At 34.9% G+C, this 72,089-nt stretch overlaps 1 long non-coding RNA gene across 2 annotated transcripts; it reads right to left on the bottom strand.

The window, feature by feature from the left end:
- Positions 1–37,472: 37,472 nt before the first annotated feature.
- LOC143682886 (uncharacterized) lies at positions 37,473–63,095 on the bottom strand. 2 transcript variants are annotated; one of them, XR_013175345.1, is made up of 4 exons: positions 62,965–63,095; positions 40,080–40,143; positions 39,773–39,976; positions 37,473–37,992 (listed from the first exon to the last, which is right to left on the bottom strand). It is a non-coding gene; the product is annotated as an uncharacterized LOC143682886 (long non-coding RNA). The 2 variants fall into 2 exon arrangements; XR_013175346.1 differs by lacking the exon at positions 40,080–40,143.
- Between the last annotated feature and the right edge of the window lie 8,994 nt (positions 63,096–72,089).

Here is a 72,089-nt window from a genome sequence, read left to right as displayed (position 1 = left end):
AACAAAACTTTCCCCCAGAATGATGCATTTGTGAAAACTTTTAGTGTCTTCCATGAGGAACTCCATGCCACAGATCACCAGCAGATTTCAGTAGCTCAAAATTTGTGGTACAACAGTTATCAATTTGACTATCCATTCTTCCCAGAATGTTCCTGGTTCATTTAACACATTTGGATATATTCTTCAAGCAAAAAACATTTAAAAAACAGTAAGGATTAATGGAGTAAATTTTCTTTACTGAATAAGAAAAACTCAAAATGTATTCCATAAGTACTATAGTTTCAGTCAAAATAATGTAGCATATTTTTAAACAAATACAATAAAATAATTTTATTATATCGAATGATTTAGGAAACACCAGGTAAATGTGGGATAAAAGATACACATTTGAAAAATGTATGCATGTTTCAGTATCAAAAATTGATTAGATATGCCTTTTTACTTCTGCAATATCTCATATTCAGAAATGTGCATAGTTTCTTGAAATAACTGATGATTTCGCAATAATAATACCAAGCTGAATCCTTTGCAAATTAAACTTTCTAGTAAAATAAAAATGTTCCTACACATCTTTTAACATCCCTGAATTCTGAATCTAAAACTTCCTTTGAAAAACAGCCAGGTACTTTAAACTTTGGAACTTTTCATACAGTCACAAGGATCAATATAGAGTTAAAATTCAGAACAAAACTATGAAGAAATAAGTATTTGCAGAATTCCTTCTCTGGATTAAATATTTAATTTTACTTTTTATTTGATATATTTATTAGGACATTAACATATTCTTCTTGTTTAAAAAAATATAGCAAATTGTTTTAAAAATCGTTGTTTCTACTTCCAGCTCATTCTACTGTTTAGTAACCCAAATTAACAGTGTGCTATCCATTATTGCACCTATAGGTATGCATGTAGACATAATGCGTACTTTATTTTACAAAATATAGTATTATAGATTACTATTCTGAAAATATTTCAAAAAATAGATACTGGATTATGGATTAAATTATTTTACAGGGGGTGCATTTAACAAATTATTTTCAGGCCAGAAAAATAGACATTTGATTTATTAACTTGAAAAAAAATTCAATGTGAGTTTGCAATAATTCGTTGAAGTCTAATTTTAATAGAACAATGTTGAATGTACTACTTAAACAAGCATTTATTAGAAACACTTGATAGATAGTAGAACAGGCCCTCCTTTATTTATTAAACATAGAGCTACTAATTGTTGAAAATTCAGAACAAAATGAAACTTTTAGTAATGCATTAAGGTATACCCAGAATATCTCCTTGTATATTTCTGAAGATTGTATATTTTATATAGTTACTCATAAAATAGTAGCTGGCATTTCCATTTTTCTTTACTTTTTAGAATAAAAATAGGCAAATAGAAGAACTGTTCGAAATTATACATCACAATTTCAGTGAGTTTTGATTGTTGTTTCACATTAATTTATATTTGGTGAATATTCATTCTGCCTTTGAAGCTTATTTGTGCATTGATTTTTCATGAAAATAACATTTCCAACTTCTGAATATATTGGATCTACTTTTTCTCTTTTGTAGTGCTTGAGTAGAAATTATTCAATTGATGTTAAGGCCTGAGTTCTCTTTGATTTTTTATGGTCTACAGTTTTAAACTACTGACTTCTATCTATAAATTAATAGATCTCTTCATGTGATGAACTAATTAAATAATATTGTATTCAAATACATTTTCACTGGAATAGGTCATGTGATTAAAGTTGTACTATATTACTACAACATTTAAAATCAGTTTTGAGCTTATTTTCTCATTGTTTACAAATATTCACTCCCCCTTCTCACTAAGAAGATTATGCATCCCTGCCCATGTGATTTGTTCTCCTCCTATGGAAAGACTATGCATCCCTGCCTCATTGCATTGACGTAGCCATGTGACTGGCCAATGGGAAGTGGCCCTATGTCACATAAGATGTGATCTGAGAAGAGGCTTTAAATGGCATTGCACAGTTTTGCTCTTCTCCTCTATTGTGACACCATGCATGTTCCTCAAAAGGATTGCTCCTTCAGAATGGGTGTCATAAGCCATTGATATGTGAGAAAAGGGATGGGGGAAGATATATATAACACAACAAAATTGACTGATACACATCTTGAGAAATTAATTTATACAAATCTTGAAAAATAAAATCAAGTGCTTACCTCCAAAGTAATTATTATTAAGTGATGGTTTTTAGTCTAGAAATGAGAGATTGTTTATGAGGTTTTCTCTAAACCACCCCATTCTCTTTCCTGCACATTGGACCAATCTACAACATGACACAAATATATGATTTACACTTTAAGTTACAAGTTAGCATCCAAAACTATATTAAAAACAATCACAGAGAGCATAATCAGCAACAGAACCATAGCTTGTATTATTTTGCCTTAGAAATAGTTACAAAGTTTTTGCTTTTGAAATAGTTAGAAACTTAGAAAGTTTTGTGAGCCAATGAACCTTTAAAATACAGAGCAAAATTTTAAAAATCAGAGTTTGCAAATATTAGCTAATAGTAGTTAACAATCTAATGCAAACAATTTAAAAGTCTAAATAAAATGATATTGATGCTAGTCATTTTTCTGTAGTATATGATATTTGTGAGGGATTCCTGCAACTTTTTTATACTGAGAAGTTGGAAGAAGTTTGCTGACTTGCATTCAGAAACCATAAAGTCTTATGGTGCATAGGAAAGTGGCAATTGGAAAAGCCCAAATGGGTGCTTTAAAATTACTGCCTCTTGGTATTCTTTATCGGCAATAAAAAACCCATGACCATCACTGGCTTCTCAAAACAGCCTGAGATCTAATTTCAGGATGTAAAGATTAGAATGCTGCCATCATGTTGCTACTTCTCAAATAGGCCCAGATGTTACCATTTTAGTGCTAAAAAGCATTGCCAACTTTTTCATTGGCATTCTTTTATGTGATGAAGTAGCTAATATGGCATTGTGAGAGTATACTCTTTCCCCCATGTGATCCTATAAAGATATTTTCCTTTGGAAAGAAATAAGTGGCCTATAAACAGTTTACGTTGTTCCTGAATTATCTTGAGTTCCAAAATAAGTTTCTCACATATGACAGATATTTGATAACTATTTCTAAATATAGAGAATGGAGAGATCATTTTTCTATAAACAAATATCATGAATTAATTATTAGAAATTTGTGTGGCCTTAGCAGATGTATTAGTTTTCTAATGCTGCATGACAAATTACCACAAACATAGCAGCTTGAAACAATAGTCATTTAACATGTCACAGTTTCTGTAGGTCATAATTCCTGGCATGGTGTAACCGGGTTCTTTGCTCAGAGTCTAACAAGGCTGATAAGATGTCAGGTAGGCTTCATTCTCATGTGGAACTTAGGTATATCTTAGAGCTCAGTTAGGTTGTTCTCTTAATTCAGTTGCCTGGGGTTGTAGGACTGAGGTCCTCATTTTTTCCTGGGAGTGACTCTCAGTACAGAGAGGCCACCTTTCATCTCTAGCCACATGGCCCTCGTACCACATGGAAGGTTTCTATGTCACCGTAAGTTGGAGAATATCTCTGATTTGAGTCTCTTATAAAGGCTCACCTGATTCAACCAGGCCCACATAAGATAATCTCCCTTTCATGAACTCAAACTCAAATGATTAGGGATCTAAATTACATATTCACAATCTGTATGTCATATAATGTAATGTAGTCTTGTAATAATGTGCATCGGTCCCATCTACATTCAAGAAGAGGTAATTACAAAGACGTGAGTCATTGGTGTCATCACAAATTTCTGCCTACCACAGTAGAAAACTGATGCTATGGTTTAAATAATGTAAAAACATGAGAAGCTAGGGAAGGCCTACATTGTATTCTAAAACTGGATAATTATTTTTTATTTACAGGCCTAATATTTAACTTTTTTGTAATTAATAATCTCATTCATTTACTTAAGTCTGTTAATATACCTTGGGAAGTGCATAGTTAACATATTTAATGATACTTCCTTTTGTCTTAATGAATTGTGCTCGCTGTAATTGTTTGCCCAAGACAATACAATGGCTGCCATACTGTGTGGAATGAAGTATATGGTCCAACGACTACAGAAAGGAGGAACACAAAATAATAAATACGTTATTTGGACCGGGAAATGGTGGCCATGTTTGAACTGTTCCCCAAGCATTTAAAAAATCTTAAGAAAGAAAAATATTCTGGCTTTGTATAACAAAATTGGGTTGACATTTTGTAACCTTTGCTCTATGGAAAAAGACATTGGATCTTTGAACACGATTTTACCAAGTGGTTACACTGTCAATCACACTCTCTTTTAATAAACTCTGTAACCCCAGTAATTCCCACTGTCTCTTTTTTTTCGCAAGCCCTGTTGTCTTCCCTAAAGTTCAGAGTTATAAATGCATTACTACAAAATTTGATGCTTCAAGGTATCCTAACTCTTTATGTCCAAAACTGCCATTTAAGCAGCCAAGTAAGATTTCCAAAATAAAAATATAATCATACTGTAATTTAATTAAAACACTGAAATTGCTCCTCATTGCTTTTATGTCAACACCTGGACCATTTTTCTAGAATCTCTGACATAGTCCAGATCTGCCTACCAATGCAGCCTCATTTAATGCCAATTTTCCCTTTTCTCTCTGGGCTTTAGCATTCCTGGACTTATTTCTGGTCCTCAGATACACCATATTTCAGTTCTTTCTTTTTGCATATGCTTTCTTTAGTCTTTTTGCTTGGAACTCTTTTCTTCCCACTATTTTATTCACTATTGGATTGCTCTTCCTACGTTAGAGCTGAACTCAAATATCTCTTCCCCAGAAAGGTCTTCTGTTATCCTCCAGACTAGACAGGTATCCCATTATTCCTAGTTTGGCATCACATTTAAAAAACAAAAATCAGCACCACATCTATTTTGCAACCTATAGTAGGTGTATTTCACTCCTTTTTTAGTGAAAAAATCATGGTGAATTCAGACCTACTAAATACTTTTGAAACCCCCGTTGAAAGGAATTATATCAATGGATATCTGTCTTAAGATGATACATTTCAGCAATTCTCTAGATCATAGATTCCCAACCAATGGTTCCTACATCTCTTCATGGATGCCCTAGTGGATAGGAGTGGTGTGGGTGGAAGTAGAGAGATAGGAAGGCATTATTGTAAAGGATATTCTAATCTCCTAAAATCATAGCAAGAATATCAATTATACTGTACAATAACTTTCATATATAGATATTTTTAATATCTAAAGATGCTATCAATAATTAAATACTTTCTTGAAAGTATTGTTTGATTTATAGTAAGTTTTATTATAATACTTTTCTTTATTTAAAAATAATAAGAGAAAATTATTATCATGTAGGGATATGGAAATTTTTTAAATATCATAAAGTGTATTTAATCAGCTTTGGCCATTAGTACAGCTTAATAAACTTCTTGTATTAGTCAGGGTTCTCTAGAGAAACAGAATCAACAAGACATATTCATAAATATAAAATTTATCAAAGTGTCTCACGTAACCATGGGAACATAGACTCCAAAATCTGTTGGGCAGGCTGTGAAGCTGATGATTCCAATGGAGGGTCTGTATGAACTCCACAGGAGAGGCTCGCCAGCAGAAGCAGGAAGAGAGCCTGTCTCTTCTGAATCCTGCTTAAAAAGCCTCCAGTGATTAGATTAAACATCACTCTTTAGAGAAGACACTCCCCTTGGTTGATTACAAATGGAATCAGCTGTGGATGTAGCTGATGTGATCATGACTTAATTATATGAAATGTCCTCATAGCAAAAGACAGGGAGCACTTGCCCAACCACACAAACAGGTACCACCACTGGCCCAGTTGACACATGAACCTGACCATGACACTACTTGAAGACACAATGGCTTAAAACACAATAACTTATTTATACTTGTGTTGAAATGTCATGTACTGGTTTATTGAACTATGCTATATTTGTTTGGGCTTGTCCTCAAAGTACAAGTGATGATAGATCTGCTGCACATGTCTCTCAGTGGACTAGTTAGGATTCTTCTATTAAAAACAGCAGAAAAATAAGGCAGAGAAAACCCTCAATGGTCTTTTAATGACAAAGCTTAATATGACCATAACCTCAGTTCTGTCTACTCTTAATTAGCCAAAGAAAGTTACGTGACCATCCCTGAGAACTATAACATGGAAAATTAGAGCCTGGTTTTTTGTGTAGGATACTCCAAAGTCACAATTAGAGTGGATACAAAGAAGAATGAAGAATCAAGAAAAGAAAATACAATCCATCACCAAAGCTGTTTTTCTTGATTGAGAAATCTATGATCCATTATTTCAGATGTTCTAAAGTTCTTCTAAAATTAAGCCAGTACAACACAGGGCTATATATTTTAGCTGTATCATCATTTAAAATAAGTTAAGTAATTGCTCATCTGTTTAGTTATTTATTTAAATTAACTTAAAGTAAAGTGACTTTTTGTTTTGGCTGTGTAATCCTGTGACTTTTGACAAATGCATAAATTCATGTAATTTCCACCATGATCAAAATGCAGAGCAAATGTAATTATCAACGTAAATATTTCCACACAGTGCCTTGCTTCTAACCCCTGACAGGCAATTTTCTGTTAGTTTTATGTTTTCCAGAATGTCATATAAATGAAGTCATACAATGTATAACTTTTCGAGTCTGACTTCTTTCTTTTCATATAAAGCTTTTGAATGTCATTCAGATTGCTGTACATTTCTGAGTGGTAGTCAGTTGCTTGATCTTACCAAATTTCATTTATCCATTTGTCTCATTCAGGTTCTTCAAAGAAACAGAACAATTAGGATATATTTGTGTGTGTGTATGGGCGCATGTATGCATGCATGCATGTATGTACGAATAGGTAGATAAAGAAGATATTTACTTTAAAAATTAGCTCACGCAATTTGGGGGACTGGCAAGTTCGAAATTTGCAGGAAGGCCAGGAGGCTGGGAATTCATACAGGAGCATTACATTCATAATGTATCTTGAGGCAGAATTTCTTCTCCAGGAAACCTCAATTTCTGATCTTAAGGTTCAGTAGACTACATGAGGCCTGCCTACATTATCAAAGATACTATCCTTTTCTTAAATTCAACTGACTATGGATGTTAATGAAGCTACAATATGCCTTCACAGCAACATCTAGAAATAGCATTTGACTGAACAACTGGACACCATAACTTAGCCCACTTGACATTTAAAATTAACCATCATACCATTCATCTGTTGACAGACAATTAGTTGGGTGTTTTCAGTTTGAGATTATTATGAAAAAATGCTACCATAATATAATATTTAATATAAGAAGAAACTTTATAAGAAGCTGATTATTTTTCAGAGTGATTTTATGATTTTGTCTTTCCACCAGCAATATATGTGAGTTCCAATTTCTCTGTCTACTTGCCAGCATTTACTATTATCAGTTTTGTTTTGTATTTTAGCCATTCAAATAGGTGTGTAGTGGTATCCTATTATGGTTTTAATTTGCACTTTCTTAATGAATAATAATTTGAACAATTTTTAATGTATATCTTCTTTTGTTGAAATATCCATTCATATCTTTTTTCCATTGTTGTTTCTTTCTTTCTTGATAAGGTTTGATATTTCTTTATATTTTATGGATAGAGGTAATTTGTTGAATATTTGATTTATGCACATTTTCCCCTAATCTATAACTTTTCAATTCCCTTGCCAATATTTTCATACAGAGCAAGGTTTTGTAATTTTAACAAAGTCCAATTTATCATTTATTTTTCCTTAATAATCATACTTTTCTAATGCAACCCAAAACATGAAAATGTTTTTTCAGTGTTTTATTATAAAATCTATATAGCTTTGCATTTTACACTTAGTTCTATTGTTCATATTGAGTTAATTTTGTATAATCAAGACCTTTTTAATTTATGATATCCAGTTTTCACAATAGTTTGTTAAAAAGATTATTTTTTTGCCACCAAATTGTTCTTGTACCTTTTTTCAAAAACTACATAATCATATGTGTTACTTAACTTCGTTCACTTCCATTTAGCTATGGGTCTCCTTTCACCAATATTTCATGGTCTTGCAGATTGCAATCTTATTTCCTTCGGGTTGTTCTGGGCATTCCTTAAAATTTTAGAAGTAGTGTATCAACATCTACAAAAACTACTGCTTGAATTTTGATTGGGGTTACATAATATCCATAGATTATTTGAAGAGAATTAAAATTTTAACAATTTAAAGTCTTTCAGACCATTCATATATCTCATCATTTATTTAGGTAGTTTGCAGTATAAATATCATAACCATATTGTGTTAGTGCTATAGATTATGTTATTTTTAAGCTGTTCTATGTGGTTGTGCCTTTTTACTTCAAATTGAATTTGCCATTGTTAGTGTATAGATTTATACTTTATATTTTATACATTATATATACAGTATATAGAATTATGCATGGATTTGTATACCAACCTTATATCATGCAACCTTTCTAAACTCATTTCTTTCTTTCCAATGTAGATGTATCTTATTTCATTTTCTTGCCTTATTACACTGGTTAAGATGCCAAATATAATATCGACTAGGAGGTTTAGAAATAGACAAACTTGCTTTGTTCCCAATCACAAGGTGAAAGTCTTTACCAGTAAATATGATGTTACCTGTAGTCTTTTGGATCTATTAGATAGATTAAGGAAACTATATTCTATTCTTGGTTTGCTGAAAATCAGTATTTCTAGTTAGCTTGAAATTTCTATCTCTGGATCTATTTATTCGATTTTTTTTTCTCTTAAAGGTGCAAACATAAGAAATTATGTAGATTGACTTTGTGTGTGCATGGTGTATTGACTTTTGAATGTTAAATCAGTCTTGCATTCCCAAAATAAGCCCTATTTGTATCTTATATAGCCTTGTTTTATATACTGGTGAATTCCATTTGTTATTATTTTGTTGGTTATTTTTGTGCCTATGTTCATGAGGATTATTGACCTGCAGTTTTCTTTTCTTATTTTGGTATTAGGATGATTTTGGCCTTAGAAAATGAGTTAGGAAATGTTTTCTTCTCCTTCATTTTCTGGAAGACATGGTATATAACTGATATTAATTCTTTTTTTTTTTTTTTTAAAATACATGGGCAGGCACCGGGAATCGAACCCGGGTCCTCTGGCATTCCAGGCAAGCGATCTTGCCTGCTGAGCCACGGTGGCCCACCCCTGATATTAATTCTTCTTCAAATGTTTCATAGAATGTACCATGAAGCCATCTGGGTCTGGAGAATTCTTTCTGGAAGATTTCTATCTACAAAGTCAATTTCTTTAGTAAATGAGGACAAAAAAATTTCTATTGATTTGGTGATTGTACTTTTGGTGAATTATGCTTTTGAGCAACTCTATTTGCTTTTGGTAATTGTGCTTTTGAGGAGTTAGGTTCATTTAAGTTGTCACAATTATGGGGATAAAGCTGTTTCTAATATTCCCTTATTATTCTGTTAATATGTGGAATCAGCAATGATTTCCCTTCTTTAAGTCCTGATATTGAAGATTTGTGTAGGTTTCTCTTTTTTTCTTGGTCAGTCAGTTTAAGCAATTTTATTGATCATTAAAAAGCAGCTATTGGCTTTCTGGACTTGATCAATTGTTTTTTTCTGTTTCTAGTTTCATTGATTTCTGGTCTTGCCTTTTGGTCCCTTTCTGCTGCTCACTTTGTGTCTAGTTTGCCCCAATTTTTTTCCCTTCCAATTTAAGTATCTGATGCTATATACTTATCATTCCTTTCACTTTGCTTGATTCCTGAAATTCCAAGTTTCCTCATGGCATCATTGAACTTTCAACGTAAAAACTTAATTTAGCATTTCTTTTAGACCATCTTTACTGGTGACACATTCTATTAGTTTCCTTTGATCAGAGAATGTCTTTTTTCTGCTTTATTTTTCCTGGGAGATATATTTTCTAAATAGATAATCGTGGCTTGTAAGTTCTCTCCACTCTTTAAAAATATTGGTTCATAGTCTTGTGGCTTCCATGTTTCTACGTGAGAAATCTTCATTCATTTGCTTCATCATTCCTCTATAGCAACGTTTCATTTTACTCTAGCTTATTTCAAAGTTACTCTTAGCTTTTTATCAATTTGATTATGATGAATCTGGGCACGAATTTCTGAGCTTTTAGAATCTATTAATTTATGCCTTTCACCAAAATTAGGGTAGTTTTCAGCAATTATTAAACTTTTTTCCTGCACTGCACTCTTTCTCTTTTCCTTCTGGGTATCAAAAGACATAAATGTTAAAACGTTTGGTATTGTCATATGAATTTCTTAGGCTTTATTCACTTTAATAGCTATTTTTTCTGTCTTGAAGATTGGATAATATCTATTGATCTATCTGAAAACCCAATGACTCTTTTGTCATCTTCATTCTTCTGTTGAACTCTTCTGCTGATGTTTTATTTCTGTTAACTTATTTTTAGTACTATGATTTCTATTTGGTACATTCATATAGTTTCTATTTCTTTGCTGATACATGTAGACATTCATTTCAAGAGGTTTCACAAAGCATGGATAAAATACCTACTTTAAAATTTTATCTAATAAGTCCAAGATCTGAAATATTTTGGAGTTTTTGTCAATTAATCATATCTTACCTTAAAAACATTTGATAATTTACTATCTTTTTATATTGAATAATTTGAGGTTATAGCCTGGAAATTTAGAATATTCTGTTATAAGGCACTTTGTTGTTACTTTTTAATCCTAGAAATTTTTCCCTTTTTATCTGTTGGCAGGCAACCTTACAGGTAGCTTCAGAGGAAGTCCAGATTCATCTTCTGTGGCTTGTGGTTCCAATGTCAGTTTTGTTGTTCAAGTCTGGCACTGTATTCTGGTCCATTCCAGGAGTTTGCCTCCAAGGAGCCAAAGTGACACCTGGGTGTCCTTCCACACTGCCTCTCCATTCGCAATGCTTTTGTGCTGTTGTTTGGTTCAGTTCCTCACCACACAGGTCAGCACTGGGCCCAGGACTTTTACAGGGCTTTAAAGAACCCAGCTTCCTCCCCTCTGCCAGCCTCCCACATGCTATAGTCCTGAGGAAACCCTTTGTGGTGCTCAGGCTAGGAAGCTAGAATTTCTGTTTCCCTGTCCTATCAGAAGCTTTCTTCATATGGGTATTTCTTGGAGAAAAGTGATAAGAAAGATAAAAGAGAAAAGAAAACAACAATCCCCTTCATATACTTTGACCTCAAGAAGTCTTTTCCTTACTTTCTCTGGTTAGAAATAAGGGACATTTTATCAATATTTTCTGTGCCTGAAAGACTGTCCCTGCTAATGCCTCCACCACACAAGTGCAGCTTCCTCCAAGGGGCATGTTTTGAGGCAGTGTTGAAAGAATAGTAAAGGGAGAAAAAAACAAAAGGATTCCCCCACACCCAGCATTCCGCGGGGTTGGCCCTTCCAAATTCTCTGCCCTAAAAGAGAGCGTTTCTGTGGAGATTTATCCATCTGCATTCACAGCACATTTCTGTCCAGGGTGGTTTTTGATTGTATCTTGTCAGAGAAGTAGAATGTACTTCCTTCATCTTAGCTTGATCCAGAAGTTGGACTGTATCATTTTGACTGCCAAAAGGATTGCTGTTATTTTGCTTTCAACCCACCTGGAATGGCGTTACCCAAAAGTACCTTTAAAATTCGCGTTGCCGGGCTCACTGTAAGAATGGGGTTAAGGAAGTTATTGATTGTACCATGAAGTACTGTTCCTTCTTTGAAGACACGTAGGACATTTTCCCTGGCCTCAGCATGAGGAATAGTTAAACCACCTCTAAACACCTAGCTTGGATTTTTATTATAGATGATATGATTTTTTATTTGACCTGCTTTCCTTCTTGGTTTTGTTACTGAAAAGCACAGAAAGTTACTTTTCTCCTTTACTTAGAAAATGATTTTTAATCTTACTTTTAACTTAATCATATCTTGCCAGCTTTTCCATTCCCTTTAATACACCTCATTCATCTGGTTTATTTTAACATACTATATTGTAGGTATTTATGTAGGCAACCTTGACTCTTTTCTGGAAAAAGAAATATATGTATATTCTATGTATATATATATATATATATAGAAATATATATATATATATATATAGCTCTCTCTCTATCCACTTTTCTTTATTGCTCCCTTGGTATAATACTTTGTTTTATGCTGCCATTAAACTTGTTTCAAAAAAACAGTTTGCACATTTTAGAAAGAAAATAAGGTTTTAAGTTTTCTAGGAAGGGCACTTCTACAGTTTCTCACCATCATTGTGTCAAACATTTTAATTATAAGATATTCCTCTATCTTTCTCTTTTACAACCTATTATTTTTATCTCTGATCTCTTTTCTTAGAACTGAATTTGTCTTTTCATGCCTCCAAGGGACACCTACATGGTCCCTGTCTATACACACCTCTTCCTCATTTACGTTCTCAGTTTAAGAGACATCATTCTCAGTTTAAGGGACCTAAAATTCAGCTCTAATATCACTTTATTTTTGATTCTATCATGAGATAAAAGGATTTGCATCCCAGGATGGGCCACAATGCATCTATTATTTAAGAAGTCTAATGGAATCTTTTAAATGATAACTAAAAAATGGTGTCTTAGAAACACAGACCGGGTAATAGAGTCAAATGTAAACCCATCATTTTAAATTCTTATCTGAAAATGTCCTATCAGAAGAAAAAAAAAGTTTCCCAAAGCCCTAGCTGGGAAAATAAGGCATCTATTGTAAGGTTAATGTGTTACATAAGAGTTGGCAAATAAAGTGTTATAGAAAACAAGTAAGAGGGAATTGTAGATGCAGAGGGCCTTGGATTTGTGAACTGAATAATCAGGTACTCCCTTATCTTCTCTGACCAAAACGCAAACAAACAAGCACACAAATGAACAAAACAAGGGCAAAACAAAACCAAAAACCTTGTTAGTGTGAAAATAGGAGAACATGATTATCATTTCCACCAAAATCTAAACCTAATTTTTAATATTCTTCTGAACTATGAGACCATGGGAGAATTGTTCCAAGAAGAATCTGTTGTTTCTTTATTAATAAGGGAACAGGTATGTTTTAGTTATTTGGGCTGCTCAAGCAAATACCAATGATTTGCCTTAAAAATTAGAGTTTCTCCTCATAGTTTAGAGGCTAAGGTAAATCCAAAGCAGGGCATTATCAGGATGAAGCTTTCCTCCCAAAGCCTGGCAACCTGGCTACTGATGGTCCTTGGTCCTGGGCTACTCTGTCACATGGAAATGCATATGGTGACTTCTGCTTTCATTCTGGGTTCTGTTGTTGGGCCACACCTAAACTGAAGTAACCTCATCCAAAGGTCCTACTATACAATGGGTTCATACCCATAGAAATGGATTACATTTAAAACATGTTTTTTTTTTGGTGGGGGTATACATAGCTGCAAACTGCCATTGTATATGTGCCTGCATGTGTGTTTGGGGAATGTGTGTGCTGCAAGCATGTGAAATATCCCTTATCTAGAATGAGAGAAGGAAAGAGAATATGTGTAAATTACTAAATACTCTGCTCCAAGAGCACTGGTGTCAAGAGTGCTGAGTTTCATTAGCCTTTCATTTTATGAAAGATATTAAAAAACTTTATTACGTTTTCAATATCAGATTATTGTGCTAAGACCCCTAAGCAGATTGATTAATTTTTTTCTCCGTAATACGTACCTCCTATACAGTAGTTAAAATGATAGCCAAGAGATAATTCCACATTTAACTTATAATGTTGGTAACCACAGACTACATTTGGGTTGTATTTTCCATGGGAAAGTAGCCAATGGATTGTGAACTCATGCATGCAAATCTGTTTCTCATCCTAGTAGCATATTGCATCTGACATTTGATGAAACATCTTCAGAAGAGAATTTTTTTTCCCTTTAGCTGTGAGGACAATACACCCTTCTGAAAATATTCTTTCTTCAATTTTAAAAATAGAAATAAACATTGTTATAAAGTGCAAACTTATGTTTATGTCTTTAATTAAAAGTTACCCATAAAATGACTTACAAAGCATTTTTTTTTTTTTTTTTTTGTATTCGTCCTTGGGAAAACAAAAGCAGAATTTGAAAAATAAATTAATTACTTTCTTTCAAGGTCAAGTTCAAGCTTCATTTGTTTTGGTACTCCTGAACTAGGAGATTCTTAACTTTCATTGATTTTTTTAACTATTATTTTCTTAAATACACATGTAGATAATTAATTTGGTAATTCATTCTATTAGGCTTTGCCCTTGTACTTTCACTATTGTTTTCCAGCTTGATTTCCCTTAAAAAATCCTGGGACTACATAGTATGCCTGTATTTCCTTTCCATACTCTTCAGTTCCTACTACTGTCATACTTATTCATGTATTCAGTAAATGCTTACCAAAAAATAGATAAATAATATAATCAAGTTTCAGGATCCTATTCTATCAAACTAACTGGTTAGCCTCATTATTTTAAAAGTCCAAATAAACCATTTTTAGAAGTACAGATTCCCCCAAAAATGTATAATATAGATATTAACTAGAGAAAAATGTTAATATGCCAGAGTATCCAGTTAGCTCAGAATTTAAAAGCATGCTATCACATAAAATCTGAAAGAAACACAGAAATATAATGATGAAACTTTTAAAATCTACTTGAAGCTATATTTGCTAATAGTAGAGATGCAAAGCTGAATTTGCTGCTTTTTGTGATGTTTCTGGGGCATTACTTTGCTTCATTTACTCAGCTACCTGTACTGCCTTTCTGAAGTCTATATTTTATACCCAATTTATAGTCACTAGTTGATAGGAAATACACTATTTTAAATTCATCCCTTGTTCTCTTACTCTCTTCTCTGGTTATCACTTGAAAAGCTATCCTCCTCTTAAATATAAAAAAAAATGCTCTAGTCAAAGTTGTTGCATAACAATTGTTGTATTTCCAAGCTAAAGTAACTTATCTGAAGAAATAACCAGTTTTCTTCATAAAATATTTTTCTTCAAATATAAATTTAAATTGAATTGTATTTTGACCACCCATGACTGTTGGAAATGATTATTTGATTTACCAAGAATGCAAGTTAATGCTCTTGGTCCACATAATTTTTCATAAATCAACTTTATTTTAATATGGTTCACATATTGAAATGAATCCTTTTAAGTGCCTGGTTCAATGAGTGTTGCCATATGTATATGTTCATATAACCACCAACCATCAATATAGAAAATATCACCATTAATCCCAAAAGATCAATCATAACACTTTGCTGTCAGCCCCCCTTGCTCTGCAACCAGACAACCACTGCTCTGCTCTTGTTGACAAACATTTTTAAAAATTTGTTTGAGATATGCATCTGAATTTAGTGGCTGCTTTAATAAACTATTGCAGTATACTGTCTTTTCACTAATGATTTTATTAGTGATTTAAAAAAATATTTTTAAAAATATTTTTATTGAGAAATATCCATACACATACAGTTCAACCGTATTATAAATCAATGGCTCACAATATCATCACATAGTTGTATATTCTTCACCATGATCATTTTTAGAACCTTTGCATCACTGCAGAAAAAAAGAAGATGTATTGCTTCCTTTGGGAGTATAATCCCAGGGAATAGAAATAAAAGAAAATGAGAGCGAGGTAGGAAATGAGAGGTATCAAAATATAGAGGCATTAATGATCTGGCGGCCATCTGATATCAGCTGTGATTGCTTTATCTTAAAGGACCATCTTCTGATGGCTTATAACAAAGGCTGATAAATGACTTCTGAGACCATCCACCTGATGAGGGTATATCTGTCAGGGTGTTTCAGAGAAAGAATCAACAGAATGTGTGTGTGTGTGTGTGTGTGTGTGTGTGTGTGTGTGTGTGCATTTATAAAGAGATTTCTTATAAGGACTTGGATCAGGAGATCATGGGGCTGGCAAGTACAAGTGTGAATCCCACTGGATAGGCTGGAGGCTGGAATTCTGGAGAGAGTGATGAATTTCTTTGGCTGGAAACTCAGGAAAGAGTGGAGGGTGCAGTCTGGAGGCAGAATATCTCTGTTCCCAGAAACCCTAAATCCTTCCTTGTTCTTAAAACCTGCAATTGATTGACTGAGACCCACTCATATGATTGAGGATAATCTCCTTTACTTAAAGTTAATTGATTGTAGATGTTAGTCCCAACTACAAAATACCTGCATAAAAACAACTACACCAGTGCTTGACTGAACAACTGGATACCATAATAGGTTATGACACAAAGTGACACATAAAATGAATAATCACAGAGGGGAAAGAAAGAAAACTCTATCCACTGACTCCTGCATCCTATTGTTTAAACTTTTGCCTTGCAAGATCTTAACTCTACTGAGCTGGTTTGCATGAATGGGCACCCAATGGGGTTATGTGATGTCTCAGACCTCAACATAAGCAGCAAAGTCCCAAGGCATGAGGTAAGGGCATTGAACAAGACACTGTCAACTTGTGCCTGCATGAAGTTCATGAGACCTCAGAAGTACCTGGAACTAAAGTAATAAGGCTGAATGGATCATAAGTGATTTATAAAAAGTGCCAAATTTACACTGAGGTATAAATAAGCCTTCACTTATTGCTAGCATAGGTGCATTTTTTTTGTATGATCACAATGATCTCACCACTCCCTAAACTGTGAGAGACCAAAACACAAAGATGGCTTTTAGCATAGCAGCAAAAGTGCAGCCTCTCAGCTCGTCACTTGTAAAATCAAAACAATGAGATAAGCTAGAACAAGCTTGTTCTAGCTTATCTCACTTATGAACCTGATCCTGAAGCTTATACCATGATGGGGGTTGGTGCTGAGCTACTGCAGGAGCCCACCCTGTGATGACAGATGCCAAGAAAGTTATGCTGTGGTCAGTCATGCAAGCAGGTATCTCAGTGGGATCTTGACATATTCCTACATTTCTAACCAAGCAATTATTTTACCTAATCTCTTTTCCACACAATGTACCTTGAAAAGCTTTTTATCTCTCCTGACTATACTTCTCTTGCTTCTTCCCTAGACAACTTCTGTCCTCTGGGTAACGTTTCCCTCAGCTTTTGCTGATAACTCCATCATCTTGCATAGTAACTGCCTGTACAGTAGTACCTACTGATTCTTCTTTTTAATTTTGGATATGACTCTGCTATCATGTTTTGCACATATTTTTTACTTAAAAAGTTATTGTCCATAAAGCCAGGCTTATATTATGGTTCTTCCAGATCCAACCAAATAAGGACATCCTCAGATCCACAAAATGCATTGACAAAAAGACAAAGTCTTTTCTATCCACATTTAATGTTGTGTATAGCAATGAAGCTCATGCTGGTTTAACCTATTATATACCCCATAAAAGGCCATGTTCTTTTTTCTGTTGTTGTTGTTTTTGGGGGAGCGGGGCATTTTCTTTTAATCCATTCTTTTGAGTACAGAGAAATGAAACTAAATGAAGAAAGCAGACAGAGAGAAAGCCTGGGGATGCTAAGAGAAGACTGAAGACTGGCAAGACACAGAGAGCTCAGAGAGGTGTCCCGGAGAAGCAAGCATGGGCACATGAAACCTGGAAGTGAAGGATCAACAGACTTTGCCTTGTGATTTCCCATGCGACAGAGGAACCCTGGATGCCATCAGCTTTTCTTCGGTGAAGGTATCCTCTTGTTGATGCCTTAATTTGGGCATTTCCAGAGCCCTATAAGTATAGCTTATTAAACCCTCATTGTTAAAAACCAACTCATCCCTGAACCATGCACCCCCACTCCCCCAAATAAAAAAACCAACCCATTTCTGGTATATTGGATTTCAGCAATTTTAGTAAATCAGAACAAAGCTATTACAAATTGCTTTTCTTTCATTCACTATATAGTCCCTTTAACATGGTTAAAAACCACAAATCTTTGGTTTTCTGAGTCAAATCATCTTCATTTCTTCTTACTTTATTGAAGAAGAAGAAATTTAATTAATTTTCCAACTCTCAAATGGAATTTTTTCTCAAATTTTCCTAACCTGTTGCAGATATGAACTTCATGTTAATCAACACATTCTGTTTTTTTAATAAACTTTATTCCTGTAGTTTCAGTTGTGACTGCTTTCTTAGTAATGTCATTTTTACATTGTTAGATCATATTCAACTTTCTCTCTACCACATTTTTATAGTTTTCTAGTACCCGTATTGTGACCTCTACCTTGCCTTTCTGTAGCTTGGACCCTTCTTTCCACTGCTGACTTAATTTCCTTCAAACTATCTTGGGAATATTTAAATATTTGCTCTTATTATCATAACTTCTATTCAATATATGTCTGGTATTGTTATAAGCACTTTAACTGTATTAAATCATTTAATCCTCACAAGAACTCTAAAAGCTGGAAGACTATTTTATCTACTTTACCAATGAAGAGAAGGATTAATACACAGTTAATAAGTTACAGAGTTAGGAAACAAATTGAAGCAGTCTACCTTCACAGTCCATGTCCATAACCTCTACAGAAATGCAATCACTGTGGCCAGAGTAGAAAGTGGAAGAATTAAGCACAAGAACCCTGGCAAAGGATTTAGATAAGGACACTGGTCATGTGGACTGGAAATGAGGTTTTTAAAATGCAGGAAGCTTGGTTCTGTTGGCCCAGAGTCTGATCAAAGTAAAGCCAGCCCTTAATCGATGAATAAATATTTTTTGTAGCAGAAATCTATGTTTATAAATTTAACACAATTATTAAAAATAAAACATTTCATAATTTTTTGAAGGTTAAGTCGTTTGGACATGGGGAATATATGGAAGAAAGCAATAGTAGCTAAATTAATGACTATTGTTTGGACTGAAGAAACCAGAAGTCAGAGAAATACAAGAGGAAGCAGAAGCCAGAAGTCAGCAGAAACCTGAAGACCAGAGACAAGGAGAGAGAGAGATCATCGTGTGATGGGAGGCAGAGGTGCAAACCAAGGGACACCAAGGATTTCAGTAAACTGACACTGGAACACAATAGACTTTGGGGGAGAAAGCATGGCCTTGTTAATACCTTGATTTGGATATTTAGCCTCAGAAATTACAAGCCAATAAATGCTCATTGTTTAGGCCAATTCATTGTGTGTTATTTGTAACAGCAGCCTGGCAAACTAAGACAAACCTCTACCTAAATACCCAGTGTGCCAGTTTGAAGCTGCTGTATATCCCAGAAAAGGCATGTCCTTTTTTCCTGATCCAATCTTGTGGGGACAGCCATATTTCTATTGATCTTGATTCAGTATTGAGGGGTGGAAACTTTGATTGCATTGTTTCCATTAGATGGAGATGTGACTCTGCCCATTCAACGTGGGTCTTGATTAGTTTACTGGGGTCCTTTTAAAGAGAAAGCATTTTGGAGGGAGCTCAGAGTCAACAGAGATGAAAACATTTGGAGATGCTTGGAGTATAAACAGAGAGATGCAGATGCAGACCCAGATATTTGGAAATGCAGAATTCCCAGGAGAATTCAGGAGCTGAGAGAGCTGATGGAAGCTAGACTGGAACCAGAGCTGACTCAGATGCAGACGTCTGGTAATGCTTGGAGTGGCGACAGAGAAAGAAGATGCCTAGACATGAACATTTGGAGATGCACAGCCCAGCAGATATTGTCATGTGCCTTCCCATGTGACAGACATAGGTATTTCTTGACTCAAGATATCTTTTTCTGGATGCCTTAGATTGAACGTTTTTATGGCGTTTTTATAGAATTGTAATCTTGTAACTTAATTCCCTTTAAAAAAGCCATTCCATTCTGGTACATTGCATTCTGGCAGCATTTAGTGAACTAAAACACCTATATATACCACATTGATCTCTGCCTCTCCCTCTTTCTTATTCTCTCCTACTTCCTCTCTTTCTCCCTCTTCTTCTATCTCTATTTTCTAAACACTTCATATTAGTCTGCTGTAATGGTTAGTTTCTGGTGTCATCTTGGCTAGGTGATGATATACCTAGTTGTCTGGTCAGATAAGCACAAGCCTGACCATTGCTGCAATGATATTTCATGGCTGACTGATAAACATAGAAGGTTGGTTTTTTAAATCATCGGTCAGTTGATTGCAGCTATGGCTGATTATATCAAGTAAGGACATGTCTCCTGCAAATGAAATAATCTAATAAGTTGAATACTTTTAAGGAAGAAGACTTTTTTACTGCTTCCTATGTGGAGACCCTTCATTGGAGTTGCCAGCTTCACAGCCTGTCCTATGGATTTTGGACTCCTCCATTACCACTGTTGTGTGAGACACCTTTATAAATCTCATATTTACAGATATCTCCTGTTAGTTCTGTTTCTCTAGAGAACCCTGGATAATATAACTGCATGCAACATTCTATTTTACTACTTAAAACTTCTATGTATATTTCCTAAGAATTAAAGACATTCACTTAAAGGACCACATTGAATACAATTATCAAGTACAAAAAGTTTAGCATTGCCGTAAGCATATGGTCTATAATCCAACTTTTTTTTCAATTATCCCAATAATGTACTTTGAGACATTTCTTCCTCCATTATTAAATCTAGTCCAAGATCATGTATAGCATTTAATTGTCATTGTCTTTCTAGTCTCTGTTTTTTCTGTGATAACATATGTGCAACATAACATTCCTTATCTGACCTACTCCCAAGCATACAATTCTGTGAGTTTAAGCGCATTCAAATGTTGTGCTTCTATGTTGGGGTCTTCAATTTCTTCTCAAGTCAGTGTAGTGTGTTTCTAGGAATTTGTATTCCAGGTAAACTCTTCATTACCTCCATTTTGTAGTGGCAATCCTAGTTCCTCTTGATAATCAGAATTAATTTCCCCAGCCAGTACAGTAATTCCCTTCTTTGTCTTTTGATTTAGGGTTTGAGGGGCTCAAAGTGGCCAGGTGGTTGTCTTAATGTCCAGTTAAATGGAATCATTTTTTTTGTCTCATGGTGGAAGCACTTCTCCTTTTGAAACTAAGACCTGTAGACCAGCAGAGCTTAAGGTCATAAATTTAGAAAGTTAAATTTTTCCCAGCAGATGAATAGGGTAAGTGGCATCACTCCCATTTCTACCCTTTGATTCCTGGACCCGTGAATCCTGGATATGGGATACATAGCACAATAGAGTGGATTCTGATTTAGAGCATATACAGTTTCCTAAAGAACATTAAACCAGCAATGTATTGCCACTCAGTTGGCATCGTAATTGAGTCTTCAAAAGGCCACTCCAGTGTTCTATAAAACCAACTACTTCAGGATAATGGGCAGCATTGTGAGGCCAGTGAATTCCATAAGTAGGTGCCCATACTCACATTTTCATTTGTTGTAAATTGGGTCCCTCGTTCAGAAATAGTGTCATGGTATAGAATACCATGACAATGGAAAAGGCATTCTGTAAATCCTTGGATAGTAGTTTTGGAAGAAGCATTGTGTGCAGGGAAAGCAAATACATATCCAGAGTGTGTGTCTATCCAGTAAGATCAAAATGCTGCCACATCCATTATATTAGATGGAAGTGGTCTAATATAATCAACCTATGTCCAGGAAGCAGACAGACCACTTTGAAGGATAGTGCCATATTGGGAACAGATTGTTGTTGGTGTCTGTTGCTGGCAGTTTGGGTACTCAGCAGTGGTTGTAACCAGTCAGCCTTGGTAAGTGGAAGCCCATACTGATGAACTCAGGCATAGCCTCCATCCCTACCACATGGACACTTTGTTCGTAAGTCCATGAATCATAACAATGACAAGAGTGGCTGGGGAAAAAGAATGACTAGTATCCACTTGATTATTTAAATACTCCTCTACTAAAGTTTACTTCTGATAAGCATTCATTTGGGGCATAAATATCTTCATGTTTTTCACCCATTTAGAAAGAACTATCCATATACTTCTCCTCTAGATTATCATGTCACCAACTTTCCAATCATATTCCTTCCAATTATCTGACCATCCAGCCAAACAATTATCCATTGCTTATGAACCAGTATACAAATGCACCTCTGGCCATTTCTCATGCGAAGCAAAAGGAACAACCACATACACTGTTGGAAGTTTCGCCAACTGGGATGATTTCCTTTCACCACTGTTAGGGATGGCCCAGAATGGAGCTGTGTTGCAGCAACTGTCCACCTTTGTACCTGTACGTCGTGCAGAATGGTCTATATACCAGGCCTAATTTTCTCTTCCTCAGTCAACTAATCCTAGGAAACTCCACAAGAGAACATGGCTGTGGAAAAGAGAAGGTAAAGTGGCAAGAGTGAAGGCCTTGGGCATTTGGGTCAGGTTCTCATTTAACTTACTTATGCTTTAAGGGTCTGATTGAGCCCAATCTCATATATTCAACTTCCATTTGATGATGGAGTGCTGCTGTGCCCACTTTATATTTTTTGCTTAGTGTATCAGACAACACCCAACAGCTATGTCTCAAAAGGGAAATATTTATCTATAGAACATGGCAAGGCTTTGCTCAAAAATCCTAAGGGTCTGCTCTGCCATTCTCCTGTAGAGCCCTGCTATATGTGCCAAACAGAATTTCTAGGTGCCACTGATACTTCCAGCAACCCTGGATCTGTTGGATCACAGGCCCAAGAAGCAGGGCTACATGCAAAGCAGTTCAGACCTATTTCAGAGCTTCCTCTTGTTCTGGTCCATTTTCAAAACTAGAAATTTTTAAGGTCTCTGATAAATGGACTAGAGGAACACACCCACATGAAGAATATGTTGCCTTGCAAATCCAAAGATGACAACTAGGCATTGTACCTCTTTTTAAGTTTTAGATGCAAAATGTATCCTACATCTGAAAAAGGGACATATCAACATACTTCACACCACCGGATGTCTAAAGATTTCATTGAGGTAGACGACCCCTGAATGTTCATTGGATTTATCTCCCACCCTCTGACACACAAATGCCTTCTAGTAAGTCAAGAGCGGCTGCTACTTTTTGCTCATTAGATAAAGTCTTCTTAATGCCATCAATATATTGGACCAGTGTAATGTCTTATGGAAGAAAAAAACAACCAAGGACACTGCGGACTGGATTATAACATAGAGAGGGAGAGTTGACATACCCTGAATTTGGACTGTGAAAGTTTATTACTGGCCTTGCCAACTGAATACAAAAACTGTTTCTGTGTTCATTTCTAATGGTTATCAAGATAAAAACATTTGCTATCTCAGTAGCTGCATACCAGATACCAGTCGATGTGTTGATTTGCTCAAGTAATAATAACACCTTAAAAATAATGACTGCATTTGGAGTCATCACACGGTTATGTTCATGATAATCCATGGTCATCCTCCAAGTTCCATCTGGTTTCAGCACAGGCCAAATAGGAGAGGTGAATAGGATTGTGGTGGTAATCACCACATTGCATCCTTCAAGTACTCCATGGTGGCACTAATCTCTGCAATCCCTTCTAGTAACGTGATATTGCTTTTATTTACTGTTTTGCTAGGGTTAGACAATTCAGGTGACTTCCCACTTGGCCTTTCCTATTATGTAGCCTCCACTCTACAACTCAGGGAACCGATGTGGGGAGTCTGCCAATTGCTGAGTGTGTCAATTCCAGTTATGCATTCTGAAACTGGAAATCCCACAGAATGGGTTTTGGTACCCAATGGACTGACTGGACCCATTGTAAGATTGGCCTGAGCTAAAATGTCATTGATCCCCTGTCCTTCATAAACCCCTATTCTGACTGGTGGACCATACTGATGTTTTGGGTCTCACAGAATTAAATGTCAGTAATGACCAGTACTGAAAAAGAAAATTGAAAGGTATTTCTGCCTTTTTTGCTTGGGCTATAATGTCTCTAGTTTCTCTTTAAATTCACAATTATAAATATTCATTTCAGATTTTATATTTGAGTTTAAACATGAAATTAGATGCAAATCACATTTTATAAAATGAACATGTACAAATCATGGGCTATGATCTGAAAATAACAATGAATGATAACTATTTACAAAGGAAGCTTAAACTAAAATCCCTTTCATGTTTCAAATATTTTAAACGGTAATGTTAGATTATATTAGAGTTCACATATGTGTGTATATATGTATGTATTTTTTTGTACATATGTACTTTTAAGTACATTGTTGTTTTATATTGTATGTTGTTTGCTGATAGACTACAGAAAGAACAACTAAATTAAACCTACCTCACCCTGAAAAACTATATATCTTCTTTTTTATTGGGGGCTTGTGTTAAAAATTGCATTGCTATATGTATTTATCATTTTTAAATGGTCTTCATATAAAATTTTTATCACTAATGGCCTACTTTCCATCTATCTAAAGACTTTGGGCATATAATATACTATTGTATGTTTTCTATAGGTGAGAACTTCACCGAATTAATTAGTAAAACACAGTGAGAGTAATAACCAGTTCTAAAGACATTTATGTACATAAAACTACTTGGGTAAACAAAATGCCCTAATTAGTCTGAATTATTTATTGATGAAAACTAAGACCTCCGAATGATAACCTTTCCAAGATATTGGTTCGTTTCTATTGTTGATATAATCTTGGGGGTCTCTCACTTGCAACTACTTTGGGAGATTAACATCTTTAATGCTTTCTCTGAGCTGGTAATATCGAATTTTTAACATCTTTCAATGGTTACCATTAAATTCTGTACTGCAAGTGACTTTTAGTCAGTATGTTTTATAGACAACTCATTTATTTAATAAATGTTTGAATTCACATCAGGTACATCTACACACTGAGGATACAGCTTTTTTAAAAATAGACTGAAGCCCTTACCTTCATAAATGTTACACAACTACATTGGATCACTGACAGAATACTTTTCTCAAGTTGTTGGTTAGAAATAATATTTTTCATCTAATGTTTTCAGTTTTAATAGTTATCTCCTTCATTAGGGCAGTAAACCAGCCAGGGCAAAGAAAAACTCCTCTCAGCAAAAAGTGTAATTTAGTGTGGGTATGTAAGTCCTTAAAAAATTATTCACAAAGAGGAGGTGAGAAAGAGTACTGATTGCTAAATAATTTCCAGCACTGATTAGGCATGAAACAAATCAGATAAGCTTCTACTCCATACATACATATGTACGCACACTCACATACACACATAATTACTTAAGTATTAGTGCATTAAAGAGACTGACAATTACCTTCCTTCTCAGACTTCTTCCCAAGAAAGTGTACTTCTGACAGGCTTCCTGGAAATATTAGTAATGTCATATGACTGAGGTAGTTCTGGCCCCAGCAGTTGGACCAGAACTAGACATTTGACCAACGATGAATAAGCTCATAGGTTGGAATGAACAGATCAGATTAAATATAGTCTTTCGATAGTTTGAGCCATTGAGACATCAGATACTGTATTATTTCATTAAAGGAAATTCTTTATGAACTACAGATGTTGACAGCTTAGCTTATAAATTTCTTGGACTCTGTTTCATTTTTTTCATGTTTTGGTATATTCTTGGATGTTTTGTTTGCTTGTTACGTTACCTTTTGCTCTAAGATGCCCATAACCTTACAGGACTCTATCCCTTTTACTCACTTAGCAAATTTGAATAGGTTTCTCTTTCTTGAAATAAAATTTGCTCTAATGAAGAAAATAAATCCTAAATTTTCACTCTATGGGTTATATATTTGACCTTCATGAATGCTTAACCAATAGTGAGCTCCTTAATTTCATATATACTTCTACATATATATGTATATATACACATATATACGTACATATATATACATAAATATATATATATTCTTTCAAATTTATTATTTTACTAGTTTGATAGTTAGGATTACTTCTAGCAAAAGTGATGGCAATGCCAAAATAATAGTATCTTCAACAAAACCAAAGTTTATCTCCCTCACATAAAAGAATCGAGGTGATGGCAATCCGGGTTGCATGTTGGACATGTGATCAGAAATGTCAGCTCAGGTGTCACATCCACATTCTGGTCGAAGCGAAGAAGAAAAAAAGAAGAGCCAAAGATCACGTGTTAGGGAGACTTTCTATAGGCAACCATACAGCACTTTCCTGTGTGTCTCATTGGCTAGGTTTCTAGTCGCATAACCACACTCTGCAACAGAGGAACCAGGAAAGGCAGACTTAATTTTAAGCAACTGTCAATGCCCAATTTTAGGAGAAGGGAAGAACTGATATATGTGGAAGATTTTTATTTCTGCCACAACTGTCCTAAACAACCACTGAAAATGAAAGGATTTAAAGTTATTATATCGTCAATAAGTTTTGTTTCCGTGGCTACATTTAGGAAATACAGAGATAGAAGGATAGCAAAGTACAGAGAACAGGTTTATTTAAGAAGAGAGGTGAATAATGAAGACATCAGGACAAGAGCTTTGTAACAGAAAATAGAATGATCCTAATTTTGTTATTTATATATTTAAATAGAGTTGTTCAAATGAGATATTTAGATCAGAGAACCTATTGGATAAAACTAATTTCGTTCTTGTCAGGAAATTGAAAATATGAGATTTGTGGAAGAACACAAATAATAATAGCATTTATAGCTACTTTCTGTTTCTGAGGAAGCCCTTTAAAATGCTCTTACATTTAATCCTCACAAGAACTGTCAGAAGCTGATGCTTAGGTTATCTCTTTTTGGAGATCAGGAACCTGATGAACAGAGAGATTAAGAATATGGCTCATGGTGTGCAGTCAATGGTGGCTCAGTACCATAATTCTCTTCTGCTGTGCTGAAGACCCGAGTTTAATTCCCGGACCATGCCCATGCAAAAAAAAAAAAAAAAGAATATGGCTCACAGTTACAGTGCCATGAAGATGTTGGGATAGGACTTGAATGCCAGAAGACAGGCTTCAAAACTTTCAACTTTCATTCCTAAGCACTAAGAGTGTTTTCTCTCACTCATTGTTACCTAACCATGGTCCCTGGTGTACAGCTTAGAGATGGCCATTTTATACCTGGTCTCGCCTTCCCCTGCTTAGTGTTCTATCATTACCCTCACCGTTGTGACATTTAGATTTCCATCTGAATGCTTCTTTCACCCTTCCCTCCCTTTGTTTCCAGTGTCTATGTTCTCAGAATTCCTCAAGCTATTCTTTTAATTTTTGAGGCCTCCTTCTCACTCTCAACCTTTAAGACCACCTCAGTAAACGTTTCTGAAACCATGACCCTCAACTGTATTCCTCTTCTCTATTTATGACTTCAAAACTCCATTTTTCAAACTTTTCCCAATTCTTGACTTTTACACTCTCTGCACTATGCCTTCTTGTCCCTTCCATATCCCCTTAGTAATTTGGCCTCTGCCAACAGCATCAGCCTCAACCCTCAGTCCTCTGACTTTGTGTTGGAACCTCAGGCATGCTTCTATCCTCCCAGAGCACTCACAGTTGCTAAATGCTCTAGAGAAAATAGTTTCCCTCCCTCCCTATTCATTAATAATCTCTGTTCCTCCTCAATGTTGCCATCACAATCTAAGAGAAGCCGACTGAACTGGATAAAGTTGGTCCTTTTCCTTTTGAAAACTCTGTAGCACCCTAGCTTCTTGCTGCTCAAAGTATGGTCTATAGGACTAGCATGGAACATTGGTGTCACTTGGAAGTTTGCTGGAAATGCAAAACCTTAGCTAGGCCCCAGATTTACTGATCTAAAATCTGTATTCCAAGAAGTTTTTCTGAGGATTCAGATATATCAAACATTAAAGTTTAAGAAGCACTGCCCTTTTAGAGGATCTCTTACAGTTACAATCCAAGGTTAAATATTGATCTTGCTCATATGACAGTGAGCTCCATGAGGGCGTGGGCCTTATTTGTCACTTATACAGTTTTCTTCTCTGCTCTTGGTACAGTGCCATACACAGGGTAGAACACCAAAAATAATTACAGAACAGTCAACAGATTTCATCTGTTTGAAATCAACAGATTTCGTCTGTTTCATCTGTTTTACACAGAGCAGAAAAGTCTTATAAATGCAAAGTAGTTGAACACCCAAGTGAAAATGATCAATAACTATACATTGTTTAAATCTTCATTTTCTCCAAAAAATAAAATGGTGTAATTATTACAGCACCTTACCTAAAGCATCATATTTTATGCTACATTCACCTACAGGCAAATTGTAAATCTATACTCTGACAAGCATTAAAATCTTAAGAGTTCACAAAAATAAGCAACAGATGTTCTATTAAATGACTGATTCTATTTTTAAAAAAAGAAAAAATGCATTAGCAGTAGGGAAAAATAGAAGTGTTCAAAGTATGATATCTTGTGAAATGAATACTAGCTAGTGCACAAAAGACAATATGATATATCTTTCGGTATGGTTTATTTGCTAGCTATGATGTAGAAATCAAGTAATCACATTTTTTAGCAATAAGATAAGAGAGAATGTTATTTTTTTTTCCTACTCTCAAGATACATTTATAACAATGAGACTTAAATCTGTATTTGGGATACTTGAGTACTGTTATGTTCGTTATAGGAGACTGAAAGTTTATTTTTTCCATCAACTCTAATGGAAACCGCTTGTTCCTAATTGCTACCACCACTATGAAGCATAAAATTAAGCAAGAACTATTTGAGATACTATTAAAAGCATATCTAGTAGACTAAAAATAAGATGAATTTTCTCTTTTAAGGTAATTGTTACTATTAAATCAAAGCTTCTTATACAGTATGAATATTGAATAGGTATTTCTCGCCCAATGTCTCTAGCTGGGTGTGATGTGGATTTTCAAAATTTCTGAGTCAGTGACACTTAGCTTTCCAATTATCTTTCATCTTATAAGACACTGTCCATGCATCTATAGATTGTATATCATTTTGTTTTATAGGAAAAATCTTGGTGATTTTCTCTCTCATCATACTTTTACATTTTAGATACCTGGGCTATTCAGTCCCTGAAACCCTGTCCTGGGGGGGACCTTGATTAGAATCCTGCAGTTATTTGCTTATTCTCAGCTTATAGGAGAAGCATAGAAATGAGAAGTCTTCAGTAAAATAGGTAATTGGAGTTTCTGACAAATTGCAGTCAAGAGAATCTCTTCATCTCAAGCTTTCAAAGGCCTCCTTCAGCTTACAGAGCTTCTGGTTGAGCAAATGATGGAATGACTTCTTTCTGGAGAGAAAAGTGGAGGCCAGGTGAAAGGTCAGCTAGTCAGGGTTAGAGGAAACCAATCTCTAGATACGGAAAATTTTCATTCTGTTCTAACAGAATCTAATGTGTCAGCATGCTTGTGTCATCTTCAGGCAAAATTTTAAATGGACTGTGATGGCTAGACTTATATATCAACTTGGCCAGGCAATGGTTCCCAGTTGTCTGGTCAAGCAAGCACTGGCTTAACCATTAGTACAAGGACATTTTGTGGACTTAAAATCATTAGTAAGTTGATTGCATCTATGACTGAACACATCTACAATCAAGTAGAGAGTTTTCAGCAATGATAGATATGTAATCCAATCAGTTGGAAGCTTTAAAGGAGAAGTCAGAAGAGAGAATCTCTCTCTCCACTTCAGCCAGCCAGGCTTTAGTAGGGAATTCATCGAAGACCTTCAGCAGAGTTGCCAACCTGTGGCCTGGAGTATGGAATTTAGACCCATGCATCCCCGCATTTGCATGAGATGTTTTTAAAAACCTCGTATGTATAGATATCTCCTCTTGGTTCTTTTTCCCTACAGAAGTCTGACTAATATAGCTTTGTACTTGGAGTGGCTCTTGAGAAACAGTTTCAACTGGTTTTCTACTCTGATTAGATTCAAAGGCACTAGTGACTCTATTTCCAATAATGAAGCTGGCACTGATAGTCTATGGCATGATTTGGCACTAGAGGTATGCAAAATATCAACATTTGATTCTGCTGAACATATGCTGACAGGAGGCAAGGCTCAGGGTGACAGTGTTTTTGGCACCTATATGGAGTTTTGTAGAGTTGAAAGGTATAATGATATTGGCTTGCTGTTCATAGATATGCTGGATACATTTATCAAAGAGGGGGAGGAACTGAAATCTTCAGATTTGTAACTTAAACACCATTTGAAAATTGTAAAGGTTTCCATGTATGTCCTGAAAGAATATCTTATTTTCTATGGTTGCAGACTTGAGAGCTCTGAAGACCAGATCCAAGGTCTCATTGTGCTAGAAACAGATTTACAACATAAACTAAGTTCTTAATCTTACAGGTATCTGCTATTAAAGTGAGGGCATTGATTGGACAGGTATTGAATCCTGAATATTGGAATGGGAACATGCGGGTTGATAATGATGTCTGTGGGAACATTGAAACCCTGGATTCTGCTATATCTTTGCAGGATTAATCTATAATGCAGTGAGGAAATAATCACACAGTCTCCAACCTGCCCTCAGGAGACAGCTACCCAACCTCCAGCCTTCCAGCTGCCTGGAGGAAACAGCTTCCCAACCTCCAGTAGACCTTGAGGAGTCTGCAATTCAACCTCTACCTGCAGAGAGGTAACACTTCAGTGCCTGCTAAACCTGTAACCACCTCATTTGAGGAGATAGACTTCACTCTTCTGTCTGCAGAAATTAATCTTCTTTTTCACCAAATGAATTGCCACGGAATGCCCTGAGGTATTGGCTTGAAAGACACTGCTAATTCTTTTCATGACCCACTCCCACTACCCCTCTTTTCTTCCAGAGCCATGACTAGACTAAAGTCTCAACAGGCCCCACAAGGTGAGGTACAAAATGGGACCAATGAGGAAAAATTTTATATTCCAAAAGACCTTCATGAATTTTACAATTCAATTTTTATAGAGAGATTTCAGGGGAATATGCATGGGAATGGATATTACAGGTGTGGGATAATGTTAGAAGGAATATAAAGTTGGATCAGGCTGAATTTAATGATATGGGCCCATTAAACAGGGATTTTGTATTCAGTGTTATAGCTCAAGGGGTTAGAAAGGGCATTAAAAGTTTGTTTGGTTGGTTGGCTGAAACATGAATCAAAAGGTAGCCAATGTTACCTGAAGTTGAAATGCCAGAATTTCCCTGGTATAATATAGATGAAGGGATCCAGAGGCTTAGAGATATTGGAAAGTTAGAGTGGATTTATCATGGAACAACTTCTCATACACCCCTGGAATGTCCAGAGGGCACACCATTTTCCAGGACTATGAGGAATAAATTTGTGAGAGTAGCTCCATCATACCTGAAGAGTTCTGTAGTTGGTTTTCTCTGCAAGTCATATATTACTGTGTAAACTACTATCACTGAGCTAGAATCCCTAAACACAATGGGACTGATAAGATCCCAAGTTGGCAGAAGACAAGTAGCATCACTTAATGACCAAAGACAAGGTGGACGTGACTACCAGAATGGACAGCAGACTCAAAGCAGCAGTTAAAATGATCTGACTCACAGAGGCCCATGATATTGGCTAGTAGATTGTGGAGTACCTAGAAATAAAATAGATGAACAGTCTACTAAATTCTTGTGTGCTCTGTAGAAGCAGAAGTTCTAGCTCCAGTGAACCAAAGTCTAGCTTGAATTACCAAATGGAGAGTGATGCCTCTTAATCAATTCCCAGACTTGAGACAGTTTATAGATTCAAAGCCCCTTGAATGAGGTAAGGCTAGGTCCTCTTGGGGAAGAATTCTGTTACAGTGCCAAAAATTTACACTGTTAAACTTCTTCCCAGCCTTCCCCAAGGAGACCTATGGCCCTTTGTCAGGGTAACTGTGTATTTGGGGAAAAGGAAATGATCAGATATTTCATCAATTATTGGACACTTGTTCTGAAGTGACATTAATTCCAGAAGACACAAAACATCACTCTTGTCTATCAGTCAGAATAGGAGTTTATGTTGGTCAGGTGGTCAATGGAGTTTTAGCTCAGATCCCTTTCATAGTGGGTCCAGTGAGTTCCCAGGCCTATTCTGTGGTTATTTCTCCAATTCCAGAATGCATAATTGCAAGTGCCATACTCAGCAACTAGCAAAACCCTCACATTGCTTCCCTGACTTCTGGAGTAGGGGCTATTATGGTAGGAAAGGTCAATTGGAAGCCACTAGAACTGCACCTACCCAGAAAAATAGTAAATCAGAAGCAATAAGGAATTTCTGGAGGGTTTTCTGTGATTGCTACCACTTTCAGAGACTTGAAGGATGCAAGGATATTGATCCCCATGACATCTCCATTCAACATTCCTACATGGTCTGTGCAGAAAACAAGTGGGTCTTGGAGGATGAAAGTGGATTACCATAAACTCAACCAGGTGGTTGCCATAATATTTAAATTATAGGATATTGAGTTTAAGAGTGAATATTACTTAAGAATCCCCTATTCTGGAGAGATTCAGGGAGTCTCCAGTTGTACACAGAAGAGTTGAATATTTCTAAGCAAAAATGTGTCTGTTATTACTATTTTTTGTTCAGAGACTAAGCATTGTTTAAGGTGATGTTTAGTGCTGCCAAGTTGACAAAGGGGTGGACTGTGATGGTTAGGTTATTGTATCAATTTTGCCAAGTAATGGTGCCCAGTTGTCTGGTCAAGCAAACACTGGCTTGTCTGTTATTGTGAGGACATATCTTGGACTTAAATTATTAGTAAGTTGATTGCATTTACGACTGATTACATCTACAATCAACTAAGGAGAGTGTCCCAACAATGAAAGATTTAAACCAATCAGTTGGAGGCTTTAAGAAAGAAGTCAGAAGAAAGAATATCTTTCCACTTCAGTCAGCCAGGTTTTCCTGGGGGATTCATCTAAGGCCTTTAGCAGATTTATCTACTTGCAGCTTGCCCTACAGAATTTAGACTTGCACATCCCCATAGTTACATGAGACACTTTTAAAAAATCTCATAGTTACAGATATCACCTGTTGATTCAGTTTCCCTAATACAGTGGACTCATTGCACAATATGTTTTTGGCTATTAATTAATGTCTTAGACTTCTCAGAATAATGTGGATCATGCTTTATGGATTTCAAAAGTCAGGTATTGCTGAGTCATTTCAGATTCTGTTTGGGATTACCTACAGAAGAAAAATATATATTGTTACATCAAAGACATGGTGCACACATTTTCAGCAAGCCTATTTATCAGTCTTTCATTGTGTCCCTTGACCTGGCTAGATGTTCTGCAGTACATTATATTTTTAAGGCTTGGAAACTAGAAGAATGTAACTGTGCCAAACATCAGACAGATTAATTGTGTAAAAGTGAAATGATTGTTATCTTGTTTGACATGTGCTGCTGCAGTATGGAGCTAATTTTAATAATTTACTGAAACCCGTAAGGAGTCCTGTAGTGGAACTCCAGCTCAAGTTCAACCAATATGGTGGATAGCGTCAGTCACTTGAGGTTTTCTGTTATTGAAACAATCCTTTAAAGTGATCTAAATAAGATCTGCACCTTATTAGAAAAAGAAAGCATTTATTCTTACAAATAGGACATCTATAAATGCATTGATTTTGGCAGCAATGCTGCACTCAGGTGTAATAAAATTGATGAGCCCATATAATAAATTTATGGAACCAGAGTGGATTCAATTTATCTGAATATGCTCAGTTATGTTTTTGTTTATTCCCATAGCAGATGTTTAATTTACAAACCAGGCAATTACTACAGCTCTTCCAAACAAATAAGAGCAGATTAGTCAAACGTTCACATCAATTTTTATGTTTATCATTAGTTTTATGAGGTGTCATGAATATTCAGTGGTAAGAAAAACTATCATTATGGTACCTGGAAAATCTCAAAATGATGTTTTGCATCTCTAAATGCTATTTCTCCTTTTTGATAAATCTATTAATGTGTGTTGTCTCTTATTACTGTTTGAGCTTATGATCTACAATGCAAAAAGTACACATTCTCTCCAAAGATCTTGTATAGTCTAATCAATGTACTGATTTCATGTTTGTGGAAAATATGTGAATGTATATTGGTGATCATGGCTTACTTTCACTATGGAGATAAAGATAGTTTTATGCATACTGGAAAATTACCAGGCAAATTTTTTTCTTTGATTTTATAAAAATCTAGTTTTACTTAAAAACAGTTCACCATATTTCCATTTCCAAGTTTATTTTCTTTCTTTTCTTTGAAACAGTTTTTGTTATAGCCAGGAAAAGTTGTGCTTTACCAGACATCAGACCAGATATGGCTCTTAATATGAACTTGTAGATAGGAAGCCTTCGTATGAAGTCATTTATGAGGGAGGTTCTCACGCTGCAGTTTTATTTTTCTTTTGGTGCTTAAACTGTCAGAATAAAAAAGGCTGTAGTTCCATTATGAATCAGTAAAACTACATGGTAAGATCCATAAACAAGGAAAAGATGTTTCTAGTTTGGCTGCTTTTGAATGGATTGCACTTTGGTGAGCTCTGCACTTAAAGCAGTGAGATGGCCTCAATCCTCAAACCAGAGTCCCACAGTGCATTTTTTCCCAATCCATTGTAATGGCAGGTTCTCTATCATTAATCAGTATTTGGACAGAAAAGAAAACTGGAGAATCAGAGTGTTGAAATAACTCAGGGGAATTAGCTTCAGTTGAAATATTTTCAATGTAAGTTACAGCAAATGGTAAAACAGAAGCTGGTGGGCAACATGCTTTTATTGTTAAAAACACTTGGAATTATAATGTAATATTTGGTTAGGTTTGTGTGTGTGTGTGTGTGTGTGTGTGTGTGATTTTTATTCACTAGCACATGTTTTTGACAGCAACCAAAACAACAACATCTGCTCTTCATCATTAGTTGTGGTATAAATCCCCACAGAGTATTTAGCTTTAAAAATAACTTCACACAGGCAGGCCATGGTGGCTCAGTAGGCAAAGCTCTCGTCTGCCATGCTGGAGACCCGAGTTCGATTCCTGGTGCCTGCCCATGCGAAAAAAAAAATGCTTCATAATTTCTAAATACACATATGTTAATGTATGTATATTCCATGTGTAATAATTATGTGATTTGAGTTTGAATGTAGGTCATAACTGAATATTTGGGATTTTAAAATTTATATTAATTTAGAATTTAGTCACCTCTTGGATTATAAGTGGAATTTCTGAAAAATTTGTCATTTTTTAATTTAGATAGAACTGAATCAGAATTTGGGTTTTGTGTTCCTTCAGTGTCTATTAAGCAATGCACACATACACATACGTTTTTATGTGGTTAGTTTAAGCTAGACTACCTATTTCCATCAATTAGGTAGAGGGCAATAGACTAAAACAATTGATTTGTAAGATTATTCTTTTTTTTTTTAATCTTGCTTTAAGACCTACTAACAGCATTGAAACCTCAAACTTACATGAAGGAGATGGTGGGATTGGGGTTTTAGGACACAAAAAGGAAACAGACTTTCAGCAAGAGAGTACATAGCAAAGGTAATGCGATTCTAAGGAAATGAATAGCTCATCAGGAAGAGGAAAAACTGAGACATGGGCCCAAAAACACAAAGTTCCAATGATAAATCACTGTGTTCAAGTACATTGCTAGCCAGTATTTTATTGGAGATCCAGGAGACACAGAAAATTATACACAAGGATTCAAACTCTATAGGCCACAGATTTTTTACACTGGAGCTACTGTTTCTTTAGATCAGAGTTCTTATAGAGTATGGATTACTGGTGGACTTTGTTTTCTCCTTAAAGGGATGCATCCTTCCAAATTGAAAGTAGTAAGATTGCCTAATAATCTTCCAAACCAGTCTGTTATATAGAACATAATGGCCTCTATAAATCATGGAATGATAAACGTTGCCTCAAAATGCAAACTATGCAGTTCACATTTACAGTTACTAGACTCATAATTCACTTGAAGAGCATCATATCTCTGGCCTTCTGAGTGTGTTTCATCGTTTACTTTAAGCTACATTGAACCTTTATATTTTATTTCATCCTTGTTCTGCAATGGAAAACTTCAGAAATTTTTCTTTTACAAGACAAAAACCTATGACTTCCAGGGGTGCATGGGTAATTCAGTGGTAGAGTTCTCGCCTGCCACGTGGGAGACCCAGGTTTGATTCCTATCCCGTACACTTCCCCCCAAAAACAAACAGACAAGAAAACAAACAAAAATTCAATAAGTGGTGCTACAATAACTGAAAACTCACATGGAAAAATAATGAAATGTGACCCTGCCATAAGGCATATAAAAAAAAAAAACACCTATGACTTTCCTAAAAATATGCAAAGCAAAATTCCATCTCTTTTCAGGGTTTTCCAATAATTCTAGATCACTATTATTAATCACATTACACAATATTTCAATTCAGACTTATAAGCACTGACATTCTTACAGATGAAGTATGGAGAATTTGCTCTTCTAATGCATTCAACACAATTTCCAAGTTAATTGTATAACCATTAAGTTGTTAGATTTTTAGTTTAGATTTTGGTTTATTCACACTTTTTGTTTTATATGCTGTAGGTTGTGGTCACATTTCACTATTTTTCCATGTGAGTATCCCATTATTGCAGCACCATTTGTTGGATTTCTGTTTGTTTCATTGTTTCTGTTTGTTTTGCTTGTTTGTTTGTTTTTTGGGAAGTGCTTGGGTTGGAAATCTAACCTGGATCTCCCACATGGCAGGTAAGAATTCTAACACTGAACTACCCGTGCATCCCTGATTCACACTTTTATAAATATCTAGGTGAAGTTCATTTCTTCATTTTAATATAGTAATGTACCTAAGTAAATTTCAAATATAGAAAGAACATATGTACATATACAAATGATTGATATGAAACTGCTGTTGTTTTTCTTTACGAAGCAAGATTTTGGCCCATTATTTACATGTGTCATAAGATGAAGGCATACTATGGCTTTATATGTTAATAATAATAACTCATAAAAATGTATTTATTAATATATATTTAAAATTAAAGCAGACTTACTTTTTATTTCACTCATTCCTGACAATGAGAAAAGCAACAACCTGAGATACAAAATAATATACCAGAAGGAGCACTGATAGAAAATGTGGATTCTAAGTCAAGTTATATAATTTCTTATTCTTTCATGCATTCATTTACTCAACATTGATTCAGTTGATTCTTACTCAACAAATTATTTATTGAGCATTTATTGATTTTTGGAAATTTTATTCACAAAATAATTCAATGTGAAAATTTGAAGAACAAAGTACTACAAATCTCAGTTTTCTCAGACATGTAATGAAAGGCAATACTGATTATCTAAAACTTTTGTCATTTTTTTCCATTTTCTAATTTCTAAAATTTACTACTTTGAAATGGGTATTTTGCTAAAAGTTAAAATTTAATTACAAACTGCATATTTAGTATTTATGTAAACATTTCTGTCATATAAGATATATCATATAATTTCAGTCACACCATTTTGATATTATGAAATACATTTATAGTTCTCCTCTAAAATGCCTTCAATGATTGTTTCTGATTTGAGTTTATTATATATCAAAAACATTTTCATTTTCATATTTTGAGAATTAAGGTTAAAGCAACAGACAAATGCTATAGGGTAATCAAAATGTGACATTTATAGTTACTAAAACATGTGTGTATTCAGTTGCTGACTTCCTATAATGTTATTTTCTACTACATCTGCTCAATGATAGAAACATTATGGTAAAATGGAAAAGAATACCGTGTTTGCTGTCAACAATAGTTGTAAAATATGGAGTTTTTCCTTTTTTTAAAAATATAGCTTTTCAGTTTCATGTCTACGTCTTTAATGACCCTCTATGAATTAGTTTCCTTAGCTCTTGTATCCTTTCCCCAGTTTTAGACAAATAAATAATGTATTTATTTTACAAGAACAATTTAAGGTAGTCCCTTAATTTATTATTATTTAAGCTATTCTTTTATTTAAGCTAGTCCTTTAGTTGTTTTCCTCAATTTGACTCTTTAAAGGTCAAAGAGCCACACAATTGGAGTTGCAGTGGGCTTCAGACATAATCTTGAGTCTCTCGCTTCTACAATGTTGCCAGCAGCCACCAGTCGCCCTTTCTGAAATTTTATGCGCGCAAATGATTTCCACTTATTCCACTCTTCTTCAGTTCTAATAAACAGGACACATTTCTTTGGCTTAACTAATGTCTGCTTTGGGAAAGAAAAAGACAGTAAGTCGTGTTCCGATATTTATAAATACTTAAGTTAAGAAGAGGCATATTTTGCAAGCAAACATTAACACTGAGCAATTGCTCAAGGAGGTCGGACATCCCAGGAGCCCAGGGGAGGGAGCGGTTAACCCACCGCTGACATTCTGGACTGAGGGCCTCACTGTACTCACCTTGAATAGGACACATAGATTTTAGACTAGTGACATTTAAGGAAAAATGTATCCTAGTTTATGGGAAATGAAGGGAATAAGGCTTAGGAGGGGAAAGTTTTTTGTTTCTGTTTTAGTTTTTTTAAGAAATAATGAGATTATATTGCCTTGTGTGAAAGGGAACAAAAGGAAGGAGAAAAAGTAAAAAAAAAAAACATAAAAAGGTAGATTTATGCCAGGTCACAGATAATCCTAAATGCTTATTAATCTTGGTTTTTACCATTCCTTCTGTCTTCTGCCACAACTTTCCCAACTTGTCCAAGTTCCAACAAGGATTTATGGCAGGTAGTTTATTCTAAAAGAACATTCAAACTTTTATATTGTGCTGTTTAATTAGTTAAAAACTATACCACAATATCTCATCTATTTATAAATTACATACATGTACTATGTAAGGAGTCTCTGATCACTGACTAGTGAATGGCCTTGGAAAAATCACTTAACTTAATGGGCAACATTCTCCTCTAAAACGTGTTATTATTAAACACTTACCCAGTAGGGTTATTGGAAAGATTAAATGAATGAATTATATATAAACACAAATACATATAATCTTAATTTGTGGCTGGCAATAGGAAATATTATCTAAAGTCTAGTTATTATTATTTGTATTACTATTAGTACTTGACTAACTTATCATTAAATTCATAAGACTTTGAAATTTAAAATAAATATGATAGTTTAAAACAAAAACAAATAAATTCCTATTTCTTCAAAACCTGGGAAAGTCAATAAAGACTTTTGAGCAGGAGAATGAAATGTTTTGTTGTCTCTTCTTTCCTTAATTGTCTTTAAGTCATAAGAACATCCTATTCCTAAGTCTCATGATTTATGACCTAAGATTGACAGATTGCCTTACCAGCCCCACTGAATTTTAGCGGATCTTAAACCCACAAGAATAGTTTTAGGCATGTTCTGTTTGACTTCCTAACAACTCATGTCAGTTTTCCTCTGAGTGATCCTTGGAGAGTCACTCTGTTCAAACAAAATTAAGACTTTGTGAATTGCCTTGTATAAGGGACATGTTCTGTTTTATTACATTTGTCATGAACTAAAAGGATTAATTCAAGGAAGTACTCTAACTTGTAGGAATTTATTTTATTTTTGTAGAGAAAATATCCTAATATTAAAGAAAAAAATGAGGTAAAGTAAAACAAATCAAGCTGCAATCATATAATGCACAAAAATTCTCTGCCCAATTATGACTCCTGATTCCATCACAAAATGTGTAATTTGAATTATGTTAAGCTCCATTTGCTTTTGTTTCTTCATCAGTAAAGTAGGGACAACCCCTACCTACCACAAAGTGTTGTTGAGGTATTATCTCCAGTGACATAGGCAAAATGCCTTGATAAGTGACTGGCCTTCGTGTTGTAATATAGATAAAATTCTACTGATAATAAAAGCACTTCTGATTTCTAAATTTACTTTGTAAGTAATATTTATAATACTGTTCAAAGACAAACTGGGAGAAATATTTTGCCAGCATAAAGCATATGCATCCAGTCACAAGAGACAGGTGACAAGTATTCTTAAAGCAACTCACACCCTTTCTTTATGTTGCTTTTGTAGAACGCCATCTTCTTTTGTTCTTCTTTTATTTGATGAGAATTTATTGTATAATTGATGTGTGCAGGTATTGTACTTAGGCTAGGGATTTAGTAGTGAATAAGCCATAGATTCTAGTGGAATTCTGATAATAGATATATTTGTTGATTCGATCACATAGTAAAGACTCAGGGTTGCACTGTCCTGAAAAAAAAGATAAAAACACTCTGAAAAATTGAGATTTTTTGAAAGGTTTACTTTTAATTGCTGCTGTAATAAATCAATTTATATCTTGCCCATTACATACTTCTGTCTTGTTCATCCATGTTTCTCAAAGACCTGGAACCTAACAAGTGCTTAGCAAATATTCACTGAAAGAAAGAATAAAAAATATTGATATAGTCAATGCTATGCTGGTAAAGTTTCACAACTAGTTCTCAGGGGCTGTGTGGCTGGAAGTGTGATTTGTAGTGTTTGCTCCCTGATTTATCTTTCTGTGGTATGAAATCTACCATAGCCAATATCAAATTACCAATGTGACATCAGTTGAACCATATATTCTTGAAAATTTAGCAGTTGGCTCTTACAAGCAGTATGTGCCAGCTCTGGCTAAAATATACATGATTTCACTAGTAGTTAAATATCAAAAAAGGTCCATTACACATATGTTGCCTCAAAATAAAAATTTCCAGGCTATTACTAACCTTTAGCCAGGAAGTTTCAATTTAAGGTGTAAAAATTTACAGAAACCTCACAGCAAACTCCTGATATATATATATATATATATATATATATATATATATATATATATATATATGAGTTTTACCTATTTTATAGATGAAGAAATTAGTGTGTAGTGCCTTAACCGATTTTCTCATGGTCACACACTTTGTGAATGGTAGAGCTATAATTCTAACCATAGCAATTTGTTTCCTTTGGTAGTTTGAAGTTATATGTACCCTAGAAAGACATGTTCTTATATGTTATCCATTCCTGTGTTTGTGGACCCATTGTAAGTAGGATCTTTTTGAAAGTAACAAAACCTGGAAGAGAAAAGAGAGACCAGCAGATGCCACCAGGTGCCTTGCCATGTGGCCGAGGAGTCAAGGGTTGTCAGCAAGTGGCCTTGGGAAAAAAAAAAAACATCATCTTGATGATGGCTTGATTTGGAAATTCTCACAGCCTCAAACTGTAAGCTAATAAATTCCATTGTTTAAAGCCAACCCATTTGATGTTGTCTACTTGGAGCAGCCTAGGAAACTAAAACAGCTCCAAATCTTGAGCTTATAACCATCATAGTCTCTTAAATGGAAGATAAAATAATGTTTATGATTATTCTCACACGTACACCCAACAGAAAGAGTTTAATGATAGATCACCCCTTGTTGCTTTAATCCCCTTGTCATTTATTTGTTTCTTCATTTGGTTTGGTGAGGCATTTTAAGAGGCAGGAGATAGATAATCAGGGAGAGGGTGAAAATTAGAAATTGAAAGCCTTTGGAAATTCAGCTCTGCTGAAACTGTTGTGATAGTTATTTGTCTAGAGAAGCCAGATGTCCAGTGGCCTAGAAAAAATATCAGTATAAGCTGCTTCTAAATATCCACAATTCGATTACACTACAGGCCAGATAATTCTTCAACTGTGTCTACTTAAAAACCATATATCTCACACATTAAAAAGATTTTTACCACTTGTATCATCTCTGCCCCTCAATACTGACAGTAAAGAGAAATTATAATAAACAAGTCTCAATAATTACTAAGGGTCAAATTTTAAATTTCCAAATATACTCTTTCAGATGCATTTAACTTATATCATCTTTAGCTGAAAGTGAATGTTAATTTTTCCAAACTTTAAATCTGTCTCTGATTTAGAGTTTTGGTTTTTCTGTAACAAATAGATTTTTGATTTGTGAACAATCTGAGAGAAATTATTATCCATGTATTTATAGAATGTTCATCAAATAAGGTACCTTGGTAATTTTGGAAATATAGTAGGTTGTGAGAAAACAGTATGTTAAGTTTGACAGCTATATTCCCTTGGGCTCTTCTCTGTTTGGCTCTAGAAGCAGAAAGAATTTCTATTGCTGGTTAAATATCATTTCACTGCCTCAAATGAATTATTGAAGAACACATTTTCTGCATTGGTAACGAATTATACCATGGAAGCCTTCAATTTAAGAAACCAAAATAGTTATACCTTAATTAAAATATCTGTGGTATATTAGCTACTATTATTATAGAAGCAACTAAAAATTTACAACGGAATCTCAATATGAGAAGCTTTTTCACGATTTCAGTTGTGGTACAAAAGGAATCACGTTCATTGCACAATACTATGCTGAGTGTATCTGTTATATCCTTTCTGCCTGCTTCTTTTCTTTCAAATGTATGTGAGTAGAAATCAGGGTAGATTGGCAAGCAGCCACAGCCAGATGCTATCGAGAGAACTCAAGGCACCTAGAACTCAAAACCTGGAAGAGATATCAAAGTTAAATAAGGCCTAGATAAACTTCCAAAATTGAGGTGCAAAAAGCATGACTTAGAGAGTAAAGCAACAACTTCCAGATGAGAATGACAAATATGGTAAGAGTGAAAGAGTAGCACTGCAGGTAGCAATCCAGGTGCCTGCCTGTCTGTGAGAGTTTCTCTGTCAATAGCACATGCTCTTGAGGATATACTAGCTTCATGGAAAAGAGCCAGCATGCAACACACCCTTTCCCCATGATGAGGAAAGACTTGGAAAGGGTTAAATGGAATATGATGTGGCTGAATATACATGAGGGATATCCCACATAAATGGGAAGTTGGTGACCTGAACTGATATCTATGCAGCTTCCTTCTCACCTTCAATGCAACCCACCAACTAACTTTCCCTGAAAATCGGAGGGCTAGAAGTCCAAGTTAAAGGATGTGTTCAGAAACTTAAGCTTTCCCAGGTCGAGGTAAAAAAGAGCCAGTATTCAACTTTAATTCAATTCTGGGCTGTCCAGAGAACTTAACTACTAAAAACTATACTCTATTTCTCTGAGAAGATAGGCATATAACCTGAAAGAAAAGTTTGTTTTCCAATATGTCGTTAATTGCAAAAGGATAATAATAAAATAGTTAGAAGCTGGAAATGTAATTACTAAGCTACATCAGCAAAGCCTTAAAATGGGATAAAGGGGAGAAGGAGTGGAAAAGTAAAACATCCTAAAATTCTCATCATGTGGCAATGGTCCATGAGGAAAAAGCTCAGTGATATTGTGTTGGTTTTAACAACAGGATGTCTCTGGGGAAAAAAGCAAAAGCTGATGTGTAACTTGGTTTTCATGTTGTAAATATGTGCATCATGGCAGATTTCAAGCTACCAACATGATGCCACTGAACACAGTGTTGAGAAGAGATATACACAATCAGCTGTCATGAGCCAGGGTAAAATGAATCCAGCATACCACTAGCAGGGTCCCTAAATAGACATACATAGTACCTTGCTTTTATGTGATAAATGTGTGTTCACGTTTCAGAGTTAGCATTGTGAATTTAATCACCAGTGGAACTGAAAACTCAGTTAGAATTTATAAATTAGTTCTTTAACTTCATCAAATCAACCATAAATAAGAAAAAAGTAGAAATAAAATAGTAAACCCCAAATAAGAGTTAAAATCAGCATTAGAGCCAGATTGTGAAGGACTTGCTAAGTTACCCTAACAGGTGGGAGTTTCAAGCTTTAGATAGGACGGGATTGTGGAAGGTGTAAGTGGGGAGTGTCTTCTCTCCTAATCAACATTTATTCTCATCTCTATGTCTTCCTCACATCATCCTTTCTCTTTCCACCACTGGACGTCTAAATTGGATTATTCTTTCAAGGTCACTATCTAATTCCATTAAAACTCTTTCACCCAGCAGCATGGACTGGAGTAAGACCAACTGTTTCAATTCTTACTGTACTGTTTACTAGATATGTAAGGTGTATGATTCATTTAACCACTGTTTGCTTCATTTGAATTGTTTCCTCATATGAAGTATGTTGATAATTATAATACTATCCTCATAGGTTGTTATAAGGACAAATGAGTTTGTATCATATACACGGTAGATGGTAGATGGAATAGATGGTGCCAGGCATGTAGAAGCCACTTCGATGTTAGTTATTCTTCTTATAGTCATTATTATTATTATCTCATCCCTCCTTATTACTATTATCTCATCCCCCTGTCAGGAGATAAGGGGAGAAGCTGTGGTTGATTTTCTTGGGCTTCTCAATACATTACAGAAACCCGGAGATCCAAAGGAAGGAAAATTATATAGCTATTAACTGGAGTAAAATTGTCCATATCCCCTAGGCTGTCATTAGAAGACCTTAGGGCACAACCAGTGAGCATCACAGTCATTAGTGTGTATTCCACAAGACTGCTATCCAGTTATTCCTTTGTCTTCGAAGACTAAATACAAGTATGCACCATACAATTTTACACTTAATTTTCTCTCTCAGAATGCTTTTTTGCCATTTCAGATAGTAACAATAATTCAGACATTAGAAGATTATAACAATAAACAATTTGTTTGTTCATTGTATATTAAACCAATGGTAAAAAATTGAAGTACATTATCATATGTAATTATCTTACTTTAAATATCTGAATAGTGAAAGAGATATTAGCATTAACAATTTGAAAAAGTGAGATTCAGAGAAGTAAATTAATGGCTCCACAATTCCAAAGTTAGAAGATAGTGAAGAAATCTTCTAACTTGATCAAGATCAAGTGTGCCTGACTACCAAAGCTTTGATGGGAAGTCCTGGCAGGGTGCCTATTTAACAAGACTGAGAGCTCCTTGAGAACAGTGACCATGTCTTCTATGTCACAACTTCACTGAACTGAGGAGTCAGGTGATATGCACTAATTTATGTATTGATCCATAATGTTTAAACATGAACACGATCAACTTTGCTGTCAGTCAATGTTGCTTCCTATGAAATGGAGCTCAAACGATATTAAGGAATGATGAGAAAGGAAGGAAGGAAGGGAGGGAGGGAGGGAGGGAGAGAGAGAGAGAGAGACAGAGAGGAAGGAAGGAAGGAAGAAAGGAAGGAAGGAAGAAAGGAAGGAAGGAAGGAAGGAAGGAAGAAAGGAAGGAAGGAAGGAAGGAAGGAAGGAAGGAAGGAAGGAAGGAAGGAAGGAAGGAAGGAAGGAAGGAAGGAAGGAAGGTAAGAAAGAAAGAAAGAAAGAGAGAGAGAGAGAGAGAGAGAGAGGGAAAGAAAGAAAGAAAGAAAGAGAGAGAGAGAGAGAGAGAGAGAGAGAGAGAGAGAGAGAGAGAGAGAAAGAAAGAAAGACACAGACAGTTTCAGGGGGTCTGAAGCTTAGCAATAACAGACAACAGACAACTTTAGTCTTAACTTGTTCCTGCTTATATACTGCAGGGTTTATGTGACTAAAAGTATGCATACAATTCGTGATAAAACAGAGTGCCTACTTCTCAGTACATTTACTTCCTACATACAAGAGATAGCTAACAAGACCTTGGGGCTTAAGAAAAAACAAACATTCTCTCCCTCTCAGACTGTCCTCCAATTAAGCAGATAACAGTCTCCACAGTTTACTGCCACCACTCTGAAGCCAGTTGCTCCCAACAAATTCTGCAGGTTTTCCATTAACCCTGGCTCCTACAAGTTAAATAACCTTAATATTTAGAATACATTTTTTCACACTGGGACATAGACTTTTTTTTTTAGGTTGCCCTCCTCTAAGAATCAATTTTCAGATGTCTGGAATTGTTTAGCTATGATCTTGAATAAAGAAAGAGAAAGTGTAAAGTTTATCTGAAGATATCATCCTGCATGAAAGTATGTAGAAACTAGATATAAGCCCACTCATTGATAATAAATTAACTAAAAAAGTTTTTATTGTCTAATATAACATTTATACAAAGCAAAGAAAAAAAATGCAATAGTTTACAAAGCACTCTTCAGCAAGTAGTTATAGGACAGGTCCCAGAGTTTGTCATGGGTCACAATACCATCATTTCAGATTTTTCCTTCTAGCTGCTCCAAAATATAACCAATTAAATTTTCACAAGGTTGTCAAGTCCACTCAAGAGAGAAAGAATAATCTTTTCAACAAATGGTGCTAGGAAAACTGGATATCCACATGCAAAAGAATGAAACTTGAGCCTTACCTCATACCATATACAAAAATTAACTCAAAATGGATCAATGAACTAAATATAAGAGCTACAAGTATATCAAAAGAAAACATAGGGGGAAATCTTCACTACCTTGTATTTGGCAATAGGTTTTTAGATATAACACCAAAAGCAGAAGCAACAAAAGAAAATATAAACAGGATCTCATTAAGCTCAAATGTTTTGTGCAGCAAAGAGCATTATCAAAAAAGGTAAAAAGAGGGTGGTATGATGGTGCCTCAGCAGTAGAATTTTCCCCTGCCATACCTGAGACCTGGTTTCAATTTCCAGAGCCTACCCAAGCCAAAAAAAAAAGTAAAAAGAAAACCAATGCAATGGTAGAAAAGATTTGCAAGTAATATATCTGATTATAATTTAATATCCAGCATATTTAAAGTAAAATAGAAATAGGCAAATAACCCAATTTTTAAAATGGGCAAAGGATTTGGATACAGATTTCTCCAAAGAAGATGCACAAGTGGTCTACAAACACATGAAAAGATCTTCAACATCATCAGCCATTATGGAAATGCAAATCAAAACCACAATGAGCTACTCCTTCAGAACAATGAGATGGCTTTTCTTTAAAAAAAAAAAATCTTGGAAAATAACAAATGTGGGTGAGGATACAGAGAAAAAGGAAAACTTGCACATTGTTGATGGGAACATAAAATGGTGCGAGTGCTGTGGAAAATAGTCTTATGGTTCCTCAGAAAGTTAAAGAATTACTATTTGACCCAGCAATTCTACTACTAGGTTTATACCTCAAAGAGCTGAAAACAGAGGCTCTTCAGATTTTGTACTGTAGTGAGCTCAGGTGCTTTAATCATAATAAGCAAAACATGGAAGTGTTCCCGGTGTCCAGATGACACTATTTAAACAAAATAGTGGCATACCTCATACATATACAGTGGAATATTATTCAGCATACAAAGGAATGGTTTTCTGATATATGCTAAAACATGAATAAGCCTTGGAGACATCACATTGAGTGAAATGAATCAGACACAAAAGGAAAAATATTGTATGATTCCATGTACATGAAATGTCTAGAATATGCAAATTAATAAAGACATAAATTAGAATACATGTTACCAGAGACTAGGGTGGGTGAAAGTGGGGAGAATGGGAAGTTTACCGCTTACAGGGCACAGGGTTTCTGTTTGGGCTGTTGAAAAAGTTTTAGTAATGGATGGTGGTGATGGTAGCAAAATATTGTGGATGTAGTTAATATCACTGAACTGTACACTTTAAAATAGCTCAAATGGGAATGCTGTGATGCATATATGTTACCACAATAAAAAATAAAACTTATGGAGAGAAAGCCAATCCTGTGAAATCCAATGCTATCGAAACATTATTCCCATTAAATCAAAGAAGTGCTAACTGGCCTCTTCCTTTGTATGTGATTCTTTTTGAACATTGACTAAAAGGAAAGAGTTTGCTTTCCTGTGAGTTTCCATTTCTTCTCCCAGAGAAGAGTTGTTGAAATTATTATAATATTGATATTCTGCAATTTTGCATAAATCCCGTGAGAATTACATTTCACCCAGTTCTGCTTTTTGTCTATAATTCCAAATGTGATTGGCACAAGGTTTATATTTGTGCTGAAAAGGCTGATTTAAAATGTCAGTCTCTTTCCTGGGGATATTGTCAAGACTATTAGCAAAATGCTATGTACATCACTAAACTGGATCATAATGAGAGCTAACATTCATTAGGCACTTATTATAAGTGAAAATTGTGTTTTGGTCATTTATATACATTATCTCATTTAATCCTAATAACACCACTTTAGTCCGATAACTTTATCCGCATTTTATGGTGAAAAAACAAACCTGAAGAAATTACTTTGCTTACCCAGTATCACTCAAACTTTTGTTTTCTTTAAAAATATGGCTTATTAATCAGAGGAATCACTGTTTAAAATAATTCTAGTAAAAGGTTTAATAGAGACTTTATTCTTATATTATCTCCATGGATAATTTGCTAAAAAGCCACAAATCCAATATTTTTTACATATGTGATATAGGTTTGCCAATAAATTCAAGAAATGAAATAGTCCTCAATCCCTATTTTTTTCAATTCTCTAAAGTTATCTGTGTAAATATCTAATGAAGTTATTGTTTTTATATCTTATTTAATTGTGTTTTGGTCCTTTTGCCTCAGTCATATCTGAGTATAATGACAATTTTGTGGGAAGAAAAGAAAAGAGTAAAAGATCTACAATGAAGGCATCAGGTTGCTACAATTTAATTTTTAAATTCTAAACCTTAAAAATGAAATGCTGATTGCTTTTATGGCGTACCCTAGTCTTAAAAAAATGTTAGCCTAGCTCTGCTGAGTGATTACTATTTGTTTCGAAATGTACACATTTCAACTACCATATTGGCATGAAAGCATATTTCAAAAGAGGTTAATCTAAAAAGAATAAGAGTTACTGCAGAATGCAATGATAATGTGGCTTTTTATTCATAATGTCTTCTGATACAAATTTCTGATAAATTTAAAACTATTATGAAAAATGACTTTTCATTAGATATTGCATAGTGTATGTAACATAATTATTTTGATCATAGTACTCAAATTCTGCTTTTTTGTTTGTTTGTGTGTGTGTGTGTGTGTTTGTTTATGCAAATACTAATGAGTATTATTCACCTTACAATGAGGACAGGGATATTTGACTGATTTATTTACTACCAGATTCCTAAGGTCTAAAATAATACCTGGCTCATACCATTAATTTTGCTTAATTTATAAGAACATATTTTGTCAGGAATAACCGATCAAAAGCATGATTTTAAAATATTATACCCGAAGAACAGGTTGAATTTTCATTTAAGTATTGCTAGTATTGTTGTATATATGGTAAGCTGCAAAACACGAATAACTAGAGATTTATTGATTTTTTAAAAAGGAAACTTCAACGATATAAAAACATTTTGAGAATTATTTCTATGTAAAACTAAGCATTTAGCTATCAAATGTCACAGGCCATCACAGGAATTTCCCCGTGCATTACATCATTCCCTCATGTACCACAGGGGACCATTTGGCCTCAGCTTTTTTACACAAGTGTGAGCCAACAGCTCTTTACTGTAAGGCACATACAGCAGAGAATTTTTTTTTAACTTAAGAAATTTACATCTAATCTGCATGAGGCTAAACATAATGGTTCTATTTTCAAAATTCCAAATGCCAGGCACTATCCATCACTCAATTTATCACCATCATTTTTGTTGTTATCATCATCATCACAGTTTTTTGATAGGAAAAGTGTTGTAAACACATAAATGGCCCCACTTCATATAATGGGAAAGAGAAAAAAAATTGGTTCTAGGTTTCTCTTGGTATCTCTAATCTCTTACAATCTAAGCCATTAGTCTTTAAATTAATATAGAGGTTAAAAGTGCTACTTTTGCAAGATTTAAGAGAGAACTTCGCTTGAATCCCAACTCTGCCATTTATTTCTATGTAATGAAACCATCTGTGGCGATGATTCTGTTTGCTCCCTTCTTGCTCTTCTCTGGAGGCTGAGCTCTAAGAACTGCATCACTAGGCTGATTTCCCCTCTGCTTTTCAGTTGGGTTCATCTGATGGGCAGCACCAGTGACAGCCTGGAAAGTAAAAGAATCCAAAACTTGCTTTCCCCTGCTCCTGCCCAGTCTCGCAGTAGGTCTGGCAGTGGCCATGTTTCTCTTAGTTCCTAAGACATTAACTAGGCATTTCCAGCTCTGCTTACAGAAATAAGATAACAGACTAGCATCAAGAACAACCCATGACCCAGTGAATCAGTGACATCCTCCTAACAAGCCAAAAGTTTAACATTCCTGAGGAGCAGCTAGAGTCATGAAGACCTTGCATGTAAGAGCTTGCATATCAATATCTAAATCTAATCACTGATTTAGATGGAGCAATAAAATGTGCTTAAGACAACATAGGATTGAGAAATTAATTGTGCCCTTCTCACAAAGATCTAACTTCATGGTTGGTCTGACAAGAATGCGTCATGTGGACACTACTTAGTTTCCGATCTCACAATTTTCATGACTTGAATTCGGACATTGACACATTCCCATCAGAACCTCTCTTAAAATGATGTTCTATAATTTGAGGTCATCAGAGCTCACCTGGTTCTGTGGACATGGAGAGTAAGAGAAATTATTGAGAAGGACAGTTGTAGGCTTAACAATTTTATTTTCAAACTGCTATATTTTAACTAGTCAAAATAAAATTAGAAAACAATTTCATGAACAGAAATTTATCTTTTAATATGTCTGTCATGAGCTTGAATTAGAAAGACAAATGCAAATGGTCTAGTCATAAGAATTGATGTATCAGAAAAGAACAGATTATAAACACAATATTAGCCCAATAGGTGAACAGATTAATTGGAAAACAAACAAATATGATATTTAAAGAAACATATTGGCACAAATACTTGATTTTCAATTCAATCCAGTATTTGCAAATACAAAGATGGTGGTTGCGTTTATAGAAAAAAACTAATCAAAAATAGCAGATGTTGAAATTAGGTTTAAAACAAACCCCTCCAGTAACGAAGGGAAATAATGATATATTTTCTGATACTTTTTTTCTCTAATGTAAATAATTTATGGCCAGTTAAAGTTTTACAGATGTTTGAAAACTTTTGCCATGAAAAAAGAGGGAAACTTATCTGGCATATTGGGTCAATGCAAAAGTAGCAAATGTTTAGTGGTGAGAAGAATTGAACAAATTTGCATGTTCATGTCATGTGGCTGATGGTTTCTCATTCGTTTGCTTGTTTTAATATTTGATTTTGTTTCCTCAGGGAAAATTTTAGAGTGTAGTTTGGGTTTTTTTTTCCCCTTTTTCTTCAATATTTTAATTAGGTATTGTCATTCAGAATAGGTATTTGGCAGACATCTCCTCAAAAATGAAGTAAGTAGAGAGGTTCCAAGATGGCTGCTTAGTGAGGTGTGGAATTTAGTTAGTCCTCCAGAGCAGCTAGTAAATAGCCAGGAACAGTACAGAACAACTGCTGGGGCCACATCAGTGACTGATCACACAGAGTATACCAGTCTGGACAAGCTAGACCAGCTATGATTCTGTCCAGAACTGTAAGTCCCCCTAACTGTGGAGGCTGGTGCCCCTTCCCCACAGGCTGGTTCCCAGAAAGTAAAAGAAAGAGACTTTGCTAGCCAGCAGGGGCTTAGCTCCACTTGCAGAACAAATTCTGACTACTGAAAATAGGCTCCCAGCTCAGATAAACCTTAAATAAGAGCTAAAGATACTAGGCATTTTTGTCCCAGCACAGAAGGGGCAGGGGGTATGGAAACAAACAAACAAAAAAGAAAACCAGAAGCTTTTTGGATCAAAAAGCACAAAATATTTGAAAAGGATTGTTCCTAAAAAAAAGTAGGGGGCATATAGAACCTGGAGATACATAGAGCAATGTACCAATTTAAGCTCTTGATTAAAAAACCCGAGGAATGGGGGTCCTGCTTTGAAAAGGATTTTTTTCCCTTTGTTTCTGCTACTTAACTGCTTATTAGATAGAAATACCAAGCTTCTCATGCTCCAACTGTCCCAGACAAGGGCAGAATTAAGTTTCCCTGAGAGACAGAAGCTGATTGGGTGAAAGGAATTAATTCCCTGGAGGCTGTGTCTTCCCCAGGAAACAAATGGGGCCCCACTCAGGTGGAATCCTTCCCTCAAGGAATTCAGATACCAGGGACTGGAAAAATGAAGCAATTAAAGCCACCCTACAACCTCTCCTCTGTCTCAACTGTGCTCCCTGAAGGGAGAGTTTGCTGAAGTTAAAGGCATTGCATCACTTTATAGTTGTGGGAAACTGCAGGCAGACAAGTGCCACATACTGGGCAAGACAGGAAAAGCACAGAGTCTAGAGGCTTCACAAGAAAGTCTGTCAACCTGCTGGGTCTCACCTTCAGGGAAAACTGATGCAAGTGACTCTTACCTTTTGAGAGGAGTCTAGTCAGGGCTGGGAAAATCTGACTGGGGTCTATAATGTATGAGTAGACCCTCCTAAGAAAAATAAAAAGGTTCCATATAAGCAGGGCAAGAAACAAGAAAACAAAAACTAAAAAATTCTGATTCATTAAACAAAACCTATGCTAGAGATCTAGAATAAGCTGAACTGAATGTCAAAGAACAGATAGAGTACAAAGTCATCCAGCAAGAAAATCTTAAGTAAAAGAGTGAAAACAATCTCCAGAATAAACTAATTAAGGAAATCAAAAATCTAGACACCATCAAAAAATAAATAACAGGAAAATTGAGCATATTGCCCAGTCAAAGGAACAAACTAACAAAATTCAAATGAGTTACAGGAGTTGAAACAACTAATTCAGAATATTCAAAGAGATGTGGAAAATCTTATCAAAAATCAAATCAGTGATTTGAAGGAGGATTTAAACAAGGCAATGGGCAACTAAAAAGAAGAAATTGAAAGTCTGAAAAACAAATCACAGAACTTATAGGCATAAAAGGCACAGTAGAAAAGATGAAAAAAACAATGGAAACCTACAACATTAGATTTGAAGAAGCAGAAAAACAGATTAGTAACCTGGAGGACAGGACATCTGAAATCTGACAAGCAAAAGAAAATATAGGGAAAAGAATGGAAAAATATGAGCAGGGACTCAGGGAATTGAATGACAACATGAAGCACATAAGTATATGTGTTGTGGGTGCCCCAGAAGGATAAGAGAATGGAAAAGGAGGAGAAGGACTAATAGAGGAAATTATCATGAAAATATCCCATCTCTTGTGAAAGACATAAAATTACAGATCCAAGAAGTGCAGCATACCCCAAACAGAATAGATCCAAATACACATACTCCAAGACACTTACTATTTAGAATGTCAGATGTCAAAGAGAAAGAAAGAATTTTGAAAGCAGCAAGAGAAAAGCAATCCATCACATGCAGGGGATGCCCAATAAGACTGTGTAAATTTCTTAGCAGAAATCATGTGAGGCACGAAGACAGTGCTATGATGTATTTAAGATTCCAAGGGAGAAAAACTTCCAGCCAAGAATGCTATATCCAGCAAAATTGTCCTTCAAAAATGAGGGAGGGGGAAATTAAAACATTTTCAGAAAAACAATCACTGAGAGAATTTTTGACCAAGATACTGGATCTGCAAGAAATATTAAAGGGTGCACCAGAGGCAGATAGGAAAAGACAGGAGAGAGAAGTATGGAGAAGAGTGTAAAAATGAAAGCTATCAGTAAAGGTAAAAAGATGGAAAAAAATAGATATAACATATAAAATCCAAAAGGCAAAATGGTAGAAGAAAGTACTTCCCTTACAGTAATAACACTAAATGTTAATGGGTTAAACTCCCCAATCAAAAGACATAGACTGGCAGAATGGATTAAAAAACAGGACCCATCTATATGCTGTCTACAAGAGATGCATTTTAGACCCAAGGACAAATTTAGGTTGAAAATGAAAGGTTGGGAAAAGATATTTCATGCAAACAACAATCAGAAAAGAGCAAGAGTAGCTATACTAACATCCAAAAAATTAGACTTCAAATGTAAAACAATTGAAAGAGACAAAGGACGGTATGAATTAATAAAAGGAACAATTCAACAGGAAGACATAACAAGCATCACTGAGCCAGGGTGCTCCAAAATACATTAAGCATAAACAAACTAGACTTAACAGATGTTTATAGAACATCACACCACACAACAGCAGAAGTAGTGCGCATGGATCATTCAAAAGGATAGACCATATGATAGGTCACAAAGCAAGTCTCAATAAATTTTTAAAAATTGAAATCTTACAAAATACTTTCTCAGATGATAAAAAAATGAAGTTGGAAATCAATAAAAGGCAGAGATCCAGGAATTTCACAAATACATGGAGGCTCAATAAAACATTCTTAAACAACCAGTGGGTCAAAGAAGAAATTACATGAAAAATCACTATATACCTGTAGGCAAATGAAAATGAAACCACAACATATCAAAATTTATGAGATGGAGCAAAGGCAGTTCTAATAGGGAAATTTATTGCCTTAAATGCCTATATCAAAAAAGAAGAAAGAGCAAAAATCAAGGAATTAACTGTTCACTTGAAAAAACTAGAGAAAGAACAGCAAATTAACATGAAAACAAGCAAAAAGAAAGAAATAATAAGATTAGAGCATAAATAAATGAAACTGAGAACATGAAAATAATCAACGAAGCCAGAAGTTGGTTCTTTGAGAAAATCAATAAAATTGATGGACCTTTAGTGAGGTTGAAAAAAGAAAAAGAGAAAGGATGTAAATAAATAAAATCAGAAATGGAAGAGGAACCATAATCACTGACCCCACAGAAATAAAGAATACTGTAAACAACTTTATGGCAATAAACTCGACAATGTAGATGAAATGGATAACTTCCTAGAAAGGCATGAATAATCAACATTGACTCAATAAGAAATAAACAGCATCAACAAACCAAAGACAAGTAAAGAAATTGAATCAGTCAACAAGTAGCTCCCAGAAAAAAGAAAAGTCTAGAACTAGAAGGCTTCACATTTGAATTCTACCTAACATTTAAGAAAAAAATTACTACCAATCCTGCTCAAAGTCTGCAAAAAATTTTAAGAGAAGGGGAGGCTACCTAACTCATACTATGAAGCCAACACCATCCTCATACCAGAGCCAGACAAAGATACTATAAGAAAATTACACACCAATCTCTGTAATGAATATAGATGCAGAAACCCTCAACAAATGTCTTGCAAACTAAATCCAGCAACATATTGAAAGTATTATGCACCATGACCACATGAGATTTATTCCAGGTATGCAAGATGGTTCAACATATGAAAATTAATTAATGTAGTACACAATATCAGCAAATCAAAGCAGAAACCATATAATCATCTTGATTGATGCAGAAAAGGCATTTGACAAAATTCACACCCTTTCTTGATGAAAACACTGCAAAGGATAGGAATAGAAAGGAACTTCCTCAGTATGATAAAGGGAATATATGAAAAACCCACAGCTAACATCATCTTCAATGGGGAAAGGACTGAAAGCTACTCCCCTAAGATCAGGAACAAGACAAGGATGTCCATAGTCACCACTGTTACTCAACATTGTGCTGCAAGTTCTAGCCAGAGCAATTAGAAAAGAAAAAGAAATACATGACATCGAAATTGGACTGGAAAAAGTAAAACTCTCACTGTTTTTTGATGATATAATACTATAGGTTGAAAACCCTGAAAAATTGACAGCAAAATCACTAGAGCTAATAAACGAGTACAGCAAAGTGGCAGGTTACAAGATCAATGCTCAAAAATCTGCAGTGTTTCTATACACTAGTAATGAGCAATCTGAGGGGGAATCAAGAAAAAAATTCCATTTACAATTGCAACAAAAAGAATAAAATATTTAGGAATAAATTTAACTAAGGATACAAAAGACCTATACAAAGAAAACTGCAAGAAATTGCTAAAAGAAATCATAGAAGACCTAAATAAATGAAGGGACATGCTGTGTACATGGATTGGAAGAGTAAATATAGTTAAGATGTCAATTTTACCTAAACTTATTTATAAATTCAATACAGTACAAATTAAAATTCCAAAAACTTACTTTGCAGAAATAGAAATATGACTAACCAGATTTATTGAAGGGCATGGTGCCCTGAATAGCTAAAAATATCTTCAGAAAGAAAAATGAAGTTGGAGGTCTCACACTACCTGATTTTAAGGTGTATTATGAAGCTACAGTGGTCAAAAAAAGCATGATACTGGCATAACGATGGATATACTGACCAATGGAATTGAATAGAGTGTTCAGATACAGACCCTCTCATCTATGGACAATTGATCTTTGAGAAGGCAGTTAAGTGAACTCACCTGGGACAGACCAGTCTCTTCAATAAATGGTGCTTGGAAGGATATCCTTGGAAGGGTATCCGTATGCAAAAGAATAAAGGGGGGGCGGGCCGCGGTGGCTCAGCGGGCAAAGTGCTTGCCTGCTATGCCGGAGGACCTCGGTTCGATTCCCGGCCCCAGCCCATGTAACAAAAACGGAGAAACAGAATACAATAAAAAACAAGAAAATGTTTAAAAATGTTTCCCTTTCTTCCTTCCTTCCTTCCTTCTATCCTTCCTTCCTTCTCTCTGTCTTTCCTTAAAAAAAAAAAAAAAAAAGAATAAAGGGGATCCATATCTCACACCTTCTACAAAAATTAACTCAAAATGAATCAAAGACCTAAACACTAGAGCTAAGACTATAAAACCTTAAAAGAAAATATAGGGAAATATCTTATAAAACTTGTAAAGGAGGAAGTTTCCTGTATCTTACACCCAAAGCACAAGCATTGAAGAAAGAAATAGATAAATGGGAACTCCTCAAAATTAAACACTTTTGTGAATGCCAGAACTCTGTCAAGAAAGTAAAAAGGTAGCCTACACAGTGGGAGACAATATTTGGAAACAACATATCAAATAAGGGTCTAGTATCCAGAATATATAAAGAGATTGTTCAACTCAACAACAAAAAGACAAACAACCCAATTAAAAAATGGGCAAAAGACATGGACACTTCTCAGAAGATGAAATACAAATGACTAAAAGGCACATAAAAAGATATTCAACTTCTGTGGCTATTAGGGAAATACAAATGAAAACCACAATGAGATATCATCTCACACACACCAGAATGGCTATTATCAAAAAAAAAAAAAAAAAAAAAAAAAAAACAGAAAATGAGAAGTGCTGGTGAGGATGTGGAGAAAGAGGCATGCTTATCCACTGTTGGTGAGAATGTAAAATCATACACCTGTTGTGGAAGGTAGTTTGGCTGTTCCTCAGGAAGCTAAATATAGAATTGCCATATGATCCAGCAATACTATTGCTAAGTATCTATCAATTCAGAGGACATGAGGGCAAGGATACAAATGGAAATTTGCACACCAGTGTTTGTAGCAGCATTATTTACAATTGGCAAGAATAGGAAACAGCTCAAATGCCCATCAATGGATAAGTGGCTAAACAAACTGTGGTATATACATATGACAAAATATTATGCAGTGATAAGACAGAATAAAGTCATGAAGCAGCATGTAACAACATGGATGGACCTTGAGGATGTATGCTGAGTGAAATTAGTCAGAAACAAAAGGACAAATACTATACGGTCTCACTGATATGAACTAATATTAACAAATGCATTTGGAGAATTTCAGTTAAGAACAGAGGCCATCCGGAGATAGAAATAGGGTAGATTTTGGGTAATTAGAGCTGAAGGGATACAGATAGTGCAACAGGACTGATTCTAAGAATTCAGAGATAGATAGCACAAAGCTATCTAATTGTAGCACAAGTATGTTAATACACTGAATGAAGCTGAATGTGAGAATGATAGAGGGAGAAGGGCTGGGAGCACATATGAAACCAGAAAAAAAGGTGAATAAAGACTGAGATGGTGTAATCTAGGAATGCCTAAAGTGTACAATGATAGTGACTAAATGCACAAATTAAAAAATGCTTTTGCATGAGGAATAACAAAGGAATGTCAACATTGTAGTGTGTTGAACTAGATGATAACTCATATTATAAAACTTCAACTTCTGTGTGAGATTAAAGCAAGAAATGTTTATTTGGCACAAGATTTGTATTTTAACTAGTCCATTTCCTATTTTAACTTATATGGACAGTTTAATTGAACATTGTAAGTAAATAGACTCTTAAATAGGCATGAGATTTTGTAGGTTTGTCCAGAGTGATGCCCCGATAAATCCCAGAGTAATTTGAACAATGAATAAAAAGTATTTGCAAAGTCCCCTTGGGGAAATGGTGAGAAAGTGGGAAAATTCAACTTCCCCATGTGGAGAATTCCTGATTTTCTCATACGCAGTGGGGACAACCAAAGTAATAGATTAAGCCCGCAATGTTGAGGTTTGTTCATATGAAACTTATCCCCACAAAGGATAGGCTAAGCTTACTTGAAAGTAGGCCTAAGAGTCACCCAAGAGAACCTCTTTTGTTGCTCAGATGTGGTCTCTCTCTCTCTATTAGCCAACATGGCAAGCGAACTCACTGCCTTCCCCCTCTCTACATGGGACATGACTCCTAGGGGTATAAACTTCCTTGGCAAAATGGGACAGAAATTCTAGAATGAGCTGATACTCAGCATCAAGGAATTGAGAAAATCTTCTTCGTTGAAAGGGGGAAGAGAGAAATGAAACAAAATAAAGTGTCAGTGGCTAAAAGATTTCAAACAGAGCTGGAGATTATCCTGGAAGTTATTCTTACACATTAAATAGATATCCCTCTTTTAGTTTTTGGTGCATTACAGTGAATAGAGGGAAGTGCCTGAAATGGTAAAGCTGTGTTCCAGTAGCCATGTTTCTTGGAGATGATTGTATAATGACATAGCTTTTGCGATGTTACTGTGTGATTGTAAAAACCTTGTATCTAATGCTCCTTTTATCTATGGTGTGGACAGATGAGTAAAAAATATGGATAAGAAACAAATAATAGAGGGAACAAAGGTTAAAATAAATCAAGCATATTGACATACTAGTGGTCAGTTAAAGAAAGTGATAAGGGGTATGGCATGTATGAGTTTTATTCTTTTCTTTTTCTTTTGCTGGAGAGATGCAAATGTTCAAAAAAAATGATCAAGGTGATAAATACACAACTATGTGATGATATTGTGAGCCATAGATTGTAACCTTGTCAAGAATGTACATCAAGAATGTTTGTATGTCAAGAATGTTTTTATATTTATTCATTGTTTATAATTTAAGAAAATGAAGTTAGCCTGTCATTTCAAGGCAAGTAACTGACAATATTTGTGGCCAATGACAAAGTTTGAAATTTCCAGTGAAGATTATAAATTAAAAACTTGTACCCACCTCTGAAAACCTGATTGCTTCCCAATAAGTGAAGACTTCCTGATGAGGTATAGTTTGTGATCCTAAGAACTCTGATTTGTTTGATATTATATACTGAAATGGGTCAAAGTTCAGAAGATCTACTACATCTATTAAACTGACATTTTCCAAGTAACCAATGGATGATGTTGCCCAATCATGAATAAGTAAAAGATCCTTTCAAAGTGCAAGATAAATCAGTGGCTTTTAAAGAAATTGAATATTAAAAGCTATTGATATTGCTTCAGATTCCACATTAATCATCAAGTTTTGGTGTAGTTTCAAAGAAGCATATCTACATTCATCTGAAAAGATTATTTAAATACTCATCTCTTTTCTAAATACGTATCTGTGTGAGGCTAGCTTACCTTTAAGTACATCAAGTAAAACAGCATCTTACCACAGAATGAATACAGAAGCAATGAAATTTAGACTCTCTTCTATTAAGCCAAACATTAGAGAATATATGCAAAAATGCAAATAATGGATCTCTATTTTTATTATTTTGGAAAATGAAGTTATTTTCATAAAATCATATATCTATGTTAATATAGGATGGCCTTATTTTCCTTTTAAAATATTTTAATAAATACATTTTTTAAAATGTCTCTGTTTTAATCTCTAATGTGTATATATGCATCAACATAGATAGCCCACATAGATCAAAGCTCTTTGGAGACCTTGATACTTTCTTGAGATTGTAAAGATGTCCTGAGACCAAAAATGTTTTAAAACTGCTGCTTCAAAAACACTTTAGTTGACTATAGTGGCAAAATCAATTATGACATTTGAGAATAGCCATCAAATTGAAATAATCTTAATCAGTCACTCAGTGTCTTTTGACTAATGCTTTACTCATAATTAGTCATGAGTAAAGATGCTTTATGAGTAAAGCATCTTTAAAGTCAGTTTTCTTACATTTAATGGAATGACATATTACAAATTTCTTTCAAAATTCAAATAGACAACATAGCTCTAATATTAATCCAAGTTAATTAAAAATAACTACCTTTTCAACTTTTCTCATTGGTTCAGCACCTTTGGTAGTGTTATTTACAGTGTTACATTTCTGAACATTGTTGTTTTTTCTTGAGTGCTAGATGAAAATGAAATAGCTAATTTGCATGTCTGCATATATTTGCATGTCATGCTTTAAACCTTAACTCCAGTATGTAAATTAAGAGAAAAAGAATGAATTAGCACAATTTACAGTCATTATATTCATCACCAATATTCTGGCATAAATATTTAAGTTCTTTTTAAATTAACCAATGTGATTCAATTTGATATTGAGATGAATGGACATGTATGCAAATGAACAGGGTAAAAGACAGGTAAGGGAGCTCACAATAAAATGGAGACAACCTTGGGCAAGGAGAGAGTAGGGATAGCAGATAAATAACTAGCATGTAGGGAGAGATTGAGACATCCTTTATCTGCCCTAGTTTGCTGTTATAGGATATGTACTGCTGACATTGACAATGCTAATCTCTTTCTCTCTCTCTCTCACACACACACATATCTTATATGTTCTATATTACTATTTTATGTAGTTTGTTTACGTCAAGATTTCTTACAATGGCATTGACACCTGTGGCAATGCTGCTTTCTCTGTAATGCAGTTTGATTTTGTGCAGTTATTTTAAAGTTATAGTGCATTTTGCTCTTATTATGTTATTAAAATCAATGGAAAGCACTAGGCAAAAATACAAACCATTGTTTATGCCAGACATAAGACAGCCAGTCATTATTTTTAAGCTGGTTGACTCAGTTCAATTGGGAAGAAGGTAGGAAAAAAGAATGTGTTCAAAATGCTGTGTTTCCAATCACCCTTTTCCACAGCCAGTACCACCCTACCCAACCCAAATTATGTCCTTTTACATTATTTTCCTAACTTCCTGTGATTTCCTTCATAGTATTCATCACAATATATATTATGAATATATTTTGAAAATATTTTATTTAGTGTGGTAGTCAGTCAGTTGTCAACTTGGCCAGGTGAAAGTGCCTAGTTCTGTTGCTGTGGACATGAGCCAATGGTACATGAACCTCATCTGTTGCTAATTACATCTGCAGTTGGCTAGGAGGCATGCCTGCTACAATGAATGATGTTTGATTTAATTGGCTGGAACTTAAATGAGAGGTGCAACGTAGCATAGCCCAAGCAGCTCAGCATACCTCATTTCAGCACTCGCAGCTCAGTGCAGGCCTTTGGAGATGAGAAAGGAATCACTCCAGGGAAAGTTGTTGGAACCCAGAGGCCTGGAGAGAAGGCCAGCAGAGATTATCCTGAGCCTTCCCATGTAAGAAAGAACCTAAGATGAAAGTTAGCTGCCTTTCCGCTGAAGAACTAATGAAATAAATCCCCTTTTATTAAAAGCCAATCCATCTTTGATATGTTGCCTTTTGGCAGCTAGCAAACTAGAACATTTAGTATTATTTTCCATTTCAGGAAATGTTTAAATTTTATTCACTTCTATATCCCCAGGTCCTAAAAATCTGACATATACTTGATTTTCAATAATTTGTTGAATAAAAAATGAACGTATTGTAACCTATGCTAAATTTCTTGCTCAGTAATCTGACAACTGATCAGCTCAGACCACCTGCACAATTATCATCACTCTTTTTGTTTCAAAACCCCGTGTTTGCTCTAACAATATTGATTGAAATGCAATTTTGTCTTTTAATTTAATAGTAATAATGTTGCCTTTTATTTTGCATAATTGTATTTTTAACAGCTTTATTATATATAATTAACATACCATAAAATTTACCCATTTAAAATATATCATTTCAAGATTTTAGCATATTTGCAAAGTTTTGAAGTAATTTGCCATAAATTAATTTTGGCATCTGTCCAAAAGAAAACCTAGTACCCATTAAGCAGTCACTCTATATTCCCCCTCTAAACATAGGGAAAACACTAATCTATTTTCTATGTGTGCCTATTCATGACCTTCCATATAAGTGAAATGTGTTTTATATATGAGTGGCTTTTGAGTTTTTAAAATTTATTTTTCTATCTATAACCTATTAATTCAATTTAACAAAAAAAAGTCTGGTTTTGATTGTGAGTTTAAAAGGTTGGCTTTTTCCACAAATTTTTCTAGAAGCACTATTTTAAATAAGGATTTACATATTATGAATGTAATTAGTAAACATATGGACATTTAGAGAATAGCTTGTTTTTTTTTTTTTTTTGTATGCTGTATGGCAGGGGTACATTTCATTCTTTTCCCAAGTGAGTATCCTGCTATTGCAGCACCATTTTTTGTTTGTTTGCTTGCTGGTTTGTTTGTTTTGCTTGTTTTCAGTTGTTTTTAGGAAGTGCATGGACCAGGAATCAAACCCAGACCTGTTGCATGGCAGATGAGAATTCTACCACTGAGCTACCCTTGCACCCACAAGAGAATAAGTTTTAAACATGTTAAGAGATGAAATTAAAAGCAACCTTCCCACTATTATATATTTGACTTTCAGACATGCTTTCATAAACCCATGAGAAGTGATAGTAGACTATTTCTCCTAGGTGTGGGCAGGCTGGGTGAAAGAACTGCAGCTGTGGTAGTTTTGAGATTTTTCTCCTTCATCATAACTCTGATGATTCGAATGTTTATCATAAATGGGGGCAAGTAATCCTAATTAAGCAGCATATACTAAAGTAAAAATATATATGTATAGGATTTTATTTACATGTGATAAAGTGAGTTAACTTTTCTTAAAAATATATATAATATGCACACACATATATATATGACATGTACATGTACCTGAATATAGTTTGTCAAACCTCATTTTTCAAAGTATTTGGAGGTTAAATCTTAATCTGGTAGGGGCTGGACTTGAAGTCTATGGTAGGGACAACATAACCATACATTTGAGTGAAGATGTCATAGTGATATCTTCCCCAGAAAATGCAAGAAAGACTCATCTGTGATTAACTGACACTGAAAAACTTACCCTAAACACAAAGAGAAAAGGATGGAGAAATTCAACTCATAGATCATCAAAAATTGCTAGGTTTTCTTATTTAGCAATAAGAACTCAAAACCTGTTTGAGTTGTAACTGATTTAATCAAAAGAATAAATTCAGAGGGTAAGTTTAGTTCAATATTCTGCTTACCGTGTGCCAAGGACTGTTCTATCTTAAATACATTCAAATTTTAATCCTCACAGGAGTCCCTTTCCTAGAATTCCTATTTTAAGATGATGCCACACAGTTACAAAGAGGTAGCATGGGCTTCAGAACCCTGGGTTCTGGTTCCCAAATGTTTGTTCTAATCATCACATCCCATTGTTTCGTTAACAGTAGAATCTTCATACACAGTAAGCAAAAAAAAGCTCTATATAATGACCAGAATCAGTGAGAGGCAAATTTGCTCGAAAGTAGCTGATGATGTTAAATGTTTGGGGTCTGTTTGTCCCTACTGTTAAAACAACAACAAAATAAACAAACACAAAATCTTGAAGAAAAAAAAAAGCGCTATAGATTGGGTTCACTGGGCAAAAAAGAAAAAGAAAAAAAAGGCATAACCCAATGTCACAACCTTGGTTCCAAGGGCGAAACATTCAGGATTAATTGTTCTTCTGAAGGATTTGTGGCCCACAATCAATGTCATATTAATGGTTCTTCCTGGAGCCTGGCTACGTATTCCCTTTTTTCCTTTTCTTCTCCCAAATGTAAGCAGAAGAGTGATTAAAATCTACCTTTCAACTGCTTTATTTTACTTGATGAGACAGATTTTAAGAATTTAAGATGCCACAGCATTCTGTGGTTGGGTTAGCACTTTGTGACCCCAACAAAGTTATTGCTTTTGTTAAAAAATCACAATTGCTGAGGATAAACAAATTTGAAATTTATTTTTTCCTCTATCAAAGCAATATAAACACAGGCAATACATTTCCCACGCAGTTTTGTTGAAACAAATGGGTTGATAGATGGGCTCACCCAAAGAGTTTCCTCAACTATGACTAGAATGCCTTTGGAGAATAAACTACTTTACCAAACTTAATTAAACTTATCTTCTATTTAAAAATTCCCATCACAACAAAGATTGTCACTGATAATTTCTATTAAAATTATGTATTTTTTTTATTTTAAAGAACTACAATTTCAGGAGTCACGACTCCATTTCACTCAAACTATTCTTAAGAATAATATTATTTCCATACTTCAAGCCAGACCTATTTAATTGATGCTAAATGATTACTTTTAAGTAAAAACAAATCAAAACAAAACACAGAAATAATACCTGTCCAAATAAGTAAATTTCTGTTTCACTTCTATAATAATCTGACTTCAAATTTCTCCGTATTCTAGACATAAAACATCCTCTTCCCTGGGCTCTTAACGAACTTAATTGTCCAATTAGTACTTTATAATCTATACCTAATAAACATCAATCTTAACCCATGAAAGAAAAATAAATGAGAAACGTTCAAACTGATAAACATGCATAAACCCAAATGAAAACAAAGAAATACTTTGAATTTTTCCTATGAGAAAATCTGACCTTTCTGTGAGTTTCAAAAGCATGAGCTCTTAGTCACATAAAGAAAACTGTGAAAACTGCAGGCTCAGACATTTTTTATTGATAATTTGTTTCTATCAGGCTAATTAGCTAGTGTTTGTCTCAGTCTAAACTTTACATAAGTAGATACCTAAGTATATATTATTTGGACATGAGGTTTTCCTTTCTACTATATTGATAGATTTTAGTTATGTGGCCTGAATAAATAGCCTATTATTGCTTAGTTTGGTAACCATATATTTTAATTATTTTTCAAGATTTAGCAGTCCTAGAAATATATGTTTCTTAAGTTTACAATAACATCACAGAACTTGAAATGAAAGCTTCTCCTAGACATAAGCTTAATGATGTAATCAGTTGTGCTTTATAAGTTATGGCACAAAATTATCCCATATACAGCGCACTTATACATGTATTATCTAATTATTGGATCAATACAACTATCACAGAAAATGATGGAAATGTACATATGCTTAAGTACTTTAGGGAAACACTGCTTATTAAGGTGGAAAAAGGGAATATTTCTTAATAATTTTACATAAAATAGGAAAAAAATCCATATCCCATTAAATGTTTCACTTCAGAATCTTCTCATCATCATAATTATTGCATTGTTACTTCTTAATTGTCACAAATATCTCAACAAACAAATGAGAATTCGCCTTTCACTTAACTGCAAATGTAGAAAATAGCCCAAAGGAAGTCCTCAGTTATATCCACAAGCTTTGGTAGGACCAGAAATTTCAATCCATTACCAAAAACAAAATTGGACAGACATATGCTTGTAATTACACATGTGTAATTCAGGGGAAGGGGCACATCCACCTTCCCCTTGTGTAATGTCCATTTGGCTCTCAGATGCTCAGGTTTGAGGGTTTTTCCAGAATTGTTAGTAGTAAATTCCCTGTCAAGAACCATAGTTGGGTGCAACAGGACTTACTCTGGCATTAATATTGTCATGGACAGGGGTTAATCTAAAATGACAATAAATGGGAAATACTGGCATAAAAAATATTTCTTACTGTCTCTGACATATGGAATGCACAATGCAAATATAATTTTGATCTGCAATTGAAGGATGGAAGATTCAACTAAACCAACTTCCCCTGCTGTTTACTCATTACTAAAAAGAAACCTAGCAACTTTTGTTAGTAAATTTTTATCCATTCCTCTCTGTGTTTAGAGTAAGATTTTTCATGTCCGTTTATCATAGATGAGACTTAATCTGATATTAAATATGTCTGTCATGCATTCCTGGGAAAGTTCAACACCATACCCCTTTACTCAAATATGTCTGTAATGAGATCAGTACTATAGCCTAAAACTTTTAATTATGATCAGAAAAAGAGCAAATTTATTTTGAAAAACTAAGGAAATACAAACAAAGGAAAAAATAAAGTTAAATCCATCACTCTCAAACTGGAAACAAAGCAAAGGTCCATCAAGCATAGAATGCAATGCTGTTCAGCAAGAGGAATGAATAATTATAGCTACTCTCAACAATGATGATGAATCCCACTTAAAAACAAAATAATCCAGATACAAATGTTGCATCTTGTATGCTTTCATTTATAAATTACCAGAACTGGCACCACTGTGGAAGTAGCAATGTTTACAAGAGTGTGTTAATTAGTTGAAAGTGAATTTACCTGTCTGTTATTTTCAGTGTGCTTTTCTTTTTCTTTATGTATGCCATGATGCAACACAAAAGTAAAAATGAAATAAATTCACCAGACTAAACCTATGATCCCCAAACCCTTCAAACAAAATGTGTTTTAGAATTTAGAAATTTTCACCATCTAGAAAGATAATGCAATACATATACAATTCCTCTAGGATCTCGGCAGCATCTAATTATCATCACATTAATACTTGTACTCCAAAAGTATAACTATTCAAATTCAGAAAGATATACAAGGAGTTTGAATAGATTTACAGCAATTAAATTCAAGTTTTACCACCAACTAAGTTCATATGTATTACTGGCTTTCCTCACTTTTTAAATCCTAACACATTTTCCCTAATAGATGTTTAGATCTCAATAGACGTTTTTTCTAATCCTGCAGATGTTTCCCTTTTTGACAATTAATGTAATATGTATAGCAGATTTCTTTTGTGGATGTATCTTTGTATTCTTAAAATGAAAGCTACTAAGTCTTGATCATTAACCTTTAATATATCAATGTTTCAATGAAATTCATTTGTTTCAATTCAGTTATTTAGGACTTTAAATTCTAATTTTAAAAGTGAATTTTTTTGTTTGTTTGTTTGTTTGTTGTTTTTTGTGCATGACCCTTATGGTGAATTAATGAAAATTGTAAGCACTGGTTCTTTTTTCAATTCTGTGTAATTAATTTCCCCTTTTATTTGCTCTAATTATTCAATATTTGTTTCCTAATTGTATTTGTTTATATTATAACTTCTTGAGTTAAACAATTTGTAATTTTTTATTATAACAATTCTGAAAAGTCTTTTATGAATTTTTCACTGAAAACAGTTTTGTCTTGTCCCATAAAATTTATTTATTTGCAGGCACTATAATAACAAATCTGCTTCATTAAAATTATAGACAATAGCTAACACCAGCTTGTTGGGTTGTCCACACCAGCTCCGGCATCCAAAGGCCTGGCATAGGGCTGTGTGTGCATGGTCAGCTGGCTCCTGACCTTATCCCTGTTTGGTCCTGATCAGATCTCCCTTGAGACCCTTGAGGTTCACAGGTGAAGTGGAACCTGGGCAAAGAGGATGAAGGAACATGATTTGCAAAGGTATTAAAAATAGAATATCACCATCATGGAGACAGAAAATCTACTGTTAGTAAGAGTAGTTGATGGAAGTTTATAGTTGACCCTTAGTCATAGAATCCTTTCCTTTAGAAGAAATATACCTTTCACAGACATCAAAATTCAGAACACTGGTAACTGTCATAACCTTTATGGAGGGAAGAAATTTGCCTTACTGGCTATATTACACTTTATAAGTAACATGTCTTCTGCTCATAAACAGAAGATAATGGAGACTCTATTGTAATCTCATTAGAATTGTGCAGATCCTACCTTAAAGGGCAGTTTCAAAACCTCCTCTCTTGGAAAGAGGCAAAGAAATTATTAACAGAGGCAGCAAAAAACAACAGTGATGGTCATGAGTACAAGCGTGAGAGCAGCTCTAGAAGTTTTTTCCATCCTCTCTGGTGATGACAAAGGGGAGAGCATCAACGGTGAGTCTAAAGTTACTTATGTCATGATTTACTGTCTGGAGCTGCAGTATGTTGATAGAAAAGAAGAGTTTGATAGGTTTTGAGAAGCATTACTAGGAGAAACCTGTGGTACAAAATTGGGTTGAGAACTACAGTTCAAGGCAGATCTCAGCACAACTTATTTCAATGCTATTGATAGAGGAAGTCATTTTAGAGAAAAACATGAATTAGTTGAGAAAAGAAAGAAAGTTGAACAGGAATTTTGGGAAGAACTGGAGGTGCTATAAAACAGGAGTTAGAACTTGTCTACAGTTTTGAAGGAAAAAAAAAACAAAGGCAAGAAAATAAAGACAAAATTTGATGTAAAACAGCTCAGTCCTTTGTCCATTCCAGGTTTTTTCTACATGATAGGGACCCCAACGGGCCTGTTTCTGATGATACTAACCCAAATAACACAATGCCTGAATTTTAAACCAAGTGCTATGATCCAAAGTCCAAAAGAGTTATTTTGTCGCACAAGGCTGTCTGCAACATGTAGTGTAGGACTTCTGGAGAATGGTATTATAGGAGAACACATAGGTGATTGTCATGACAATGTAAGAAGTTGATAGAGGAATTAGTGGAAATGTTGATTACTGGCCTGACAAGCGTGCATCATATGTTTGGAATGTTAAAGAAAGAGCTGTACATGATTACACACTATCAGAACTTTAATTTTCAAAGGTTGAACAAGCTCTTCTCCAGAGCAACAAGAAAAGAAAGATCCAGTAATACCACTGTTTTATGAACACTTGGGATACATTTTCTTTGTTCCAACCTCAGCATCTGAATCAGAGCCAAGTAGAAGGGTTCCTCATAAATATGCACTGACCCCTGACTGAGTATTAACATAGGACAGGGCTGTGATTAGGAAACACTGCCTGCAGGAAGCTGAGGAAATAACAGGAACTGAGATAAAATGCTATTAGCAGCCTTTTTTTTCCCTGAGGCTTGGGAGTAATCATTTCTCTCTTGTGTCTAACCTCTCTTGACCTTTGCCTTCAGGATCTGAAAGGAGTTCACATAAAAGGCCTCCAGTTGAGGCTCTCTTCCATTGGGTACTGGAGGAAGAGAAGAAGCAAATTGCTTCTAATTTAGTTTAGTCCTTTCTTGCCATTTCAGCAGCTCACTAGAATCTGCACAAAAATCTTACATCCTAACTTGAAGATGAAGTCAGCAAAAAAAAAAAAAAATACTCTACTCATTTTGGTAACCTGTTAGCAGAAACCTCCTTATACCAAATAAAAAGGTAATAAGCCTCTAATGGTCTCTAAGATGTGGGGTAAATTAAAGTTTAATATATTTATGGACTTTTTTCTAAAACCCCACTCCTGGTACCAAGATGTATTAGTTAGTGTTCTCTAGAGAAACAGAATCAACAGGGAACACTCACAAATATAAAATTTATAAAAGTGTCTCACGAGACCACAGGAACGCACAGTCCAAAATCCACAGGGCAAGTTGTGAAGCTGACGACTCCAATGGAAGGTCTGGAAAAACTCCACAGGAGAGGCTCACCAGCCGAAGCAGGAATAGAGCCTGTCTCTTCTGAATCCTCCATAAAAGGCTCATGTGATTAGATTAAGCATCACTCATTGCAGAAGACACTCCCCTTTGGCTGATACAAATGGAATCAGCTGTGGATGCAGCTCATATGATCATGATCTAATTCTACGAAATGTCTTCATTGCAACAGACAGGCCGGCACTTGCTCAACCAGACAAACAAGTACAACAACTTGGCCAAGTTGACACATGAACCTCACCATGACAACCACTTTCACACCTGACCAGAATATGGAGTGCCCAGAAACCCAGAGGGTGTGTTGAGTTTCAGAGAAGTCGGCTCCCTTAACCAGGAATGTGTAATGGACATGAGACTCATCATTCACTTTATTTCTGGAATTGGCCAGATTGAACAGTCATTATGACTTGACATCCTTAAAGATATGATCAGAGAGAAAGTTTATAAACTACAACATGACATTTGTTACCCTAAAATCATTCAGTTGGCATGGGCTCATCTCTACAATATAGACAATATAATGTTGTACAGAATTTTGTTTTAATTTGGAGAAATGGTTAACTTATTTCCTATATCTTCTAGATGGTAGTGACTCAAATTTCAGTTATTGGCTTTCTTATTTTTCCATTCTTTAACATTTGCAATTTTTTCATCCTCTGGGTGATGGTTGAATATTAGTAAAAAAGAGAAATTATTTGGGAAAATTGATAGAATTTTAGAAGTGGAAACAATGCCATTTGTCACTAGTTATCCAGGTGCTAGATAATTCATCTTGATAGTCTCCTTCTTTCAACTAAACAGTATTTAAGTCCAGTGCCCCAAATTTTGATAAGTTGATGGTCTACCTTTTTTATTTCTGTTAAAAATCATTATTTCCCCTTTTTAACAGATAACCAATTTATTACTCAGCCTTTTATCTGAGAATAATGTGGTGGCAAAAGTCTACCATGTATTTATTATATTTGGGCAATGATTTTACTTTTAAAATCAAGGCATCTATGTATGAGATGTATTTTGGTAATCAATTGCCTGTGGCTTAAAACAACTATTGTATTTTCCTTTTTACTATCAAACTGGACTAGCATCAGATGAGTGTTCTTCAGCTAACCTTACTGTTTGTCACTTATGTGGGAAAAATGTTGCTGCTGAGTTGTCTGGAATATTTTGATGGCTGAGCTTCTCTCTCTCTCCTCAAGGCCTCTTCAGCTCAGGACCCCCAAGAATGCAAGAGCAGAAGCTACCAGAACTTCTTAAGCCTTAGGCACAGAACTAACATGAGCCTTAGGCACAGCCCCACCACAGCCTGTTGATATAAGTAAGTCATAGGCCCAGCCCAGAATCAAGGGGAGGGGGCTACACAAGGCATGAATATCAGGAGGCACAATTTTTAATGGTCCCACAAAGGTAACAGACTACCACAACCAATGCCAAAGGAAAATCAACTGTAGTTAGCTAGTGTAGAAGCTGCTAGTAACGTTAATTAAGTTAGGTACAATAACAGACATGAGCTAGTACTCAGACTCCAAAATAGAGGTTCTTTTGGCAGCTTCTTGAATCAATGACATTGCATTCTGTCAGCAGTGACCATATTTTCTGAACTATTACTTGAGAAATGGTTCTCATAAATATGAATGTTTTCAGAGTTGTGAAGAGCATTTGTAGCAGATTCACCATGTAACTATAACCTTTTCTTAATACCACTGGTTTTCAGTATGCCCTTACACTAATGTGTGACTGTTGTCTGTTTCATTAGAAAATGCTTGTCATTCAAGCTGCAGTTAAAAAAAAACAGTGCTTAAGAGGCCAAAAGGCTCTAATTAAGGTCTTTGACTAGATTGAATTAGCAGTAGTTCATTTTTCCTTTAGCGGAAGAAGAAAATTTGCTAGTTGTCTAACTTAAACCCCCCTCCCAAGGACATCTCTTTTTGCCCTTTGCATTTCATCATGATTCAGCAAGCGTGCTTCAGTTAAAGTACCCCTGACTATTCCTGCAATATTTTAGGCACAGCATGAACTGTTTTACACATATCACTCATTTACTCTTCACAGTAACGCTGTGAAGCAAGTCCTAATATTGTCCCTACATTATAGATAAGAAAAATGAATGACAGAGAGATTATGTGACCTGTTCACATAACACTGGTGAACGTAGAATTTAAAGGCAGTCTCATTCTGAAAACCATACAATGGGCAGCAAAATGATACTTTAAGAATAAGTCATTGGGAGCTAGTGATCTGTGAAACCTTCCAAGCTATCTTATATGAATTAGCAAGAGATTTAGCAGAAGGTGCTTGGGAAAATTACAATAAACCATTATTATTTTTTAGCAATATGTGAGAACATTAAGTGAAACACAAAAAAGAGAACAACAAACAAGGCTTAATATTTTCTTTGTTTCATGCAGAGTTTGTTGTTTTAAATAAAGGTGAACCATCAGCTATACAAGGAATTTTGCTTTTTAATAACTTTGAATGCATATTCAAATATAATTTGAAATAAGCAGAAAGACATTTTTTATTTGTAAAAAACTAAGTTTGTAGAGATAAATAAACAAGGTTTCCTACCCCTCAGAACGTGATTGGATATTGTTTCTATTTTATTTTAAAATATTAAATATATTCAGTAATCACTTTTTGGTAAAACTTTTTATCAGAAATGCTGGCAACATGTATATATATTGAAAAGCATGTTTGCCATCAGACAATAGAAGAGGGAGAAATCATTCTTAAGTGCTCAGAAATTAGCTTAAGGCAATTCTCCCTTGCCACTATTTGTTTATATATGTAAGTCACTAACTATCTGGTACCAAGTGGAAGAAATTCAACAGAAACACAATTCCATAGACACAAAACAGAAATATTTTGGAAGATTCATGTAATTTTAGAAACATCCTGGATGCAGCTAGGCAAGAACTTCTTTTGATCTCACCTCTTTTTCCTTCTTTCTCTGTTGCAAGC

The sequence above is a fragment of the Tamandua tetradactyla genome, chromosome 5 (assembly GCF_023851605.1).
Source record: "Tamandua tetradactyla isolate mTamTet1 chromosome 5, mTamTet1.pri, whole genome shotgun sequence".
Lineage (NCBI taxonomy): Eukaryota > Metazoa > Chordata > Mammalia > Pilosa > Myrmecophagidae > Tamandua > Tamandua tetradactyla.
Note: the sequence above shows the minus strand (reverse complement) of the source record. Positions and strands in the feature narration are given on the sequence as shown.